This window comes from Gobius niger (assembly GCF_951799975.1).
Source record: "Gobius niger genome assembly, chromosome: 3".
NCBI lineage: Eukaryota > Metazoa > Chordata > Actinopteri > Gobiiformes > Gobiidae > Gobius > Gobius niger.
In genome coordinates, this window is record NC_136854.1 from 32,488,248 (window position 1) to 32,560,336 (window position 72,089).

General features: G+C 39.8%; 2 protein-coding genes and 1 long non-coding RNA gene across 3 annotated transcripts; 1 reads left to right on the forward strand and 2 right to left on the reverse strand.

The window, feature by feature from the left end:
- Window positions 1–3,355: 3,355 nt before the first annotated feature.
- On the reverse strand, window positions 3,356–26,502 carry LOC306961091 (uncharacterized protein; the record flags this gene model as incomplete). The annotated part of the gene is made up of 4 exons (XM_079553702.1): window positions 26,407–26,502; window positions 16,227–16,523; window positions 3,538–3,837; window positions 3,356–3,468 (listed from the first exon to the last, which is right to left on the reverse strand). The coding sequence occupies exons 1-4, from the start codon at window positions 26,453–26,455 to the stop codon at window positions 3,356–3,358; spliced, it is 759 nt and encodes a 252-aa protein (XP_079409828.1). The 5' UTR covers window positions 26,456–26,502.
- Window positions 26,503–27,399: 897 nt separating this feature from the next.
- Window positions 27,400–34,515, reverse strand: LOC306961092 (uncharacterized protein; the record flags this gene model as incomplete). The annotated part of the gene is made up of 6 exons (XM_079553703.1): window positions 34,401–34,515; window positions 33,674–33,970; window positions 32,789–33,088; window positions 32,685–32,719; window positions 29,998–30,263; window positions 27,400–27,472 (listed from the first exon to the last, which is right to left on the reverse strand). Exons 1-6 carry the CDS (start codon window positions 34,447–34,449, stop codon window positions 27,400–27,402), a joined length of 1,020 nt encoding a protein of 339 aa, XP_079409829.1. The 5' UTR covers window positions 34,450–34,515.
- Window positions 34,516–39,795: 5,280 nt separating this feature from the next.
- LOC306960929 lies at window positions 39,796–52,179 on the forward strand. Its single transcript, XR_013792723.1, has 3 exons — window positions 39,796–39,827; window positions 51,560–51,889; window positions 51,974–52,179. It is a non-coding gene; the product is annotated as an uncharacterized lncRNA (long non-coding RNA).
- Window positions 52,180–72,089: the final 19,910 nt, after the last annotated feature.

Here is a 72,089-nt window from a genome sequence, read left to right on the forward strand (position 1 = left end):
ACTCCTGAATGTGTTTTAAACAGTGATATGCCGGGGATGTTTCCTACTGGGCAACAATATAAAGCAGCATTTATCCCTCGTTATACTGAATTTGAAGCATATTGGTTATGGTTGTTTCCAGATTGTATCATGCAATGCGCAGCCCCCGAACATCCCTTTGCTGCGTAGTTAGGCCCACTGAAGATGCACCGATCAAGCTTTTTTGCTTCCGATACTGAGGGTTTGAGTGTCTGCCGATATCCGATATTTACTGATACCAAGAGACTTTCTTAAAACTTGTTAGTGAGTCAAAAGTTGGTCCTCTTTTCTCTCATTTTTTTGGTCTCACTTTTTCTTGCAAACAAGATGTTATCAATTATAAGCTATATATTAATAGACTAATGGAAGAATAGACTTTTCTATTCTAAATATATGACTGGCCATTTACATTAATATGACCAACTCACATAAATTGATCTGATCACTACAACTTTTGTAAAACTAATTATATCAGCTATCGCTTCTATCCCAGCCTTGATTAGTTAGCGTTAGCATGTTGGGGCTAATGTTAACATACCGTTAGGCTGCCGGGTTTTTTCTAAGAAGGGTCTGGATTCAGCAAGTGGAGCTTAAACAAATCACCAAAAAAAAGGGGGGGTGATGTAATTTCCTGTGTATGTCTGGAGCTCCACTGATCACGTGACTCTCCATCGACTGCAGCCAGATCCCTTTGATTTTTCGATTTTTCAAAAACAAGTTACCGGAGGTCAAAGTTCTCCAAGTCTAAAAATAAGGTACAACACGTCCATATTCACTTAGATTTAGTCGCTGAAAGTGTTTTTGAAGCGGTGAGAGCCAAAACTGGTATCGGTTCAGTATCGGATCAGTCCATCCGTAGTGGTTACTATCAAATAAAAAGAGATAAGAAAAAAAAAAAAGAAATGGCTTCCGCGTGTCGCTGTTAGTGAAGCTTCGGCTGATGTTATGGCCTGCCGGTGCTCTGCACTGAAGGGATAAGCTTTGCAAGTGATTGGTAGGTAAGGAAAGAACTTCCTGGTTACGTCGGGCCATGAAAGTTGCTTGGGGTAAACAGGAGGAGCGTTGAACGAGATGCTGCTGCCGTGGCACTATATCACTGGAAAAGATTGAAAGATTACTCATACGTGCGCAAATGGCTCCAAGTACAGCTCCAGATCTGCAGCTCTAACACGTTGCCTGCTCCCATCTAAGTCATTTAAACCCCGCTCTAATCTTACAGTAAATCGAACACCGAGGACTCCCGGATGCTGTAGTTCAATTTATGCCAGGAAACACACTCGTGATTCAGCTGCTTTTGAAAACTGAGCTTTCCTTGTGCATTGTTTGAAGACCGTGTCCATTAATCACCTGCGTCACTGTGAGAACACTGTGTGGCGTCAGGGCTGGTCAGGTTTGTATGTCTCTCCATGGCAACTGATTGGCCGGTCATAAATCTCTGGCGCCACAGAGCACGGTTTCCTCAGTACATGTACAGTATATTTAGCAAATGCAGAGTTTAATTTATTTTAATCTAGCTGTTTTTTCTATATTCTATTTTAGTTGCATGCTCTCAACCAGTTTCACAATGATGCTGGAGACATACGCAACAAAAAGCAGTAAACCACAACCGAGCTACCGTGACCTGCTATCGAGGTCTGAGTGTCGAGTTTCCATCTATAGGCAAAGCGTCCGACCTCAGGCAAACAACCACATCCTCTATAAATGCGTGACTTCAATGGGAAAATATCTCGCTTCTGGCTTGTGCTGAGAATAAGAGAACGCTTAACTGGTGTTTTGTGTGTGAACTAAAAACATGTTGACTCTAAACACAATGGTATTACACTATACACAAAACTAAGGTCATCTTATGATAAAAATGATGGGCATGTGTGATTATTTCATGTTACTTGATTAAAAGAGGTTATTTCTTTTAACTATTCTAAGAAATACAAAGCAATCACTAAAATGCTCTCCGTTACACATAATCTCTGTAGTCACTCAAATGTTACACTTTAAGTATTTCAAGCTTTTCATATTATTCAAGGGCAAAAGAAAAAAAGATGCTTCCCTGTATTAACTTGCTGCTGTAATACAGTATGATCTGTATGGAATTCCCCTTCGAGACCAAGCCACAATACAGACTTTGTTCCTCTGCTCAGTCCATTATGCCGGCTATCTTCATCATAATAAAACATGGAAAACCCCATTTGTTTAACCGGTATCAGCAGCTGCTCGCTTTTTAACGGCATCAAAAAAGTAAGCTAAACAAACAGAGCATAAAGAGGGACATAAACGTTATCTTGGAACTGAACAATCACAAAGAATCAATATTTAAAGAACATGGAGCGGACAGCAAGTTACAGGTACATATTCACAAAAAAAGGGGAGAAACTTTGAGGATTCAATCCCGTACGGCAGGGTGAACAAACATCAGGCCTGGGGGTGAAATCTGGCCCTCGGGCATAAAACCACTGGCCCCCAAGGTGATTTTGAGAAATTTTATTCCACAAATCAGGAATGAAATACTTTTTAAAGTAATTTTTGAAAATACTGTTGATTACTTCAAAGTTTGTTAGAGGATGCTCTCACCCCCCAATGTTTGGATAGATATAATGAACAGCTCTGGTATTTGGAGAAAGTGGGGCTTTACTTTGGGCCACAGTTGGGAGGTTTGGCCCCTGACTTTGGATAAGGAAGAAAATCGTCCCGTCACAAAGCAATCTTGCCAACTCCTGCTGAAGGTGGTGAACAGGGCCCTCTCCAGTGATGTCATCTGCCTTTATTAGCTAAAGCATCATCCAAACAACTCGGTCCCAGGTGCTCGACTGCTGGAGCCCGAGTCCTCCACGTCTGTTGAATGTTGTTCACCCCTCCTGCTTTTCTACCTTTGCAGAACTCATCACTGGGCAGTACTAGCTGGGAGCGTCGGGCATGTCCCAAAAGATGTAAGTCTTGAAGAAATCTAATTATTGTTCTGGAGGACTGACTTTGTGTGGGATTGTAAATGCTTCACCAGAGGAGACTTCAATGTTCATAAAGATTGGAGTGTTAGACTTGAAGCTAAAAGTAGTACTAAAAGTGGTAAAAGGTTTAAATTTAAATATAACACTGAATAGTTCGAAACCAACTACGAGTGGGTTTGAACTTTTATGTTGGTTAATGTTAGCTCTGCTTCCTGTCACGCTATTGTCCAGAAGCACAAACCTCATTCACCACAACGTCAGGCGCATGAACTCCACTTTCTAATGCTATAAACGTACATGTGGTTTGAGATCATATAGATATGTTGTGCACACTCCCACGCTTCAGTTCACTGCAGACCTGTTCATCCAACAAATTGTTACAATGATTTAAACATTTAGAAGTACTTGCCTTGTGTTGGAAGTGGCGTTTGCTTTTTAGAGCACCTTTTCATGAAAATCACAAAACCGAGGAGCAGGACCAAGGCTACAGGAATGACAATATAGACATCTAACAACACAAGAAGGAAATTATTAACAAGCAAAAGCAAATGATTCTTTCAATGTTTCAAATTCTTACAGGGGGGTATTGGTGCTCCTGGTTCGTTCCCTCCTGACCGCGTATCCTTGTTTTCGCAGACTGTGGATATATTCACGTTGGTGGTCTTGTTTTCAGCGGGGTTTTGAGCCACACATTTGTACTGTGAGTTGTTATAATCCTGGCGATGGACAGTGATCACTCCTAAATAACTGCTGTCCACTGGCTGCTCTCCTCTGAACCAGCGCAGTGTAGTCTGCTCTGTTTGATTCACTGAGCACTGAAGAGTAAGGCTGTCCGTACTCACGTTCACACAGGACACCACTGGAGCTGACACCGGGTCTAGAAAAAACAGAACAAACAAGAAAAACATACAAGAGACTGTATTAGTTGCTGAGCGATGGCAGATGTTTCCAGTAAAATTAGATGTGACAATTCTGAGGCTATAGTGGATATCGTGGATTCACAGTTGTTTGGCAGAAAACTAACCAAAGATCATCTATTCAGAGACTCATCTGATAAGGTTGTTTTGGGCCCTTTACAAATAGACTCTCCAGTAATGTTTGTGACCACAGATGAATGAGAACATTTCTTCTGCATGTGAATGACCTGCTGTGGAAGAGCTTCTGTGATTGGATGGACACCAACATTGCATGAGAAATTATCTGCTGTGTGAACTGGGTCTCAGAGACTGTTCTGTGAGACACATTGAGGCCATCCAAGACAAATTGAAGGCACAAACCACAATCCAATAAATCAGCATTAAAATAAATGGCATCAAGAAAATCTCCACATCACCAAGTTGTTAAGAACCACAACTGCAAAAAGCCTCCAGCTTAATATATTTCACGTTTTACAGACACAAAAGGCACAAATTTAAGCCATGATATTTTAAGACTAAGGATATGTAATTCCCTTGAGATGTTTGCTTAAAACCAGTTAACTATATTTGCATTTCTGAAAGGATCTTCAAGAATCAATATAGCACTCACTCCTAGTTTGCAGCCTGGAAAATCTTGTTTTGGAAAATGAAACGAAAATACCATGCATGTATTTTCCAAATCAGGGCTGGTACAAGTCTGTACAGGCCCCTTAACGCTATGAGCGCTCTGCACAGCTACCAGGAAAAAGACAAAACATCACTGCTGAGTTGTGTCCTGACCTTAGATTTAATAAATAGAAAATAGCGGGTCCCATTCAGCCCCATTCATTGCAAAGGTCTCAAATGGCCTATGAAATTGACATGGTTGCTAAATCTCCTCCTATGAAGCCTGTTCCTTAAAAGGGCATAAAGGCGGGAAGCCCTGCACTGTTGGGTCGACCTGCTACGAGCCTCCACAGAGGCTTAAAAGGCTTCCACTTTTTAGTGCACAAAAATCAATGTGGTTAAAAATATGACACATAGCCCAGCGTTGCCACATGGGTTATAGTGATTTTTAGGAAGAATAAAGCTCTTTGGAGCCAGGCTTTTAAGCAGTGCTAGGGAGGGTCAAAGTGCTCATTGAAACATTGTTCCGACTGTCTTTTGGTTGCCTGGCTCTGCCATACTCTTCCCTGTCCATTCCATGCAGGGAGTTAGTCTGGTCACGGAGCAATTGGAGCAGTTTGAACGGGCGGGCCTAACGCGCACAGATCGTCAGTGAAATAAACCAATTAGCGATTAGCGGACGTGACGACAGCTGTGTCCAATTTAAAAAATATGAAGTGAATATAAACTCACGCGGAGAACGCGAGGCAAAATCCTTGACTACTTCATCCAATGATTAGTTTTGGCTGATGTTAACGTTAATTGAACTAAAAACATAGAGGTGCAGCGAGTGACGTAGCCTTCTCATTTCTCTGTGACGGTCGTGATTGGTTCGGCTCGGCCTTAGCCGCCAATCAACAACTTGTTTACCGTGCGTGGCCAGACCCACCTTCTTTCGTGCAGAAAGAAGGTGGGTGTGGTTTATCAGGCTAGTCTTTTGGTAGCCTGATTGGTAGCCGCGTGAGTTTATATTCACTTCATATTTGTTTAATTGGACACAGCTGTCGTCACGTCCGCTAATCGCTAATTGGTTTATTTCACTGACAATCTGTGCGCGTTAGGCCCGCCCGTTCAAACTGCTCCAATTGCTCCGTGACCAGACTAACTCCCTGCATGGAATGGACAGGGAAGAGTATGGCAGAGCCAGGCAAGTCTTTTGGAGTCGCCCCTGGCCACCAGGGAGTGGTATTTCAGCAATGTCAGCTCCCCACCATTTGTCCTGATGCTTTACAGTTTATAAAGGGCATTCTCTGTAAGTGTTTTTAGTAGTATTAGTATTGAGTTTTAGTAATTAATATGGTCTATATTTGATTTACAAGATACAATGCTATGATTAGCATACAACATTTTTCTAGCATGTGATCTCTGAGCATATATACTATCATTCTGTTGTTGCTACAGTTTCACACCTGCCATATAAATACAAAGGTCTAAACTCATCCTGGCATCAGTGACTTTTTGTGTGGAGGGGATTATCTCACTGGAGAGCAGAAAGGTTCTGTCAGGCCAGTACAGAAAAATGGGACACCCGCAGTTGATAAGCTCCTCATCTCATGCTGAAATCGCCACACGCTGACCAGCACTGCAGACGCAGCATCATCGAGGAAGCGTAAAAGCACATCATACCAGCACATCGATAGTAGGATCTTCAGCTTCAAAGAAATACAGCCATTCCTCAGCCTTAAAGCTGCGTCCACACCAAACACTGCCAATCGTCAGGTTTACATTGAAAGTAGGATGCGCCTCAGGGAGTGTCAAAATATCCCACAGCGAGTCACGCGCCTCCTGTGCGGCGAGTTTTGAAGCTTTTCACATGTGCTAAGCTTTTGATGCGCTAGAGTTGGGAAATGTTGAACTTTTGGAGAAATTTGCAAGCGTCGACCAATCAGGAGCTTTCCCCAACAGTGATGTACTTTGTAGCTGAGCCACCGGGACAGATGCTATGTCGGCCCACAGATGTAAACAAGTCATGGAGGATTTGCTTCATTGTGAACCAGAGCGACAGCAGCTCTGGGAATTTTACAAAGACACACATCAGTGTTTCTTTACCTAAACACACAGGATTAAAAGCAGTGACAATAAAACTTATTTCAGTGGCTGAATCTGTGCTGAGAATGTGTTTGGGCCTCGAGGATGCCTGTTGTTGTTGCGCTACGAACACACGCTGACGTGCGGCCAGAGCGTCTTGATGCTTGGTGACATTTGTGACAAGCGTCTGACTTCAGGTAAGCACAAGCGTCTAACTACGAGCTTTAGGCGCGTTTTTGACGCCTGAAAAGCGTTTGTCTGTATGCAGTGTCATTAGCAGCTGCCACTACACGTGCAAAAACAGAAGCTGTCCAAAAGAGAGCTGAATTCACAAAGAAAGAAGGTGGAATTAAGGTAGAAAAAGCCAAGTTAGCGGCAGAGCTTGATGTGTTAGCTAAAGCAGGTGAATATCAAGGTGCCGGCAAGGTTGAGGCAGCTGTTTTAGAGTCGGCAATAAAATTATGTTTTATTTTGATGTGAATCAGGTGACAACAAAATGTGGCTCTGTTTATCCCTATTAACAACCATTTTACTTCACATCAAGTTATTTATGACACTGTGTTTTGTACGTTTTCTTGTATAACACACACAGTAATTCATTGTGTCAATACAGTCCTGTCTTGTCTTACCCCCATCCCTTTTGTGCATCAGAGAGGGGTCTCTTACCAAATGGTCATTAATAGTAAGTTTCACAACACTTGTTATTAACATATGCAATCAAATTTGTCTTCTGTTTTACAGGTTATTACTGAGTACGCAAGCAAAACTGTTGTTAAGGTTTCTTCTCCATCTGAAACTGGGATTATTCAACACATCACAAATAAAAACTGGAAAACTGCAGCCAACTTAATTTCAACCCACAAAGAACTGTATGGGGAGTTAAAATCAAAGATTCTCACTACCATCAGTGAAGAATGTCAGTGCCTCTCATACCCAAGCAACAATTTTGTGCTGTGCAAAACTTTGCCAGAAGACCTCAAGTCGTTTTCATTTGATAAGGTCCTTGTGGACCTGGAAAACATGTCTCCTTTTTTGTTGTCAATTTTCCAGTCAGTCAGCAGCAAATGTCTGCCAGCTGCATGTGCTGCACTTTGTATAGCACTACGGGGAGAGAGCCTCGGATGTCAGCCTATGCATACTATGTAAACAGCATGCTACATCATGGAGGTGCGAAAAAAGCTGCCTTCAAAAGGTTAAGCAAAATGGCGATCACAACATCATACACGTGTGCCATTGGCAAACAAAAGGAGTTGGCTGCCACCTGGGGTGAAAGAGTGCAGGAGCTAAAAGCTTCCACGGAACTGTACTTGACCTCAGAAGCAGATGGGCACCCTGTGGATATTGCAAGTGTCAACATGGAGGACCTCTCACTGTCGGGTGCGACTCTACCCCACTTGAATAAGTTTAAAACAAACAAAAAAACATTTGTATTTATTTTGCACTTGTTTATTTTTTAATGAAGTTCTTCATTTGACATTTTCCACAGATGACAATACTGAAAGCCGAAACTTCTTCAGCCAGCTACCATTCTCGGAGACTGCAGAAATGAACACTCCACCTGCTACCACACAACCAGAGCCACCACCCACATTCTCAATAACAATGGACAATTTAGACTTTTTCATGAAGGCTCACCAGCAATCGTCACTCACCAGCAATAAATCCCTCCACTGGATACATCACATTGCTGTTGAAGATCGTATTCAAATAAGCCACCTCAGTGATGTAAGGCCAGATATTGACATTACCACTTACAATCTTTCTCACACGCTTCCAGGATCAGAAACCCAAGCTCACATAAGGAGAGACTTTATAGTGTTGGGCAGCAGAATTCTCACTCAACATCTTGATGTTTTAAAGCCACTTTCCAAGGTTGTGTTAAATCACATGGCACGTAAATATTCTGAAGAAATGAAATTACGCTCCACAGACGTATGTATAATTTAAATATTGTTTTAAAGCAGAAACATGTATTGCATTGACCATTTGACTTACTGTTTACAGTACCCCCTTGGACTGCTCTTCAAGAATGAAAAAAAAAACAGGGGATTTGATAGATGTACTCACCCATCTCCAGAAAGATTAACAAAATATTTATTTACTCTAATACTTGTTGAACAAAATGTTTTAATGTTTTACACACTTTTATATAATCTCTGTTCAGATATGTTCCAAGGGGACCACATGGCTTGGAAAAGGTTTTTGTAGGTGGTGACCGCCTCACTGAGGGAAACTGTAGAAACCTTCAGTGGATTTTAGAGGTGGAGCTACAGAGGAAGAACGACTTGAAGGTTTAGCATTTAAGTTTGAAGATTGGCATGCCATCAGGAATCTGCTTGAGGTATGTGATGTTGCTAAATACTTTATATTCTGCAGTAGTACTTTGATATTCATTTTAATCCCCTAGATCCATTACAAAATATTTTTCAACAAGATGTCGTCCAAAGATCATGGAACACTTTTTTCAAACATGAATGTGCTGAGGTACATTAATTACAAGTGCATTTTTGTGGTGTGTTTATAAAGCATGAAAATATTTGTCACGGCACGTTGTACTTACATCTGTGTTACTTTTCTATCTGTACAGTCTTTTCCAGTGCTTCCAAGACAACATGAATTGTCTGGATGCCCCATGAAATGATTTCGCAGTCCTGCCACCATGAATTTGGCACGGTCTTGTATTCTCATTTATTTTAATTTGATGACAGTGGAGTTTTTCTGAAAGGCGAATGATCATAATGCTATTTTGCAACCATATGTACACAGGTGTTCCAATGCTAAACAAGGCCCCACAGCCACCTACGATTCCTACAAACATTTTTTGAGGAAAGACACGGCAGCACTTTTCCTGGCTGCAGCTCTGGAGCACTTTGGCCTCGAGGATTTGTCAGGTATATAATTTTTTTTATTTTGTCTTTTTGTGTCTTCAAGAAATCCTTTAAAGCATGAACATCAGTCGTGTAAATGTACCTCGGCAAAAGTAGCACATACAAATTCTACTTTAGTATGTACCCTATGATTAAATAGCTCAAAGTATTTCACAATTTCTTTTTTGACACTTTAAAAGATGGAAAATAAGTGTACATCAAGACCGAACCAATTGTAACCGGTTAATTGTCAGAATGAACAACTGATGTTTTCATACTTTATTGTTTTGATGTTTCAAACAAGAAATACTTCACTGACTGAAATTCATACGACAGATGTTTACAATACTGTTCAAAATACTTTGGCTCTTAATCAAGTTAAAATGCTGTGATGTAGAAGTAAACATACAGACTCTAAAATGTACTGACCAAATAGTAAAACTATTAATGTACTTAACACTAGTGATGTTAATGTAGAATGTTATTTATTGGCATACTCAAAGAGATGATGGACAACACTGACAGGGAGCTGAAGGTCACCAAACCAAGTGGTGTGCATCATACATCAGGCGAGGAGCAAGACATTGCAACTCTTGTGGCCATTTTCAAGGACAGACAACTGTTCCACGACCAGCCAGGGAGAGAATACCAGTCATTCCCCTCTTTTGGGAAAGACTTGCTGGGAAGACTACAGTATGCTAACCAAACCTGTACCTATGGATGCAAACACAAATCAAAGACTGGAGAAAAGTTGCTGTCTGAACAAACAGCTCTGACTGTGCTTGCAAGACACAAGTAGTGTTATTTTATTTATAAATGTCTTTGTGTGAAATAATAGTTTTACTTTTTAAATTCCAACAGTGTTTATTTATGGTGCCGTGTTAAATAAAAAGCTGTAAAAGTTTCTCTTCAAACATTTATTTTTAGACTCAAAGAAAAATACAAAAGTACAGGGATTTACATGACTTCAAATATATGGCACATACAGTATTTAAAGTGAGAATTGTGTCATCAGTATTAATCTGAACCTTCAATGGCAACAACTCCAGACTCTGAGCTGCTTGCGGATGTGTGTTCTTGGTCCATGTTTGGCTCATCATAATACCCTCTGTAATATATGTCTGGAAAGATGACACTGTCAGCTATTGTAGCGGAAGGACTCGGGCAATTTGCAATGTCCTCAAATACTTCATTAATAATCTGTAGGATAGCATATGCGTGTGATTGAATACTGGTAGGTGCTTGCCAATGTATTGTATATCAAAGATATATTCACTGTGCTCTATAACGGCATCAATGAGTTCAGAGCCAAACCCAGTGCAAGCGGTTCTGTTTGTGTACAAATGTTTTTCCTTGAGTAATGTTATCTGATATTGCAACAAGAGGTCCCTTAAGAGCACCTTATCTCCTTCAGTCACCTGTCTACTAACAAGATGTTCTGGAAGTGGCCTTGGGGGCAGTTCATAAACGGGAGTAGAAACTGGGCAACTTCTGTGTTACATCGGCATACAGAGTGACAGTAGGTGCAACACTGATGACCTGGTGTAATTTAGTTTGTTTGTATACTTTATTGTCTCCGTAGGGAAATTTGTCCTCTGCATTTAACCCATCCTTCGATGCCACTGAAGCAACCCGTAAGGAGCAGTGGTCGACGGCAGTGCCGCGCCCGGGGACCCATCTCCATGATGTGGAGCCAGGCTGATGGTCAGAATCACCTGGCTGGAGGATTCACCTATTGCACATGTTTTTAGTGGTAGGGGAAACCGGAGTACCTGGAGGAAACCTACGTAGACACGGGGAGAACATGCAAACTCCACACAGAAAGGCCCCGTTAATTGCAGTGGCTTGTTTGTCAAAATGGCTGTACAAAGCCTTCCTAATGCAAGAGTGTCTTTTGGTAGTTAGCAGCTCCTTCACTGCTTGATCCACCTTAGTGTGCTGTTTGACAAAATAAATAACAGCATGTGACGGTTTTCCATTCCTGCCTGCCCTGCCTATCTCCAGCACAATGGCTTCCATGTCCTTTGGAACACCATACATAACCACATGAGAAATGTTTGGTAAATTTAAACCCATTCCGAGTGCAGTAGTTGCAACTACAACTTTACAGTTGCCTTCTCCACTCAAAGATGACAGCACTCTGCTCTTATTGTGTGGGAGTGTTTTGCTATGAAACATGCCTATTATCATGTTCTCTGCTTGGTGCATGGGATCTCTGCCAACCCAACTATCTTCATCAAATTCAGCTTCTAGGTAGCAGAAGACTCGTCCAACATCTTTTAAAGTCTGACAGTAAATAATAGCAGGAGACATGGCAATTCCCTTTTCTTTGACTTCCTGTACTATCCAGCTTTCAATCACAGTCACTGCCTTTTCTAGATGAAGCTGCTTCACCACTCTGGCTCTTGACTGGACATCAGCAGAAGCTGTTAGGGCCATAATAGGTGTCCCTGTAAGACACAATTTCATATGTACATTTATAAGCTATAATGAGTTATTGAAAAGCCATTAATGTATTTCAACTCTGATAATTACATATTTCGAATTTATTTTATTCAAAGACTAATAAACCAACCTGCTTTGACAATGGACCTTAGTTCTCCTAGTCTGGCGAAGCACTCTCTGAAGGCGCTTTGTCCTTTTTCAGCCAAGCCCCTAGTAGAAAGAAGGAAAGCATTAGCACACTAACTTGAAGGTTGAATAAGTTATAGTCAAATGTTCAGCATTACATGCTGTAAGTGGGTGCAACCCGGTGCATGTATAACAAATCATTATTGATGTTTTAGTTGCGTACAAGTAAAATGCGAAAGCTTACCATTTGTAAGAGAGGTGCACTTCATCAACCCCAATGCCGACCAGGTCCTTGATGTTAGACAACAGGCGCCTCCATTTGTCGTTTAACAGCCATGCTTCTGGGCTACCTAACAACAACTCCGCTTTACCGCTGAAAATCTCCACGTCGCTATTCACTCCGATCTGCATAGCGGTTACTCCAACTTTCGAGGCCTCGGTAACTTGCTGCTCCATGAGTGCAAGCAGAGGAGACACCACGACCACAACTGGATTTTTATATAGCAACATCTTTTTCGCAACGAGTGGAGCCAACTGATGGTTTTCCGTCCCCATGATCCTCTCTCTGCGCCGCGCCGCCATTTGGTGTGGCGTTCGACAATGTTTATGCACGAATGCATGAATAATTGTGTCTACTACGGCCGTTCTGTAGTCGCTAATGTGTTTTTTTCACTCACAATGAGCCATGTGATGGGTAGGCTAACATAATCATTGTGATGTACACATGCACGGTAATCATAACAGTAAAACACGTAGGCCTGAGCGTGCACTTAAACTTGTCCATCGAACCAAACAAACAGCAGTCATGTGAGCGGTTAAACAATGAGGAATGGCTGTATTTATAACGTGTATCAGTGCCAATGTGTGCTGCGTTTACCTCCTGATGAACGAAGAGAGTAACAGCGGCCGACTCGCGCTCTTCCCTGGCCTTCTCCTCACACTCTCCCCGAGCGACTCACGCTCTTCCCCGGCCGCCTCTCGCTCTCGCCTCCCCGGCCTTCTCCTCACACTCTCCACCGGCCGCCTATTGCTCTCGCCACCCCGGCCGCCTCTCGCTCTCGCCGGGTCTCACTTTACGGGGACGGCCTGGGCTTCCTCCGTGATTTGTCCGAGTCTCATTTCTCTGCTAGCTGCTAACTGTACCTGGTTTGCGTTTGACAGCTTTGACAGCAGCATGAAAAAATACAAGTCTACTATGAGCTCATCGTAGACTTGCTTTATTTCATGCTAGCAGCTCGCCCCGTTGTCAAATCTGTTTGATGCCGCTTTTTCTCATTTATCTATTATCTGTCAGATTAAAGCTGACAGACCCTGGCAAAACCAGGGAACATCAGCCAAGGCATGAGACTCAGACACAGACTCAGACACAGAGCGGAATAAGCACAGGCTGCCCCGTAAAGTCAGACACGACACTCGGGACGAGCGGTCGGCGGCCATAGTTTAAATCTCTCATACGAAAGTTTTTATGTTTCTGATACTTAGCGATGAATTACTTTTGGGATATTGAGACGTTTTCTCTTCGTCATGTCGGGATCAGCCCCACTAAACACAGGTGTGAGAACTATTTCTTCACGATATTATCAATGATCCGTAACAAAAAACAATTAGACCCTAGACACACAAGTTGGCGCCATATGGAACTATGCGGGAGTGTCACGTCAATGGAAAACCATCTATATTAAGCTCTTCCCAAAGCCAGTAGGAAGCAAGGCGAAAACATCTTTTCTTAAATAAATGCTTCCAGTGCTGTTAGCTGCTGGTCCTTAAGTGACTCGATGTGGTTTTGATCATTTAAAACAGAATTTACTGCGGATTGGAACATACTTTCAGGTCTCCCGAGCGCCATCCTTGTTGTTGTGAGGGGACTTCCGCAGCACAAGAGTGACGCCGTTAGCGTCACAGCAAATAAACGGATCTGATTGCACGGTACTGTTCGAACTCGGCTGAGCAGCCAACAAGGACGGGCTTGCCAGACTGATACCCCGTGTATAAAATATACAGAGGGTGATCATTCTGGATCCCAGGCTACACAAAATCCCTCCTTTGGACATCAATGGACAACAAAATTCCACTACTGCTTGGATAGGACATACTCAAAGTTCATAAAGTGCACAATCAAATCAATGGCCCTCACAATGCATCATATGCTCAGAGACTGGACTTAGGGTGGGTGATAGTTGGAGATGCATGCTTGGGCAGTAGTACTCATAAACCTCCACAAGTTACCACTGTCAAGACTCACGTACTGACAAATGGGAGACCAACCCATTCCTCCCATGTGAAAGTCACTTCACTGTCAAAGCAGACACCACTCACACCAGTCACTCCAAAGGTCAGCTGTCAATCAGCAGTGCCACACAAGTGAAAGGTAATGCACGAGACAATGTGTTCTGCCAAACCAAAAAACACTACAAGTTCGCACCTTCAATGGACGATCTGCTATTCCTTGAAATGATGGACAGTGAGTGTTTTCAAGACGAGACACAAAGCTGGGTGGCTCCACTTCCATTTCGCCAGCCAAGAGCGCTATTGCCAAACAATCGCCGGTATGCAATCAGTCGCCGCAAATCGCTAGAACAAACTCTTGGTCCCCGCGCGAACTTACGCCCATGATACAAAGGTCTAAACCCATCCTTGTGTCAGTAACTTTTTGTGTGGAGGTGTTTATCTCACTGGAGCAGAAAGGTTCTGTGGGGCCAGTACATCAACTATCTGAAGTGTGAAAACAAATGGGACCTGCACAACCTTAGACAACAATATTTGCCGATTAATCTCTGTTGTATAAACTTTCTACTTTCCATCAGAATAACAAAGATTAGTCAAAAAGTGTAACTAATAATAATAATAATAATAATAACTAGAAATGCAATGGCTGCGCCATTGCGATTGACTGCGGAATTGCGGGAAGTGAATGCAGAAATTACATAAACTGTTCAAATTGCATAAATTGCTTAATGTGCATAATCTAATTTGCATAAACTGGTAAAATCATAAAATGTCATGTTGCATAAACTGTATAAACTGCATAAAGTGGTAAAATGCATGAATGGGTCAATTTGCATAAGTCCTAAATGGCATAAACTCTTAAGTTGCATAAACGGTTTAAAATGCATATACTGGTTAATTTGCATAAATTGCTAATATTGCATAAACTTTTTAAATTCCATAAACTGGTCAAACTGTTGAAATGGCCTCAGTGCTTGATTGGCAGAAGCTGCACAAATGGCTGAAAGGCCTGGAGTCTCCCCATTGGCTGGATTCCCCCATACACACCAATGCAAAAATTTCAAACTCTCGTATAAAAAAACTGGAAAACTGCAGAAGGCCAATTTTTTTTCAAAACCCACAAGTTGCAGAAGCTGAACATGCACAAAGTGCAGAAATTGCATAACATGCAGAAAAAAGTGCAGAAAAGCATGGATTTGCGGCAGCCCCATTATAAGTCAATGGGAAAAATCTCCGACATTTTGGCCGATTGCGGAAAAACCGTAAATTGCAGAAGTCCCAAAAGTAATAGCACCCTTCTCCTCAACATGCGGAACGTTTTGATGCATAACTTGCATAAATTGCACAAAGCATGAAGATGCTGAAAGCTGGAGAAAATCGGGAAAAAGATGGAAGAGGAATAATAATAAAGAACATGAAAAACAATAATTGACTGCGGAATTCCGCAGTCAATCAATAATAATGGTTTAGACTTGTATTGCGCTTTACAAGCCTGTATTACCAAGTTTCTAAGTGCTAACTAAATAAAGACAAAAAAGCAATACCTAGAGTAAAAGCATTATAAAAGCAACAATAAAAGCTGTATTTTCCAGGGCTTCACATGTAAAAGAACACTTGATACAACCAGGAGATGTCTGCAGTAATACCACACTATAAGCACAGGTTGTGTGGAGGAAAAAACCTTTGCAGCTCTGCTAAAAGAAATTACCAACACATATATAATCACAGTTCACTCTCAAACAAGACACATCCTAAAATAAAACAATATTTAAACTACGTGCAGTTTGGCCTTGTTTTAGCATCAAAATGTTTCTCCACAAAGTTTGGCTGATTGAAGCACTGGTCAGGCTAACTATCAAAATTAAGATCTGTGACCCACTGGAAATTTTCTTGTAACTCATTGTGAATTACTAATACCCCTTGGCCCAAAGAAGAGTTTACAGCCCATTATTATGTTTGTCATTACTCGACCTGTTGTTTCAAGAGCTAGTATTGTTTAAAATGTTACTTACCATACAGCTTGAGTTCATAATATTTAGTGAACACAGTTCCTTTTTTAGAGTCAACGCTGTAAACTCCAGAGTCACTTTTCTGTAGATCTGAGAGAGTGAAGAGTCCAGAGCTGCTCCAGTGAAGTCTGTTCAAGTAAATGTCTTCTTCAATCTCAAAAACACCATTGTAAATCGAAGCGATCGTCTTTCCTCCAAATATAAGAAATGCTCTCTCCTTCACAGGGTCAGAGAAGGTAACAGATGATCCCACGACGGCGGTCAGGTTCACCCTCACTTCAGAATCACACGATAGTAACCCTGTAAAAACACAAACAACATCATTAAAACATCCTGAAAGAACATCTTCACTGCTTTTGCTGAGGATGTCACCACTGGCGCGTGCGCTGAACGATAAAGTTTTCCTCATTTCCTCCAGAATTCCTCATTGTTACTTAGTAGCTATTGAGTTTTCAACATCAACAATAAAACTACAAAACCAACTTGTCTTCCACGAGAAGTACATTTTATTAACACAGCTCAGACTCACCAAGCATGTAGAGAAGAAAAGAGCCTTTGGGGAGCGCACTGTCAAAGTCCAGTCCAGTCGAAAATCTCGCCTACAATAAAACTGGATGAAACTTACCGAATAAAATGATGAAGATCCTCACGTACATCGGTCTACAAACATCCATTTTTTGTTAAACTCGACATGCTGCAGCTTCGTCTCTTGCCAACACTGCACAACTCCTCTGTTTTTTATGAGACCTCCCTTTTCTGTTAAAGGCTACGTCAGGGGGGTTTTCATCATCATTTTGGGCAGCAGCAGCTTCGAGTCGATTTATATGTTTTTATTTTTTAGGGCGACAGGAGTTGGGAGTTTACACGTGTGATCTTGTTCATTTGTCTTTGTCTTTATGTTGTTGTTGTTGTTTTTTTCTTTCTTTGGCAAATAGCTAGTTTTCAAGTTTCTCTCTCTCTCTCTCTGGTTGAGGACCGCGGGGAGAACTCAGCCTTTTCTCAAGCTACAAGTCCTACTCAAGTACCTTTTTTACGAAACTGTACTTTTACTCTGAAGCAGGAGAGCAGAAGTGTTCATTGTATTTTAACCGAGCAGTGATGTTTGCGTGTCACACACCCTCCCCGGGATCCGCTTGTTTGTGTGGACGAGCCTCACATTAAGTTGTTTACAGCGGCAACAGCGACGCACCGCGCTCTTCACTCATACAACGCAAGGGTGTCTGGGTAATGTAGTCTCTGCTCACGGTGGGACGAAGTAGGAAGTGCTTTGTGAAGGGCGCTCTGAAAAGCGGTGGGGCTGCCAAAGGATTATTCTTATGGCATTTTCTTCAGAAATGTTAGGATTTTCACATTTATTACTCGTTTTGTTTCCTTTTTTCTTTTTTAACTGAAACATACACTTTTACTCAGTTACTCAGTAGTTAACATTATTATGAATAATATTATGATCAAAATCAATGACACAATCTAATGACTGCAAACAGAACTCTCAAAAGTGCAATAACAAAGCCTTACAGTTTACCCCCTAAACGTACTGTGTTTCTTTTGCAGTGGAAAATACACAGAAACATCATGGGTCTTTCTATGACTGGCTCGAGTGTTTAGAGGAATTAAGGATTAATTGCATATTTGGCATTGCTTGTATATTTATGAGTTTTTTTGCTACTAAGTATCATCAGGGTCAGCCAGATGTTCCCTGGTCCTGCAGGTCAACTGGACCGAACTGATGGTTTCTCGACTCAGACGTAGATCTGGGAGCGTGTGCACTGCAGGTACACATGAGTCAAAGCAGGTTCTTGAAATGTCTGCAGGAAATGCAGGATGTAGTCTCAGTGGTTTTCTCTTTGCTTTAGATGAACAGACCACAGTTTACTGCCCACAGGTTGGTGAAAACACACTCACACGACTTTGGCATGGCAAACCATAAAGCAGGCACAATAAATAATCTTCTGGCTATAAATATTTGGAACCCTTGAAGGAAATTAAATGCAAAGAACGCATTGCCCATATGGGGACAATGAAGTCTGTAAAAGTCAGTCAAATCAAATGCAAAGTACCTCCTTCAAGTAGTTATAAAAATATATGAAAGATGAAGGATATGAGCAATCCGAGGATACTCTTCCATTGTTTGTTGAGACAGCGCCCATTTTGTTTTATTTATTTATTTAGCACTTTAATTCTTTAAGCCATTCATTTACATGTAAAAATATACAAAAAACAGTAGCATGTGAGGGAGAGGTGGAAGCCACACTTATGCCAAAACCTCTCCAAAAGAAAACTATTAGTTTTGAGAGAAATAAATATTAATTGTACTTATAATAATGTAAAGCAGCGGTTCTCAACTGGTGGGTCGGGACTCTAAAGTGGGTCATGGAACATTGCCTAAAATCCCCTTTGATAAATTGTTTTGATCACAAGTTGAATCTCATGTTTTATGTTTTTTTTTGTTTTGACAGGGAGTCACGGAGCTACATCAGTTTGAAAGCCGTCGATGCAGAGGGAGCTGCAGTTTTACTGTGCCCATATCTGCTTCCATGTTGGCGCAATAAAATGATGGAGGCAACTGACAAATAAGAGTTCATATTCTGAATGCTCCCTTTAATTCAATATGATCAATGTTATGAACAAAATGAAATGTTGTGTTCTTAAGTTTCAATAAGTTGAATTTCATGTTTTTGTTTGGTTGACAGATCGTCGTGATATTTTGAAGGTGGGTCACAGAGCCGTTGATGCAGGAACAGCTGCAGTTTATTGTGCCAATCATTTCTTTCATATTTGCATAATAAAATGATAAGATAGAAATACGGCATAGTGAGTAAGAGTTCATATTCAGAATGTTCCAACCCATTGTATTCAATATTATGAACAAAATTAAATGTTGTGTTCTTTCACTTTTTTTCTAATGCCACTGGTATTGTTTAACTGAACCCAACCCTACCCATAAACCCTCAGCCAAGAGTCCGGGGGAGGAAAGAAACCCACCCAAGAGTGAGAACATGCAAACTTCACAGACCTCCACCTGCCTCAACACCATGAAATGCTTCTCGATAACATCTTAACGGCCACAAACATGCAGGATGTTGCTGGCCCAACATGTCTGGTCTAATCTAACCATCTCATCTTTATTTTTATAATTTCAAAACACTAACTATAGACTATAGACTGCACTAAGTCAATAGTTAGTTCCAAGTTTATTATGGCTGATTCAGACTTTGGGCTGCATAACAAAGTATGATTAAAAATATGAAGCATATGGTCTTTTTTTTTGAGTTGGTGGAGAACAACCAGCCTAACTGGTCTTTGAACTTGATTAAACAAGTTCAAAGATGTGCAGGTCCAGACTTGAAATGTTGCAGTTGATGCCCAGGTTAATGATAATTTGCAAACTAACTCTATTGCAGGCTATACACATTATGTAAAATGTAATATCACATAATGTGTGATATTACATTTTACATATTACATGAGACAATTTTACATTCACTCCACACTTGGTGGTGATAAGCTACGTTTGTATCTTCAGTTTCCCCTGGGTGGGACTGACAAAAGCGCTGGCGTGACTGCACACATTTGTGCCACGGGTCTGACCACCATCGGAGCACCCGGAGGAAACCTACGCAGACACGGGGCTGTGAAACAGCGCTCCTGTGCCACCGATGCAAAGGTTATTGCACATGATTTTGCACCGATGTTATTTTACATTTTATGTTATTTTTCTTCAATATACAGTTGTGCTCAAAAGTTTACATACCCTGGCATAATTTTTGATTTTTTGATTCAAAGAATATGAAAGATAACACAAACAGTTTTTTTTTTTACTCATAGTTCATGGTTGTGTGAAGCCATTTGTGGTGAAACAACTGAGTTTGCCAGTTTAAAATTGTAATATAAAAGAAAGTACCAAAACGATCCTGATCAAAAGTTACAGTACATACTCCAGTTCTATTACTGTGTACGGCCCCTTTTAACATCAATGACAGCTTGAAGTCTTTTGTGGTAGTGGTGGAGAAGGTTCTGTATATAATCTAATGGTAAAGCAGTACTTTCATTTTTCATTATGATTTAAAAATAACACAGTTGTTTCACCATACATGGCTTCACACAACCACTAACTATGGGTGAAAAAAAAACTTTTAAGCACAACTGTATTCGTTCAAGGTTTACCCAGCATATCATCAGCACAACAATAGATGCAAAAAAATAAGTTTCAAGTTTCTATTTTCTTATATATATATGTTAAAAATACAAAACAAAAAAACAGAGACATCCGCACATACTGTGGCCGGTCCCGCAGCAGCAGCGGCGGTCGGATGGTGCTGAAAACGCTCCAAAGTCCAAAGCACTCTCCAGGTGGGTGAGCGCCCCCCAGTGACGTGCACAGACATTTTGAGGGGCAGGTGCAAATAAAACAAGTGATTTTTCTGTAACTAGTGACACTAACAGACCATTGATTAACACAGCAACATAAAATGTCCAATTATGTGGACCTAATTATAAGCTAGATAGACTTTAGAGGAAGATGTAGAACTCTGCACTTAAGACTAGCACAAATACAAATAAGTAATGCAAAGGTACTATAGCCTACACTTAAAACATCTGGTTTGTCAAAAATATCTTAAATAACAATAATCCTGGGCTGTTCATGTTCTTGTGCTCCTCCCACAGATGCAGTGTCCAGAATCCAGGCACCTCCTCAAACTTCTCTCTCCTCCTCACCCTTCTGTCTCCTTAGCTCAGCTCACACTGCTTTGGCCCTGGTCTACGCTCAGCCCTGACTTACCTAGTCTGAATAATACAGCTCATTTTCAGAGCATTTTATAGCGCAACACAACAGAACTGCTAAAGTGACTTCTTATCGCTGACTTTGTCCAGACGGTCTCGACTGCCTCGCCCCGTCAGCCCTTTCGGTTCCTTTCGTTTCCATTCGTTTTCATTTGTTTCTATTCCCCTTAATAATCCAGTCATGTCGCACTGGCTCGTTCCTAAAGTTAGCGAATATTTACAGTTTACTTTACTCCCGCGTCTTAGATGGGCTGAACCATCTTCTCAAACAGGGGAAACACGGGGACAGCACAGCTGCCCTTATTGATCAGGAGCGTCAGCACCGCCGCGGCTCGAGAGGCAGAGGAGGAATGAAGCGCGATTTGAAGTTGTTGAGCATTAAAACTGTATTTTAGCACATGTTGGCCTTGTAGGGCAAATATATAAGAACAATAAAATAAATAATACTTAATATTGGGGGGAGAAAAAAAAATCCCTGGCGCCCGCAACAGCAGGTGGTGTGGAGCTCACCACAGAGTGGTGGTGGGTGAGGATGAGCCACTGTGGTCTTCATCAGGTGGGAGGTCAAGGCGTCTGGTCTGCAGTGGGCTGGTTCCTTGGTGCGCTTTGTTCTGGGAACCAGAATCACACAGAAGGTCTTTCACAGGACGGGGACCTTCTCCAGGCTGAGGCTCAGATTGCAGATGTGACTGGGGACCTCAGAGAGCTGGTCTGCACAGGTCCTCAGCAGCCTAAACACATTTTTGAAATGTAATTGGCTTCTATATAAAAATAAAACAAACATTTGTCATTACAATATTTATCTGAAAGCCGGAGCAGCAGGTTCAAGTGAAGTTAAAGCCAGACTGAGGAACATTTCACTTGTTGGAGCCACAGAGCAACTAACCAGTCATAAAACTAAAAACATAAACATTCATTGACAATTTGGAGTGGCTTATTAAAATAAAACATTCAAGAGAGGACCGTGCACATTTAAACTTTCATTTGACAACCTGTTGTCAAAGCCAAGGCACAAAACCTGCATGGAAACGAGCTGGTGATGTCCCGCTCCCTGCAAAGTTACAGGTCAGGAAACACGACCCAGCTCATGGTAAAGACACGCTTGATGTCGTAATTTTTGTTGAGTGTCATTTTGAGACGTTTCAGCTCGGGAGATTGACATTTTGAACTGACCACATCCAGCTCAACAAACCCAAGTCCACATCCCTGCATTGTCTTTTAATTCTGTGAAATGATAATTAGTCTGGCTTTGAACATCAAATCACACCACACTGACCCCCTATGATTCACAGCTCTGACATTTTATCTCAGTGGGTGAGGAGCTTGTGAGCTTTGTTTATGGCTCAATACACCTCTGCTTCTGTCATGTAGACAGAGTTGAGGCAGTAGGGCTTAGAGAGACCTTTAAAAAAAAAAAAATGATTCTGTTCTCAGTACAAAACAAATTGACAGTGAGGGATTGTGCAAAGTCGAAACACCTCCACATTTCACCTCTTAAACAACATTGAGGATTTTTAAACTAAATATACTGTATAGGTGTTCATAGGGTGATCCTTAAAATTGAAATTTTGAAAACATAAGCTCCAACCTCTGGAATTCACTGCAATAGTAGAGAAAACTCTCCTGGTGATTTTCTTTTTCTCAATTGGATAACATTTACCCCTGCCTCATCGACCTTTAAGTTTTACCCTGGAGAACCCTTACAGATGCTTTGTATTTGGGAATGAATAAAGCAAATATGATATGAAATGAAAAGAAATATAGAAAAGAAAGAAAACAACAATATTTTAAAACATTTTGCGCCTTATTTTTATATGAAAACATAAAATGACAACAAAATTGATATATATATATTTTTTTATCAAATAGATGTCAGTAATCGACAGCAAAAGTTTCAAATAGATATCTTTAAATTTGAACATTTTCCCTATTCACCTGCAGTGTCTCGCCTTAACAAAATGTATTTTACTTCCAATATCTATTTTGTAGTTGTTGTAAGCAAATGTAAATGAATTGTACATAAGGTTGTACACACAGGCTTCTAGACCCATTTGACCAAGTGCCTTCTATAGCAAACTTCAAGATCAATGAGGCAAAGGTAAATGTTGTTGGAACTTAGAAAAAGAAATATCAGGAGAGTTTTTGTCGCGATTCCAACACAATCCAGGGGTTGGAGCTTAAAAAATAATCATTTGAAAATTTAAACGGAATTAAGGACCAACCTAGTGTTTATTTGTTTATTAGTGGAAAACTCCTTGAGATGTAACATCTCATTTTCGAGGGGGTCCATGTTCATCCACATGAGGCACTTCAAAAGCATGTGATGCAGTGAGCCATGAATAGACAGTGAAGAAAATACTATAGCGCCATCATGTGGTGGAAGTTTGTGGAAAATATGTATTTATTTTCAGCCGCAAAGAAGAGGATTCGATGTTTTCTCCTGTCATTGTTTGTTAGTGGTTGGTATTCTTAGGGCCTGATAAGGACTTCCCCCCCAAACATTTTGCCCATAACATCCTGGAACTGAAACTTTGATGTTGAGTTTAAAACCATACTGCACAACATTTCTGCCAATTAATAAAATTGATTTTATAATAAATAATTTTGACTGGGATGTAAATGTTTTACCAGAGACTTCAATGTTCATAAAGGTTGGAGTGTTTGACTTGAAGCTGAAAGCTAAAAGCAACTGTTTAAATGTAACAGTCTGACAAACACATGCGAGTGGGTTGAAGTTTTAAGTTAGCTCTGCTTCCTGTGACGCTATTGTCCAGAAGCAAAAACCTCATTCACCACAACGTCAGGTGCATGAACTTCACTTTAAAATGCTGTAAACCTTTGTGGTCTGAGAGCTGGTAGATACTGTGCACGATCCCACACTTCAGTTCACTGCAGACGTGTTTATCCAACAATCATTTAAAAATGTAGAAGTACTTGCCTTGTGTTGGAAGTAGTGTTTGCTTTTCAGAGAACCATTTCTTCATGAAAATCCCAAAACACACGAGGAGCAGGACCAAGGCTACAGAAATGATATAATCTAACAACACAAAAAACAAATTATTAACAAGCTAAAGCAAATGATTCTTTCAATGTTTCAAATTCTTACAGAGGGGTATTGTTGTTTCTGTTTCTTTCTCTCCTGATCGCGTATCCTTGTTTTCGCAGACTGTGGCTATATTCACACTAATGGTCTTGTTGTCAGCAGGATTTTGAGCCACACATTTGTACTGTGAGTCGTCATAATCCTGGCGAGGGACAGTGATCACTCCTGAGTGACTCGTGTTCACAGGTCGCTCCTCTCTGAACCAGCGCAGTGTGGTCTGCTCTGTTTGATTCAATGAGCACTGAAGAGTAAGGCTGTCCGTACTCACGTTCACACAGGACACCACTGGAGCTGACACCGGGTCTGGAAATAACAGAACAAACAGGAAAAACATACAAGAGACTGTATTAGTTGCTGAGCGATGGCAGATGTTTCCAGTAAAATTAGATGTGACAATTCTGAGGCTATAGTGGATATAGTGGATTCACAGTTGTTTGGAAGAAAACTAACCAAAGATCATCTATTCAGAGACTCATCGGATAAGGTTGTTTTGGGCCCTTTACAAATAGACTCTCCAGTAATGTTTGTGACCACAGATGAATGAGAACATTTCTTCTGCATTTGAGTGACCTGCTGTGGAAGAGCTTCTGTGATTGGATGGACACCAAGAACTATATTTGCATTTCTAAAGGATCTTCAAGAATCAATATAGCACTCACTCCTAGTTTGCAGCCTTGAAAATCTTGAAAATGAAACGAAAATACCATGCATGTATTTTCCAAATCAGGGCTGGTACAAGTCTGTACAGGTCCCTTAACGTTATGAGCGCTCTGCACAGCTACCAGGAAAAAGACAAAAGATCGCTGCTGAGTTGTGTCCTGACCTGACCTTAGATTTAATAAACAGAAATTAGCAGGTCCCATTCAGCCCCATTCATTGTAAAGGTCCCAAATGGTCTATGAGATTTACATGGTTGCTAAATCTCCTCCTATGAAGCCTGTTCCTTAAAAGGGCATAAAGGCGGGAGGCTGCACTCGCGGGTTGGGTCGACCTGCTACGAGCCTCCACAGAGGCTGAAAAGGCTTCCACTTTTTAGTGCACAAAAATCAATGTGGTTAAAAATATGACACATAGCCCATCATTGCCACATGGGTTATAGTGATTTATAGAAAGAATAAAGCACTTTGGAGCCAGGCTTTTAAGCAGTGCTAGGGAAGGTCAAAGTGCTCATTGAAACACTGTTCCGAGTGTCTTTTGGAGTCACAAAATACCTAGAGTAAAAGCATAATAAAAGCAACATGTATTTTCCAGGGCTTCACATGCAAAAGACCACTTGATGCAACCAGGAGATGTCTGCAGTAATACCACACTATAAGCACAGGTTGTGTGGAGGAAAAAACCTTTGCAGCTCTGCTAAAAGAAATTACCAACACACATATAATCATACTTCATAGTTCACTCTCAAACAAGTCACATCTCAAAATAAAAAATAAAACTACGTGCAGTTTGGCCTTGTTTTAGAATCAAAATGTTTCTCCACAAAGTTTTGCTGATTGAAGCACTGCTCAGGCTAACTATCAAAATTAAGATCTGTGACCAACTGGAAATGTTCTTGTAACTCATTGAGAATTACTAAAACCCCTTGGCCCAAAGAAGAGTTTACAGCCCACTATTATGTTTGTGATTACTCGACCTGTTGTTTCAAGAGCTATTGTTTAAAATGTTACTTACCATACAGCTTGAGTTCATAATGTTTAGTGAACACAGTTCCTTTTTTAGAGTCAACGCTGTAAACTCCAGAGTCACTTTTCTGTAGATCTGAGAGAGTGAAGAGTCCAGAGCTGCTCCAGTGAAGTCTGTTCAAGTAAATGTCTTCTTCAATCTCAAAAACACCATTGTAAATCAAAGCGATCGTCTTTCCTCCAAATATAAGAAATGCTCTCTCCTTCACAGGGTCAGAAAAGGTAACAGATGATCCCACCACGGCGGTCAGGTTCACCCTCACTTCAGAATCGCATGATATTAACACTGTAAAAACATAAACAACATCATTAGGTCAAACAACCTGAAAGAACATCTTCACTGCTTTTGCTGAGGATGTCACCACTGGCGCGTGCGCTGAACGATAAAGTTTTCCTCATTTCCTCCAGAATTCCTCATTGTTACTTAGTAGCTATTGAGTTTTCAACATCAACAATAAAACTACAAAACCAACTTGTCTTCCACGAGAGGTAAATTTAAAAACGCAGTTATCAGACTCACCAAGCATGTAGAGAAGAAAAGAGCCTTTGGGGAGCGCACTGTCAAAGTCCAGTCGTGTCGATAATCTCGCCTACAAAAAAACTGGATGAAACTTACCGAATAAAATGATGAAGATCCTCACGTACATCGGTCTATAAATATCCATTTTTTGTTAAACTCGACATGCTGCAGCTCCGTCTCTAGCCAACACTGCACAACTCCTCTGTTTTTTATGAGACCTCCCTTTTCTGTTAAAGGCTACGTCAGGGGGGTTTTCATTATCATTTTGGACAACAGCTTCGACTCGATTTATATGTTTTTATTTTTTAGGGCGACAGGAGTTGGGAGTTTACACGTGTGATCTTGTTCATTTGTCTTTGTCTTTTTGTTGTTGTTTTTTTTCTTTATTGGGCAAATAGCTAGTTCTCAAGTTTCTCTCTCTCTCTCTCTGGTTGAGGACCGCGGGGAGAACTCAGCCTTTTCTCAAGCTACAAGTCCTACTCAAGTACCTTTTTTACGAAACTGTAGCCTACTTTTACTCTGAAGCAGGAGAGCAAGTGTTCATTGTATTTTAGCCGTGCAGTGATGTTTGCGTGTCACACACCCTCCCCGGGATCCGCTTGTTTGTGTGTACGAGCGTCACATTAAGTTGTCTACGCACAGCGCTTTTCACTCATACGACTCAAGGGTGTGTGGGTAATGTAGTCTTTGCTCACGGTGGGACGAAGTACGAAGTGTTTTGTGAAGGGCGCTCTGAAAAGCGGTGGGGCAGCCAAAGGATTATTCTTATGGCATTTTCTTCAGAAATGTTAGGATTTTCACATTTATTACTCGTTTTGTTTCCTTTTTTCTTTTTAACTGAAACATACACTTTTACTCAGTTACTCAGTAGTCAGAGCATTATTATGAATAATATCATGATCAAAATCAATGATAATACAGTTTACCCCCTAAACGTACTGTCTTTCTTTTGCAGTGGAAAATACACATAAACATCATGGGTCTTTCTATGACTGGCTCGAGTGTTTAGAGGAATTAAGGATTAATATTTGGCATATTTGGCATTGCTTGTATATTTATGACTTTTTTTGCTACTAAGTATCATCAGGGTCAGCCCGATGTTCCCTGGTCCCGGAGGTCAACTGGGTCAAACTGATGGTATAGTATCAACACAGACGTAGATCTGGGGAGCGTGTGCACTGCAGGTACACATGAGTCAAAGCAGGTTCTTGAAATGTCTGCAGGAAATGCAGGATGTAGTCTCAGTGGTTTTCTCTTCACTTTAGATGAACAGACCACAGTTTACTGCCCACAGATTGGTGAAAACACACTCACACGACTTTGGCATGGCAAACCATAAAACTGGCACAAAAAATAATCTTCTGGCTATAAATATTTGGAACCCATGAAGGAAATTAAATGCAAAGAACGCATTGCCCATATGGGGACAATGAAGTCTGTAAAAGTCAGTCAAATCAAATGCAAAGTACCTCCTTCAAGTAGTTATAAAAATATATGAAAGATGAAGGATATGAGCAATCCGAGGATACTCTTCCATTGTTTGTTGAGACAGCGCCCATTTTGTTTTATTTATTTATTTAGCACTTTAATTCTTTAAGCCATTCATTTACATGTAAAAATATACAAAAAACAGTAGCGTGTGCGGGAGAGGTGGAAGCCACACTTATGCCAAAACCTCTCCAAAAGAAAACTATTAGTTTTGAGAGAAATAAATATTAATTCTACTTATAATAATGTAAAGCAGCGGTTCTCAACTGGTGGGTCGGGACTCTAAAGTGGGTCATGGAACATTGCCTAAAATCCCCTTTGATAAATTGTTTTGATCACAAGTTGAATCTCCTGTTTTATGTTTTTTTTTGTTTTGACAGGGAGTCACAGAGCTACATCAGTTTGAGAGCCGTCGATGCAGAGGGAGCTGCAGTTTTATTGTGCCCATATCTGCTTCCATGTTGGCGCAATAAAATGGAGGCAACTGACAAATAAGAGTTCATATTCTGAATGCTTCCTTTAATTCAATATGATCAATGTTATGAACAAAATGAAATGTTGTGTTCTTAAGTTTCAATAAGTTGAATTTCATGTTTTTGTTTGGTTGACAGATCGTCGTGATATTTTGAAGGTGGGTCACAGAGCCGTTGATGCAGGAACAGCTGCAGTTTATTGTGCCAATAATTTCTTTCATATTTGCAGAATAAAATGATAAGATAGAAATACGGCATAGTGAGTAAGAGTTCATATTCAGAATGTTCCATTGTATTCAATATTATGAACAAAATTAAATGTTGTGTTCTTTCACTTTTTTTCTAATGCCACTGGTATTGTTTAACTGAACCCAACCCTACCCATAAACCCTCAGCCAAGAGTCCGGGGGAGGAAAGAAACCCACCCAAGAGTGAGAAAATGCAACCTTCACAGACCTCCACCTGCCTCAACACCATGAAATGCTTCTCGATAACATCTTAACGGCCACAAACATGCAGGATGTTGCTGGCCCAACATGTCTGGTCTAATCTAACCATCTCATCTTTATTTTTATAATTTCAAAACACTAACTATAGACTATAGACTGCACTAAGTCAATAGTTAGTTCCAAGTTTATTATGGCTGATTCAGACTTTGGGCTGCATAGCAAAGTATGATTAAAAATATGAAGCATATGGTCTTTTTTTTTTTGAGTTGGTGGAGAACAACCAGCCTAACTGGTCTTTGAACTTGATTAAACAAGTTCAAAGATGTGCAGGTCCAGACTTGAAATGTTGCAGTTGATGCCCAGGTTAATGATTATTTGCAAACTAACTCTATTGCAGGCTATACACATTATGTAAAATGTAATATCACATAATGTGTGATATTACATTTTACATATTACATGAGACAATTTTACATTCACTCCACACTTGGTGGTGATAAGCTACGTTTGTATCTTCAGTTTCCCCTGGGTGGGACTGACAAAAGCGCTGGCGTGACTGCACACATTTGTGCCACGGGTCTGACCACCATCGGAGCACCCGGAGGAAACCTACGCAGACACAGGGCTGTGAAACAGCGCTCCTGTGCCACCGATGCAAAGGTTATTGCACATGATTTTGCACCGATGTTATTTTACATTTTATTTTATTTTTCTTCAATATACAGTTGTGCTCAAAAGTTTTACATACCCTGGCAGAATTTTTGATTTTTTGATTCAAAGAATATGAAAGATAACACAGTTTTTTTTGACTCATAGTTCATGGTTGTGTGAAGCCATTTGTGGTGAAACAACTGAGTTTGCTATTTTAAAATCATAATATGAAAGAAAGTACCAAAATGATCCTGATCAAAAGTTACAGTGACTACATACTCCAGTTCTATTACTGTGTACGGCCCCCTTTAACATCAATGACAGCTTGAAGTCTTTTGTGGTAGTGGTGGAGAAGGTTCTGTATATAATCTAATGGTAAAGCGGTACTTTAATTTTTCATTAAGATTTAAAAATAACTGAGTTGTTTCACCATACATGGCTTCACACAACCACTAACTATGGGTGAAAAAAAACTTTTTAACTTTTAACTGTATTTGTTCAAGGTTTACCCAGTATATCATCAACATAACAATAGATGCAAAAAAATGAGTTTCAAGTTTCCATTTTCTTATATATATATATATTAAAAAAAAACAAAATAAAAAAACAGAGACATCCGCACATACTGTGGCCAGTCCCGCAGCAGCAGTAGCGGTCGGATGGTGCTGAAAACGCTGGAGAAGTCCAAAGCACTCTCCAGGCAGGTGAGCGCCCGCTGCAGCAGGGAGATGACAGCGTCCTCTACTCTGATGTTGGGCCTGTAGGCAAACTGCAGTGGGTGGAGCTCACCACAGAGTGGAGGTGGGTAAGGATGAGCCGCTCCATGGTCTTCATCAGGTGGGAGGTCAAGGCGTCTGGTCTGCAGTGGGCTGGTTCCTTGGTGTGCTTTCTTCTGGGAACCAGAATCAAACAGGAGGTCTTCCACAGGGACCTTCTCCAGGCTGAGGCTCAGGTTGTAGATGTGGCTGAGGACCTCGGAGAGCTGGTCTGCTGGTCCTCTTCAGCCTAAACACATTTTTTTGTAAATGTAATTTGCTTTCATATAAAAATAAAACATTTGTCATTACAATATTTATCTGAAAGCCGGAGCAGCAGGTTCAAGTGAAGTTAAAGCCAGACTGAGGAACATTTCATTTGTAGGAGCAACAGAGCAACAACCAGTCATAAAACTAAAAACATAAACATACTCCTAACATTAATTGACATTTGGAGTGGTTTATTAAAATAAAACATTAAAGACTCGAGAGGACCGTGCACATTTAAACTTTCATTTGATGACCTGTTGTCAAAGCCAAGGCACAAAATCTGCATGGAAACGAGCTGGTGATGTCCCACTCCCTGCAAAGATACAGGTCAGGAAACACGACCCAGCTCATGGTAAAGACACGTTTGATGTCGTAATTTTTGTTCAGTGCCATTTTGAGACGTTTCAGCTCGGGAGATTCACATTTTGGACTGACCACATCCAGCTCACTGTGCAGCTCACCAGGACAATTGCTCAACAAACCCAAGTCCACATCCCTGCATTGACTTTTACTTCTGTGAAATGATAATTACACTGACCCCCTATGATTCACAGCTCTGACATTTTATCTCAGTGGGTGAGGAGCTTGTGAGCTTTGTTTATGGCTCAATACACCTCTGCTTCTGTCATGTAGACAGAGTTGAGGCAGTAGGGCTTAGAGAGACCTTTTAAAAAAATATATGATTCTGTTCTCAGTACAAAACAAATTGACAGTGAGGGATTGTGCAAAGTCGAAACCCCTCCACATTTCACCTCTTAAACAACATTGAGGATTTTTAAACTAAATATACTGTATAGGTGTTCATTAGGGTGATCCTTAAAATTGAAATTTTGAAAACATAAGCTCCAACCTCTGGAATTCACTGCCATAGTAGAGAAAACTCTCCTGGTGATTTTCTTTTTCTCAATTGGATAACATTTACCCCTGCCTCATCGACCTTATAGTTTTTTGGAGAACCCTTACAGATGCTTTGTATTTGGGAATGAATAAAGCAAATATGATATGAAATGAAAAGAAATATAGAAAAGAAAAAAAAACAACAATATTTTAAAACATTTTGCGCCTTATTTTTATATGAAAACATAAAATGACAACAAAATTTAGTTTTTTTTTAAAAATCAAATCGACAGCAAAAGTTTCAAATAGATATCTTTAAATTTGAACATTTTCCCTATTCACCTGCAGTGTTTCGCCTTAACAAAATGTATTTTACTTCCAATATCTATTTTGTAGTTGTTGTAAGCAAATGTAAATGAATTATACATAAGGTTGTACACACAGGCTTCTAGACCCATTTGACCAAGTGCCTTCTAGGTAGCAAACTTCAAGATCAATGAGGCAAAGGTAAATGTTGTTGGAACTTGGAAAAAGAAATATCAGGAGAGTTTTTGTCATGATTCCAACACAATCCAGGGGTTGGAGCTTAAAAAATAATCTAATGAAAATTTAGACAGAATTAAGGACCAACTTAGTGTTTATTTGTTTATTAGTGGAAAATTGCACTAATAAACAAATAAACTTGGACCCCCTCGAAAATTGCATCTAATTTGCGAGGGGGTCCAAGTTCATCCACATGAGGCAATTCAAAAGCATGTGATGCAGGGAGCCATGATTAGACAGTGAAGAAGATACCATAGCGCCATCATGTGGTTCCTCTGAGATCAGAAGTTTGTGGAAAATATGCATTTATTTTCAGCCGCAAAGAAGAGGATTCGATGTTTTCTCCTGTCATTGTTTGTTAGTGGTTGGTATTCTTAGGGCCTGATAAGGACTCCCCCCCAAACATTGTGCCCATAACATCCTGGAACTGAAACTTTGATGTCGAGTTTAAAACCATACTGCACAACATTTCTGCCAATTAATAAAATTGATTTTTATAATAAATAATTTTGACTGGGATGTAAATGTTTTACCAGAGACTTCAATGTTCATAAAGGCTGGAGTGTTTGACTTGAAGATCAAGGCTAAAAGCAACTGTTTAAATGTAACAGTCTGACAAACACATGCGAGTGGGGTTGAAGTTTTAAGTTAGCTCTGCTTCCTGTGACGCTATTGTCCAGAAGCAAAAACCTCATTCACCACAACGTCAGGTGCATGAACTTCACTTTAAAATGCTGTAAACCTTTGTGGTCTGAGAGCTGGTAGATACTGTGCACGATCCCACACTTCAGTTCACTGCAGACCTGTTTATCCAACAATCATTTAAAAATGTAGAAGTACTTGCCTTGTGTTGGAAGTAGTGTTTGCTTTTCAGAGAACCATTTCTTCATGAAAATCCCAAAACACACGAGGAGCAGGACCAAGGCTACAGAAATGATATAATCTAACAACACAAAAAACAAATGATTAACAAGCTAAAGCAAATGATTCTTTCAATGTTTCAAATTCTTACAGAGGGGTATTGTTGTTTCTGTTTCTTTCTCTCCTGATCGCGTATCCTTGTTTTCACAGACTGTGGCTATATTCACACTAATGGTCTTGTTGTCAGCAGGATTTTGAGCCACACATTTGTACTCTGACTTGTCATAATCCTGGCGAGGGACAGTGATCACTCCTGAGTGACTCGTGTTCACAGGTCGCTCCTCTCTGAACCAGCGCAGTGTGGTCTGCTCTGTTTGATTCACTGAGCACTGAAGAGTAAGGCTGTCCGTACTCACGTTCACACAGGACACCACTGGAGCTGACACCGGGTCTGGAAATAACAGAACAAACAGAAAAAACATACAAGAGACTGTATTAATTCCTGAGCGATGGCAGATGTTTCCAGTAAAATTAGATGTGACATTTCTGAGGCTATAGTGGATATAGTGGATTCACAGTTGTTTGGAAGAAAACTAACCAAAGATCATCTATTCAGAGACTCATCTGATAAGGTTGTTTTGGGCCCTTTACAAATAGACTCTCCAGTAATGTTTGTGACCACAGATGAATGAGAACATTTCTTCTGCATTTGAGTGACCTGTTGTGGAAGAGCTTCTGTGATTGGATGGACACCAACATTGCATGAGAAATTATCTGCTGTGTGAACTGGATCTCAGAGACTGTTCTGTGAGACACAATGAGGCCATCCAAGACAAATTTAAGGCACAAACCACAATCCAATAAATCAGCATTAAAATGAATGGCACCAAGAAAATCTCCACATCACCAAGTTGTGACCCACTGGAGAACAAGTGATATAGACTTAGCTCAAAGAAAAGTGTATGTCCGTTACAGTTTTGTTACTGACTAAACCTGCTATGGATTCGGAGAGTTATTGTTTAAAAATGTTGCTTACCATATAGCTTGAGGTCATATAATTTAGTAAACACATTTCCTTTTTTTGAGTTAATGCTGTAAACTCCAGAGTCATTTTTCTGAAGATTTGAGAGAGTGAAGTGTCCAGAGCCGCTCCAGTGAAGTCTGTTTAAGTAAATGTCTTCTTCAATCTCAAAGAGACCATTAGAAACGGAAGCAATAAGGTTTGGTCCAAATATGAGAAATCCTCTCTCCTTCACTGGGTCAGAGAAGGTAACAGATGATCCCACGACGACGGGCAGGTTCACCCTCACTTCAGAATCACATGATTGTAACACTGTAAAAACATAAACAACATCATTAGGTCAAACATCCTGAAAGAACATCTTCACTGATATTGCGGAGGAAATGTGACCCGTGAATTCGATCCAAGCGCCTTCCCAGGAGCAGTGGGCAACTCAGGAACTCATCACCGGCTCGCTCATTCATGGATATTTGGTACAACGTTCCCAGCGGTGCGGTGCGCGTGCTGAGCGAAAGTTTCCCTCATTTCCTCCAGAATTCTTCATTGTTACTTAGCAGCTATTGAGTTTTCAACGTCAACAAGAAAACTACAAAACCAACTTGTCTTCCACGAGAGGTAAATTTAAAAACGCAGTTATCAGACTCACCAAGAATATAGAGAAGAAAAGAGCCTTTGGGGAGCGCACTGTCAAAGTCCAGTCGTGTCGAAAATCTCGCCTACAATAAAACTGGATGAAACTTACCGAATAAAATGATGAAGATCCTCACGTACATCGGTCTACAAATATCCATTTTTTGTTAAAGTCGACATGCTGCAGCTACGTCTCTAGCCAACACCGCACATCTCCTCTTTCTTTTCACCACTTGAGAGTGAGACCCTCCCTTTCTGTTAAAGGCATACGTCGTTTTTCAACATCATTTGGGACAGCAGCCGCTTCGATTCCAAGTTTCTCTCTCTCTCTGGTTTGGGACCGCGGGGAGAACTTTCTCTTTTCCTTTAAGAAACTGAACTATTAGAGTATCAGTCAGTCGCCTATGTTTCATTTCTTCTTGAGTAATATTGTAATGAAGTATTACTCTTACTTAAACCATATTACATAAATAACAAACCCTTTTCTTCAGAAATATATCTTTTCAATACATTCTTTTGGCATTTTCTTCAGAAATGTCAGGATTGTCATTTTGTTTCTCTCTTTTTTTTAACTGAAACATAAACTTTTACTCAGTTACTCAGTGGTCAGAATACTCGAGTAAAATTTTTCCAAGTACTTTTTTACTTTTACTTGAGTTGTTTTTTATTCAAATTCTGCAGGGGCCCATGCACATTATTATGAATAATATTATGATCAAAATCAATGACACAATCTAATGACTGCAAACAGAACAAAGTTCAATAAAAAGCCTTACAGTTTACCCCGTAAACGTACTGTGTTGGAAAATACACAGAAATATCATGGGTCTTTATATGACTGGCTCGAGTGTTTAGAGGAATTGAGGATTAATTGCATGTTTGTTTGCATATTTATGTATTGAGTTCGTTTTTCTGTGATTTAGCATCATGTAGGGTCAGCCAGATGTTCCCTGGTCCTGCAGGTCATCAACTGGGTCAAACTGACGTATCTCGACTCAGACGTAGATCTGGGGAACATGTGCACTGCAGGTACACATGAGTCAAAGCAGGTTCTTGAAATGTCTGCAGGAAATGCAGGATGTAGTCTCAGTGGTTTTCTCTTCACTTCAGATGAACAGACCACAGTTTACTGCCCACAGATTGGTGAAAACACACTCACACGACTTTGGCATGACAAACCATAAAGCAGGCACAATAAATAATCTTCTGGCTATAACAATTTTGAACCCTTGAAAGAAATGAAACAGATTTCCCATTTGGGGACAATGACATCTGTATAAGTCAGTAAGTCAAATCAAATGCAAAGGACTGAAGACTTTATAATGATTTGTTTGTTGTTTCATATGCCCAGAGGCCCCTTCATTTAACCTCTCCTTCAAGTAACTGCTGCTGCTAAGACCCAGGACATCAAACCAGACAAAAGGAGAACAAACAACCTTCACACAAAAATAACCCAGGACCTTCCTGTTGCGTGTATATAAAGTGAAAAACACGTCTGCTGCATTTGCATCCTTAAATTTCTTTGGACAACCTGTCAGAAAAGATATGACTGTATGGACCTCTTGAGGTTTTGCTCTTGTTTGGATCATAGGCATTACGTCCTAAATATAACTCAAGCATGTGCAAAACTCCTCCCAAACGGCTTCTCTTAATATTTTTGGGCCCATGCAATTGTTTACAAGGTCTGACATTTGATTTATTTTTGCCCTTTTATTCTTTGCATAGATATTCTCAAACAGAAACGCAGCTCATTCAGAGCCACTGCTTGTCCCTTGGGTTACATCGACTTGCCCTGTGTGAGGAGAGACATGAATAGCCTGAGCACCTCCTCCAAAGACACATAATTTTAACTATAGCTGGATTTAGTTCTAAATATGTATGAAAAATGGGAGCAAACAATCCGATGATACTCTTCCTTTCTCTGTTGAGACAGGGCCCATTTTGTGTGTTTTATTTATTTGAAGAAAAATAAATAACATAAAACACATCCATTCAAATGTATAAATATACATGGTGGGTCAGGGCTCTCAAGTGGGTCATGGAACATTGCCTAAGCTCACGTTTGATTCATTGTTTTGATGTTTTGATCATAAGCTGAATGAATGTTTTTATTTGGTTGACTAATTTTCCATGGCATTTTCACAGTGAGTCACGGAGCTACATCAGTGTGAGAGCCGTCGATACAGGAAGAGCTGTAGTTTTACTGTACCCATACCTGCTTTCATGTTTACACAATAAAATGATGAGATAGAAATAAGCCATAGAGAGTAAGAGTTCATATTCAGAATGCTCCCTTGTACTCAGTGTTATACAATATTTTGAACAAAATTAAATGTTGTGTTCTTTCACGTTTTTTCTAATGCCACTGGTATGTTCAACTGTGCGCAGTCAAAGCAGTGATTCATTTTCCTTCTTTGTTGGTGGAGTACAACCAGCCTAACTAATCTTAAAGATGTGCAGGGCAGGTCCAGACTTGAAATGTTGCAGTTGATTATGGTTTAACTGCTCGGGTTAGTGATTAACTAACTCTAATGCAGGCTATACACATTACAATGCTTTCATCTTTTTAAATAATGGGATTGTTAGGGTTCAGTGATGTCACTCTTAAGAACAGGATAAAATCTTGTTCACACTGTCTACTTGCAACGCCACTGTTCCTTTATTCAATGCAATGTTACGACCAGTGGCCTTCATCAGGCAAAAACTACCCCACTTTTTGCCTCTGAAAGCCCGGAAGGATGGCCAGTGAGACAAGTTCTCAAGTTTGGTGCATTTATTGAGTGAAAGTCTCAACAGGCAATGCAGTGAAGTGACGGCCGTGCTGGGAAGTAGACGGAGTATGCAGTTATCTCATACAGTGAGGAAAATTTTTTTTGGCCAAAATCCAATACAATGTCTATGTGAAACTGACCAAATACTTTTTTTCCCCACTGTACATGGTAGGAAGGGCTACATAATTCATAATTCAAGGATGGAAGCCCAAACCTGTGCCACTGAAAACAAAGGCATCATTCTGTCGTCTGTGTCGTCTTAAAACATAAACATACTCCTAACAATCATGACATTGACTGATATTTGTAGTGGGTTATCTGAATAAAACGTTCAAGAGAGGACGCATTTAAAACTTCCATTTGATGTCCCGCTCCCTGCAAGGTTACAGGTCAGGAAACGCGACCCTGCTTGTTTTTTGTTCAGTGTATTTTGAGCTTTATGCTTTTGACTGACCACATCCAGCTCAAAGTGTAGCTCAACTTGACAATTGCTCGACTTGGGAACAGTCAAGCCAGGTTTGCATCCCTGCATTTTTAAAAACTGTATTATTATTATTTTTTACATTGGGCTGCCATTCTCAAAATAAATAAATGACTGAATGCTTATTTTATACTGTATTAATGAAGTGAAATGATAATTAGTCTGGCTTTGAACATCCACTCACACCACACTGACCTTCTATCATTCAAAGCTGCTACGTTTTATCTAAATGGGTGAGCCCTCTGTCTCCATCTTTATTTACATTATGGTTTATGGCTCGATACGCATCTGCATTATCTGTTAGTGCTATCAGGGTGCAGATGTAGACAGTGTTGAGGTAGTAGAGACCATATTGTGGCATAATACTCAAGTGTTACTCAAGTAAATCTCCGAATGATAAACAAAAAATGAGGACTAAAATAAAACTAAATGAAAATAATTCTGTCCTCATTACATACAAATATGTCAAAACCTATATTCATTATCTACTTTAATCTAACAAATAACAATTGAAATGAGCAACAATGCATCTGAGAACAACTTAAACCACATTTAAGAGGTTTAAGCATTTAGAAATATATGTTTTCATCCCTATGAGGCAATTCAAAAGCATGTGATGTAGGGACACATGATTAGACAGTGAAGAGCGCCATCATGTGGTCTCAGAATTTTCCCAGGTATTGATAGGCCTTTTATTCATGACTTTCCCCTTAAAGCTTTTGCCATGTAGGCCTATAGTAATGGAAACTTTGATCTTGAGGATGAGGCAGTTTTCTTCAAAGCCATAACATAACATAACATAACATAACATAACATAACATAACATAACATAACATAACATAACATAACATAACATAACATAACATAACATAACTTTTAAAACGTGTGCCTGTGATACTGTGCCACATCAGACCAGACCATGTTACTGTCCAGGAAGCGGGACATCACCTACATGACTCTTAAGAGATGCTTTGTTCTGAGTACAGCCAAACACAAGGGCTGTATCCATTAAGTCCAAATGCTTTATTTTTGAAAACCCACTGCAAATGTGGCATGTTTAAGCTGAGCCTGTGGTGTTGCTGCAGACACGTCTGTTTATGTTTCTAGTTTTAGAGTTTATCGGCTGTAACAGTGAAACCATTTCTGCAGCGTGGATTTAAAATGTGCATTAGCAGCAGATTTTCTATATAACTCAGCAAAATGTCAGACTTTCAAACCAAAACCATGTCGGCTATTTTTCTTATTTAGGACAAAATTCTGGTTATTTCAAAGCAAACAAACAAAAGAAAAAACTTGATAATGTGGTGTAAAAGGTTTCACTCACTGACACAGACATGCAACACCAGGTGGATAATGAATGTTTTGCTCTGAGTTTGCTTTGACGTGATTAGATGAAGCAATTTTACATTCATTTTATCTTCCAAAATTCATATAGTGTGGATGCTCACAATGGAGCAGGCTGAAGCAATAAGCTTATAAGTGCCTCCCACATATTCAGTTCAATATACATTTACACAACATAACAGATTATAAGAAATATAATAAGAAATATTCACTCAAGTAGGAGTAAAAAAGTATGTAGTAAGAACATTTTACTTGAGTACTGTGAGTAATGGAGTAACTGTCTGAGTGTAAAAGTTTGATTCATGATTCAGTTTGACATAAATTATGAACACAAAACATAAAATAATGTGGAAATTGTAATATAAGAAAGTACTATGAAAACAAACACATAAAAAGAGATGATTATGAAGAGTTGTTTGTGACCATCATTGGTGAATGAGAACATTTCTTCTGCATTTGGGTGAGGAGGAGTTTCTGTGATTGGATGGACACCAAAATTGCATGAGAAATGATTTGTTTTGCTCAGAGACTGTAGACACATTGATGCACAAACCAAGATCCAATAAATCAGCATTAGAATTAATGGCACCGAGAAAATCTCCACAGCACCAGGTTAAGAGCAAAAAAATCCACCATGGCGTTTTAACTCATTATGAAGAGTTAAGTAGACAAAATACATCTATTTTACGTGTCAAAAGTCCAGATACGTAGAAGTCAAAAGAGTGAATAACTGAGTATCTGGGCCTTACATGATGAAAAGCAAATGTGACAATTGAGCCTAAGCCACAGTAAATCTGCAACACTGTGGAAAGTGAAAGTAATCGTCGGCCTATTGGAGTTGGAACAGGCGGTTATGCAACTTGTCCTGACCAGTTGAGCAACTTCCCACACTTAGTCCAATGTCCGGATTCAACAACAACGACACGTCTGCAGCAACAAACAGGTGAGAGGAATATAGCCAAACTTTTTGCCTTTAATATGAAACGTTAAGTATGTTGCACACAGTTTGCACGCGCGCAGTTGTTTTGTCGAGCGGAGACATCGTTGTTTATGTCGAACAAATGTGCAGTGGTTTCATATTTCTGACTGTGTTGTTTGTTCTGCTGCGGGTTTGGCCTTATCAGTTCAGTGTTAGTCACTGCGGATCTGGATTGAGGGGAAACTCCCGATTTCATTAAAGAAAAAAGTAAAAGTTAAAAAAAAGTAGGCCTACAGGAGAGAGGGGCGTGCTTTATAGTGGTAAGTGCGAGAGAAAGGTTTCAAGCAACTGTTACCTTGAAGTACGTTTATTACGCAGTTCATTAAACTTCTTCTTGAGAATGTAATTTTGAAGTTGCAGCTTGCTCTTTCCCCCAAAAAAGTAAAACGTCAATAGATCAGTAAGAGACAAACCTCCATGCATTTCTTCGCTTGATTTATATCGTCAAATTTTATATTTTATTCCTCAGTGAAAACAAAAAAACAAAAACAAACAAACAAACAAACAAACAAGATATATTTTTTTGCATTGACTTCACAATATCATAAGTTGATAGTCAACGAAAACCAAAGCGGGAAAAATGAGGTCCAGGTACCAGTCTGTACTTGCAAAAAGGAACAGCCCAAACAAATGCAATGCAAAATTTTTCTTCGACTGATATCTGATACCTGATGTCCGCTTGAGGGCAGCATTGCGTCCTGTAGGGATTATTTAGCTAATGGACGTTTGCCAAATTACGGTGATTTTTAAAACAAGCATTGTGATTACAATAACAGTTATTATTGCGTGCTTCCCAATTTAAAATCTGCAATTTATATGTTTAATTAAGACCTACATTGAGCACATTGAAACACAATATTTTATAGTTTGCAGGACATTATTTGTCAATAATTGCAGCTTTTGTGACATATAAACTGCAACTATTTCAGTCTGCTTTTAAATTATTACATATGTTGATTTGTTGTGAATGCGACTTACAGTTGATAAGCTCTGATAAGCTCTTTTTGTATCCTGTGCTCCTATAAAAACATGCCTTAGTCTTATAGTAATCATGTTTATTTAATGGCCAAATGACACTGTTGTCTTGGTTTTAGATGTTGTGACAATGTGACAGAGCATGTGAATGAACACAACATCATAAAAATGCAATGCTGGATTGTTGCCATGGGCTTTATTCACTCTATGGACGCAAGGGAACTTCATTTGGCCTTAGAGAACATTCACACTCCACACATAAAGGAATTTGAATGTTAAAACTGTATCACAGGCTGTGAGGCATCATGAATGAGCTTCTAATAGGCTGCTCCCTTCTGATATGGGGTGTGTTGTTGTTTTTTTAATACATGATCTCTGTGTGTGATGCTACCACTAGATGGCAGCATTGCTCATTAATGTGAGTTTGTGGGATTTGACACACAGATAAACAGGGCCTCTGTAGGTCAAAGTAACGCCTCATATGAAAACTAAGACCTAGTACAAAACTGATCTTTTTCCTCCCGCTATTGGCGCGTTGTTGTCATCACACTTTCGCCAGTGTTTCCATCGCTTTCTTGCTGCTGTTTTTCTCTTTTTCTTTTGACATGCTCATCTTGTCGCTCTTTTGTCGCTTTTAATGTCACCTTTTTGATGTTTTTTTGATGGTTTTCATCCTTTTTGTCGCTATTTTGACGCTTTTTTTTATTTAAAGCTTTTAGATTCGGGCAATAAAAAACTGGAGAAAATGTGCTTGGTTCAAGTGGGGGTTAAGAGGTTAAATCTCAAATTCATCTCCATGGAGACGAGCTGGAGACGTTCCCACTCCTGGTAAAGTTACAGTCACGTCTTAGGAGAGCTGAGCCGCCCACAGCAAAAGCACGTGTCTATGAGGAACTGTTCAATGATGGAAATATCTGTCCCATCTTAGTGAGTTATCCGGCTGGTGTTATTAAAATGTTATATTTGATAAGAGCCAGTCTTTTGAATGGCTCTGTGAAATGAACGGATCCCAAAGACTCGGCTCCCAGTAAAGGCAAGCATTTCGTACACAAGGCAACTCAAAAGAAAATATGCGAAATTACAATCAGGTTAAGTTAAGGCAAAGCACATATATAAAAACATCAAGATATGGGAAACACACAGTACACCTGAGCAGGCGCTGGAATGTTTTGTTGGGTAGGGGAGGGGCGCCCGCCTGTCGACTGGAGGGCGAGGGTGGGGGAGTTAAAAACGTTGGTGAACACAGACCCATGACACAGAGGGATTTGAGGCGTGGTTAGGTAGGGGATATGTTTGCGGTTATTTGCTTAGTCCTTGAAATGAATGCTGTGTGTGAATGTTTGTAAATATAGTCACAGAAGCGTCAGTCCGTATCTGGTTTAGCTCTGTGACTTGACCTTGAGTGGGGAATGCTGACGGTGTAGGTGAGATAAGAGGTCCAGCTGCTTCAATCTCCTCTCAGGAGGAAAAAGAATTATTCCAGTATTAGTTCATCAATTTATAATAAATTAGCTTTTTTATTTTTTCTTGGTCTCAGCATAAGTTCAGTTCTCCAGAGCAGGTAGTTCCTTCACAGTTCGTCCCTTTTCCTGCCAAGATGTCGCCCTCCTTTTGTCCGTCTCCACAGTGAGAACAGTCCATCATTGTGCATTACTTTCCTGTATAGTTCCATCACTCGGTCACTCCCTGCTCCAAAGTGCTCGTTCATTTTAAGCGACAGCAGCGGGGTCCGATTGCAAGTTGTCAACTTTCCGACTTTTTCGATAAACCAGGGCAAAGCCAAGTCCGTACCCTGTTATCAAGAGTCCAAATAAGTGAAGATCTTTGATGTCTCCGACTGACAGGACCGCTAGGCAAACGATCCACTTACTCCACACGTCCACCGTAGCTGTGAAAGTCCAGTCAGGGAAGACGACCTCCTCCGTGGCCTCACTTTGTGAAAAAACCTTATCAATTGCGCTGAGATTCCAGTTAATCAATTCCATAGTTCAGCGGTTCGGGAGGACAGAGAGCAGGTAGTCAAAGAGAAACAAAAGTCAGACAAAGACACTCGCAGAAGCAGGAAAAAAAAGCACGAAAGCCAGGAGCAGTTAGAAAACGCGTCTGCACTCGACAGAGACAGGAAGGAAGAGCTGGACATTGTAATATCCGGTGAAAAACTTCAAATAGTTACAGAATTTAAGTGTCTCTGTATTCTCATAGACTCCAAACTCAATGCTCATGTCACCAAAACTGTAAAGAAAGTCAAATTTAATTTTTAGGTTTATCAGAAACTCGATGTCCACCCAAGATTAAATGTTTTTCAGCATTAATGCTTCACCAGCTGGTCTCAGGCCGACCACACCACTCTGAAACCACTACAGTCCTACTACAAACAAACTAAAGTTCTGTACAACAAACCGCTTCATTTTCATCACTGCAATATTCTGTCAAAACACAATTTATTCATTTGGGGAAATCTTCAGTTCACAAATATCTGTCTAGTATTTAACCATCCTGGTAACACTTTACATTACGGGCCGGTAAGTCCTTGGTACTTACAGAGGTAATTCTAGGGACTTACGGTGGTACTTATGGTGGTACTTACAGTGGTAAGTTCTAGTAATAATAGTGGTACTTCTAGGCACTTATTGTGGCACTTAAAGTATACTACAGTGAGAATTACAAGGTATGTACTTCTAGATACAGTGGTAGCTCTAGGAATGAAGGTTGTACTTCTTGTTTTTCCTAATGCTGTTTTAAGTTGTTTTATAGTCACACAATCCTAGAAATGACTTCTGTGTGTAGAAGTACCACATTTACTACCTATGAATTGCTGCTGTAGTATCCTTGAATTACCAATAAGTACAATAGATGTATCACTGTAACTACTAGAAACTATCAATTAAAGTACCAAAGTAAATAGAAGTACAACCTTCATTACTAAGAGCATTACCACTGTATCTCTTAGTAACAAGAGAAACAGTGGTAACTCTGTGTCTCCTTAACTCTAATCCTAACCCCCAAACCTAATTACAAGTAATTATCACTTTTAGTATCGCAGTAAGAACCTAGAATTACCACTGCAAATGCTAATAGTACTTACCACTGTAAGTTACACAATAAATACCTAGAATTACCACTGTAAGTACCAATGTAAGTAGTACCACAATAATTACCACTGTATGTACCACAATAAATACCTAGAATTACCACTGTAAGTACCATTGTAAGTAGTACCACAATAATTACCACTGTAAGTACCACGGACTTACCGGCCCGTAATGTAAAGTGTTACCGTCTCGGTTAAAGCTTTAAAAAGACGCAACAACATTCCAACACCAATCAGAGAAATAAATCGTTATAATGTGTTCCACTTCCGTTAAAATATTGGCTCTTTCCCAATCAGACATGCCAGTACTGAGCTTCTGCCGCCGCTTTCTTGCATGTGCTTCCTGTCTGATTTCCATGCTGCTTCATTCCCATGGGGACACAAGCTAGCGGCAAGTGAGTCAGCTTTAGTCTGTCTGTGTTTTACAAGTAGAGCTTTCCAAGTACGACCATGAACGACTCACCGAGGATTATGTCGGGTCTAAAGAATTGACAAAACTAGATCCACAATAAAGAATGAATGAAGTAGTTTAAAGTAAGGACTATCAAACACAAACAAACAAACAACACAATTGTATCTAAATAAGATGAAAACTCGAAAGGCAATAGTACCCAAAGCAGCTCCTCTACCCATACTATAGTTTGAGAAATGCTGCTCTAGAAACAGATTTTTAAAAGTATTGTAAGTTTGTTTGTGCAAATCCCTGTGCATTTTAACATGAACAATAAATATCAGTGTCAACACACACAACCTACCCACAAATCTCCACCTGTTCAGTGAATATGATCTTATTTGTGCTTTCATGTTCCTGTTGGAGGATCAGTGGGATAGTTAGCTATTATGAATCCTGCCAGTCTGGTTTTACTTCCTGTCATCATGGGGCAGAGGGTTGGGGGCGACTATGACTCAAGAGACAGATACAGCTTGATTGGGTGGAGTCAGTAAACAAACGTACCTACTTTTCTTACTTTGGACAAAGACTTGAAAATTAAAAAAACCCTTTCCACACTTTCCCCATGTTGGAATTTTTGGGAAATGATGTTATTATCTTATTGAGATAACTGTAGCCTGCTCAATATGTTGTCCTGTTAAGTAGCCTGTTATTTTATTCACCAGCTACAGCTTTTACCAGTTGCTTTGGCACATTCATCAAAGCAGAATTGATGTTTTCAAAAGTTTAAGTGCATTGCTCAAAACAATTGGATACTCACAGCAAAATACAATACAGCAATTGCAGAATCACAATCATGTGTGGGCCTTGATAACTGGTGAATCTATTTTGCTTGGAACGGCTCAGCTGAGAACCTCCTGGATGATGCATTTTCACGACATGACGAAACACGACAGTGGAACTATAATGCCCAGAACTGCAGAAAAAGCACCTGTAGCGCTTTATATTAAGGTGTGCAACATTAGTAGGTTTAAGGGTTAGGATTATGATTAGTGTAGGCTATGAATAAGCATATTATTCATGGCCTATTATTATCATGGTAGTTGATAATAACATAATGATCAGCCTGCAGCAGTACTAAGTAACTTGTGCCGAGGGGCCATAAGCACCACTGCACGTGTCGTAGCATGTCGCGGTTTTTTACATTAATTGTCCGTGAGAGTAAATATTACGCTGACAGAAAAGAGGGAGAGAGGGATATTGTACATCCAATTACACAATGGAGATAGTTTTTTCACTCAAACTTGGTTGTAAACACTGTTTAAGCGGCGCTAGCCCACAGTTAGCTTTGCCCGTGAGCCTGTTAGCTTCTTCTTCGTGATTCCATAAGTGTGTCTTGGTGACTCCAACCCAGTGGCAGCTAAGTTGCAATTGTGGTTTTCTGGCCAGAGACACCAGGGGGAGATGAAAGACCCCCCAATCATCCCATTAACACTTGTATTACCCCCAGAGGGACTACGAAAAAGAATTTATTAAGGTGAACAACACATAGTTACATAGTACTGCTTTAACCTCTTACCACCCACATTAACCAAGAGCATTTTCTCCAGTTCAACTTTACCCAAAACTAAAAGCTTCTCGACTGGAGCCTATAGGCTTGTGTACACCTCATTTGAAAGCTAAGAATTACAAAACTGTCTTTTTTATGTCATTTTTGCCACTATTTTGAGTTTCTCTCACTTTTTTGCTGCACTTTAATTGTTTTTTTGTTGCTCGTCTATTGCTCTTGTTACTTTTTTTGTGTTTTTATCCCTGTTTTCTTTCTCAAGAAACTTTCAGATTTGGGTAATGCTAAACTGGAGATCATGTGCTCGGTTCATGTGGGAGTTAAGAGGTTATTTATCTTTATGAGCATATTATCAATGGCCTACTAGTTTGTTAACAGATCAAAGTATAAGCAGCTTCTTAATACTTTACAAGCATATTGGTAATGGCCTCCAATTGGTAAGGCCTACAACACTATAAAGTGTTACCAAAGCAACAAAGTTTTTATTTGTGAAAATGACTAAAGGACATGACCAGTTCTGCTCTGGAAAACGTGCCAAAGGAATGTGTCGTCATGTGCAAGGGGGGGGAGAGTTCGGGGACTTCAGGACTCTGTTTGATTAGCCCTTGTGAACAAACAATAGCGACACTAACTATGGATAAAGACGACTATGGCCACTTTAATGACACAGGGACAGTACACCTGATATTACAACATCAAAAGTAATTATCAATGTGCAACATCTGCTCTTTAGCCTAACACAGAAATCAACTTAAAGACTCAAGGGCCGCGATACATGTTTTAATATACATCGGACTGATTTGTATTTGACTGTCAGTGTAAGGCCCCAACTTGCAGTGCATTGTTTTTAGTCTCAACTTTATCTCTTCTCTCTGTCTCTTCACTCCTGTTTGTTCATCACATAGTATTTCAGGACTTCACACAATTAGAGTAATCAGCCATACAGAATACCTTGCACCAACAAATCCACTTTTTATTAGATTAAATGTCTTAAAATGGCACGATCTTGTTGATGTTTACGCAGCAGTTGTGATGCCCAAGGTGTAACGCCCAGAGTTCTGTCTGACAACCAGTAGGTGGACAAAATTCGCAGGTTTTTAAATGGTCAAGTTTTATTATTACAAAAAGTTAAAATGTTTAGAAGGTCGGATAAAAAGGGGGGATTAGTCCAAAAGTGCGGTGTGCGTAACAGGCAGGAAGGGGAAAAGTTAATGGAGGAGTTGGGTCGGTTCTGTTACTCCGACTGGCAAGACCGGGCAGCTGTGACGCGAAGCGTTGCTGGGCTGCGGTGAGTCGGACCTTTGGCTTGGACCCACTTTGCTTCTCCAGAGGGCCACACCCATAGCTTCTCTGCAACCCATGAATCTAATACAACCGCAAAGGAAATTATATGCTACAAAAACCCACGGCGAGGACTAATACTAAGAGGAAGTGTTTATCAGTCAAAGGAGTTGATCTATGGAGCGGTTTACCTCTTCAACTTAAGGGCTCCAAAACTATTAAAGCATTTAAGAAAATTCATAGTTAAAGTTTTATATTATGGAGAAGTATAGAACACTTGAATGAAGATTGGTGTTAGAGAAACTGTATTATCTTTGGACATAGTGTCACAGTTGTAAATGGGGTTAGGCAGTCTTGACTTCAGCCTAAACCCCTTTCGGTCAGGCATCATTTAGCACTCAGATACTTAAAGTACATGTTTTTCATATTGTATAATGGATATGATCTTTGAAAAATGTGACATATGAAGAAAATTAACTACTACTACTACACTTTCCACTCACTGTATTTAGTTTAAGCAACAGTTATTGTAGATGGACTTGAGTGCCATTGGGGCAGCGGTTAAAATCTGCTTTCTGCTACTTTCTATGGGGCCACAGTACTTTTTTCTGTATTTTCTGGTCGTGCATTTCCAACGGCGTTCATTCGGTCATATCTTGTAAAACTCTTACAGCAGGGGTAGGCAAGTTTGTGTCATGGAGGGCCGATTTTCTTCAGTGCCATAACACCAAGGGCCGAAACTCACCATTGTAGCCCAAAGTAAAGCACCTTTTTTCATGTTTTGCACATAATATATGACCCAATTTGGTCATTTGCTTGGAAATGTGAAGATATTTACATTATTTTCCACAGTTTAGAGTCCTTTTCACATATTTGGTCTCTGATTTATGAATAAATGTTTCTTCCAAATTCTCTTGGGGGCCAAAAGTTTTATGCTGGAGGGCCGAATTTGGCTCCCGGGCCTGACGTTGCCTACCCCTGTCTTACAGCATACGAGGCAACGGTGGTAGAGCGGGTCGTCTCGTGATCGGAAGGTCACACTGTCGTTGTGTCCTTGGGCAAGACACTTCACCCTACTTGCCTCCAGTGTCTGCGTACATTGGTGTATGAATGAGAGAGTGAATGACTGTTACTGAAAAGTGCTTTGGGCCTGATCAAGGTAGAAAAAGCGCTATAGCTATAAGTTGAGTCCATTTACCATACGTGTGTGGATAACAACATCTCGACGTACTTGGACTCTAGTTTTAACCATTTAGGTGGAAATGTTTCAATACAATGAAGCAAAAGTCTGGCGGGTCTGACTATTTCTAACTCATTCGCAGGTTCAACAATTACATTTGAAAACTTTCAGTTCAATCTGAGCTGAGAAATGTGGAAAGGTTTGATAGTTTAGTTTGTGTTCCTGCCTGCAGTTTTTGGGAAATACTATATATTTTAAAATATTACTGTGCAAATACTGCCACTATCTCTGAAAATCAGCCGTGCATCGACTCAAAGCCGAGACTCACTGAACAGTATTGTTTATTATTTTGTTTATTTAAGCACTGAAGCAGAAAGAGGCATGTCACATTATACAGAGTAACAATCACAAACTTGACTTGCTAATCAATATATAAACTTCAGGACTGTATTATCTACAAAATATAGAAAGAACTAAAAACTAAAACTGAGGGTGAAGTTTTTTTTATTTGGTTGTGGAAAAAAGAGAGTGATTCATTTAGAGGAAGTCTTGAATACACTCTGATGTAACTGGGACCCTTCAGGGACATGTCCAAAGCTCTGGGCTTAAGCACAACACAACCTAAAATCACTAAAGCATTTAACATGACCTGTAGGCATTACCTTAAACGTGTGTGGTGTTTAGAGACGCCTAAATGTCTTTCAATAGTGTGTTATGACGTTTGTAATTGTGCTCACGTGGTTTTGAAACCTTATGCGAAAATCTTTCTGAGTTTGGCTGAGTGGGTGGGCGCTGCACTACGTCAGAGAGAAGATTCTGCTGTTGTGACTCTAAATCATGAAAACCTAAAAACAATAAAATCCCTAATCCTCTGTGCACACCTTTAGTCCTTAGTTTGATGTTTTAAGCCAGAGTTAGTCAGCGGAATAACTTACTCCTGGCCTTCTGCGTGGCTGACTCTGTCGACTCTCTTGAAGCTTTTTAGTCGACTAAGTTAGGTTGTTGTTTGTTGTTGTTTAAAGGGATATTTCAGGATTTTTGACATAGGGCCTCCTAGTTATCCAGAGTGTTGCTAGTACTTGGAGATATTTTATTGTAATTCATGCAGTTCTTATGTTTGAAAAGTTTCCTGGCGCTAGGATAATGCAAGGCTAGCGCATTTCTACGATGTCAGCTAGCCTGCATTAAAAACAGTCTTACACACTCCACAGTGCACCATATAAATGTCTGTCGATAGAATCATTTTTGGAATATGACTGACCTTGCATCACACGAATGATCGCATTTTGAGGGACTACTTTCTAGCAGATCACTCCGCCGCTGCGTAGCTTATACAAACACGAAGCAGATGCTGCTCAAATATAAGTTATTTTAAATGCAAAATGGTTAAAATTATTCTATCGACACAGACATTTATATGGTTAGTCTGGCGTTATAAGTGATTTGCCTCAGGTGCACTGTGGAGCGGGTCAGACTGTTTTTAATGCAGGCTAGCTGATACCATAGAAATGCATTAGCCTTGCACTAGCCTAGCGCCACGAAACTCTTCAAACGTAAGAACTGCATGAATTACAAAAAAATATCTCCAGGTATCAGCAACACTCTGGATAACTAGGAAATGAGGCCCTATGTCAAAAATCCTCAAATATCCCTTTAATGTATTTCTCTGTTGATTCTAATGTCACTGCCCAAGCATTAGGGATTTATATCTGTGAAGACTAAGCACAATTTCTTTCTTTTTTTAAACAATTATGCACATTTAGATAGATCACAGGCAAGGCAAGTTTATTTGTAGTGCACAATTCATACACAAGGCAATTCAAAGTGCTTCACAGTTGAAACGAAAATGACAAGAAAACAGATAAAATCAATAAAAACAATAAACAGGCATAGTACCTGTTTATATTTGCACAAATCTTCCAACTTTTTAAAAATGCATTTAAACAAAACATAATGACAGGGCAATTACAGAACACACATACACTTAAAACTACACCCATACAAACACACGTTCAAAACAACAAAACAATTCAGTGCTTCACAGCTGCATAAAGTTCGTAAAAGGTGTGTATCTATCTTATCTATTTACACACACCTATCTACACACCCAGCTTCTTGATTTGTTTGGTTTGAGGTTTTTTTGTAATTATCCTTCCCGCAGATAAGTTGCTAACAGACAACACCCCTCCTTTTGTTTCTGTGCCGCCATTCCTTTTGTAAAACATGTGACTATGTCCTCTCCTCTTCACTGATGCGCCATGCATTTCACGGGAAACCAAGCACTTACAGTAAATATACCAGTAGCAGTAGCACACTTCAAACGTTTATGCGACTCATAGGAAGTTACATTCATTATTCTGTCGCTTTACACAACTGACAAATGTTTGATTACTTTTTTATTTTGAATCATGTCATTTCTCATATGAACTTGCGAGGTAAAATTAGAGACATAAACGTTCATATTGCTCTTTTTTTTTGGTTGTTTTGTGAGTAGACTTGCCCCCCCCCCAACTATTTTTAACCCAAATCCACATCTAGACCACATTATGTCTCCGTGTGTCTAAATAAAAGTGGCAAAGCAATAAAAGGTAAAGGTTAAGTTAGGTTAAAGAGCAGTGTCATCACGACTCGCCTGATTCTAAACTTTCCAATAGGATGGGGGGGAGGAAGTGGTTAGAGCGGGACGGGAACAAAACGATGGCACTGACTCTCTCTCTCCTTCATTCACACTAAGTAAGGTAAGGTAAGAAGAAGCAATCATGTTCATCTTCAAATTAGCGACAACTTTGTGTAAGTACTTTTATTCACTGTTATTATATGTGTAACTATGTGCAACATGACACTTGAGCAACACGTGCAGACTGGGCCTGAGGAACGGCCCTGTAAATGCAGCACTTCCAAAGACATATGTTAACCTCTCACTTAATCGACGCAACCGTGTAACACCTCATTTGAAAGCTAATACCTACAAAAGTGATTATAGCTTTTTGTCACATTGTCTCTGCATTTTTGTCATGTTTTTGTTATTTTTCATTACTTTTTTGTGGCTTTTTTGTTGTTGTTGTGTTTTCGCCACGTTTGTCACTTTTTTAATTCCGTTTTCATCCTCGTTTTTGTCGCTATTTTGAGGCTTTTCTTTGAAGTCCTGTCATGTTTTATCATGTCCTTGTGTAAATGAGAAGAGAGCTGACGACGTCTCCCTCTCTTTCAGTGTTCCTGAGTGCACCATGTTCTGCAGAGACGCCCCCGGTGCCTCTGGAGGTTCAGGCTGGAGGGAAAGTCTCTCTACCCAGTCGTGGAATTCCTCTATCAGGGAACCATGACTTTATTTGGGGTGTGGACCAGGAGACGCTGGTCAGCTTTGAAAATGAGCAGCATAAGTGCGAGGCTCCAGAGAGATACAGAGGTCGACTGGAGGTGGATCTGACGGGAACTCTCCACATCACTGACCTCAAACTGGGAGACACTGGAGTCTACACGGGACAGATCATCAATGGAGACGGGAATGTTCGGGAGGTCAGCTACAATGTGACTGTTTTGGGTAAGTCTTTGCATTTAATATTTGCTTTTCTGTGTCAGTAATAAATAAGTACAATCTTTATGCTCATTGTTTTATATTTGACAGATCCAGTCCTGACCACTCAAGGACCTTCATCGGCTGCTGCTCAAAGACACTGGACTCGGGGAGTTGGCTTTATCTCATTCCTGATTGTTTGCAAAGAATATTTATTTGAAACATTCCTTGCAAATTAAACCTATGCATTTTTTGTACCTGACACTCGGGGTGGCGTGTTTACATGTATGCCTCCTGTATGTTCATTGCCCTGCACTTTTCCATCCAGTCAAACTTGTTTTGCGGCTTTGATTTTTAATATTTGCACAGATTTGCTACAGTTATTTATACAAACAACTTTGTGTCCTCTGACTGCTGTCTGTAAGTCTGTGGTTGTGAAGTATAGGCTGTTTGTCAATCAATAAAGATTTTTTTTTTTTTTTCTACAAAAAGTAAATTGCGTCTTCTTACAAAGTTACTATACATTAACTGGTATAAGAACAGAGGTTACAAAAGGGAGCCAGGAAATACACTGAACAATGAAATACAGATAAATGCAACAAATGAGGGAGGAGATAGAATCAAACGTGCTGGAAAATCAGTGTGATCAGATGCGGCAGCACCAAGTGTTGTATTATGGCTTTTACAAATAACACATTGTGGGCATTGTGATAAAGGACCAGGTTTTACTTTACTTGTTACATGACGATGTTGATGTTAATCTTGTTTTATAACATTTCCTGCTGGTTGGGAAAAAAAATCTTGAGTAAAAAAAAACTATACACGTATATATATATATATATATATATATATATATATATATATATGAGTCACTGAGAGGAGTTTTTTATAGCATATGGTTCTTAATCATGTACAGCTTTGGGAAATTAACTATTATGACAAACCACAACACAAATAAAAAATGTTTGACTCTGTTCATTAACTGTCAAAACTTTATCAACGGTGATTTACAGCAAAGGCCCACTGGTCCAGCTCTTTGCCTGATGGACAGTTTGACCGTCTGAACTGATTTATTTGAGACTCTCGAGCTTCTCTGTAGAATTTCCTAACTGTATCTTGAGGTCTGCCACATTGCTCATTATGGTTGACACACTGACAAACGACTCGATTATAACTCATAAAATCCCAACCCCAGAATACTAGCAGGACAAATGTTGTAGTCTGCAGTGTTTGGTTGTTGAAAATGAACATAAACATAAACATAAATAAGATACATTTAAAATATATAATAATAATACTGTTTTTCAGGTGTTATCACAAAACCAGTGCCAGAAAAGCATGTGCTGAAATGGATTTATTTCTTGTATTACTGCAGCTTATGTGTATGTTGCCAATATTATCTGTCAAAATTACTTTTCAGGCTGCTGATATGATGTTTTCATATCCCAGAATGCTTTGTGTTTTGATAGGACAATAATAAAACATTGACGGAAGAACAAATGGACATACTTAGACTATAGCATGATTAAGACTGCTCATGATTGGACCAGAGAGATAGCCAGCAGCACACGCGCTTTGTAATAGAGAGAAGTCCGGTTGCCACATTCACACAGGTCACTGAGGACACAAGCGACCACTTCCTGTTACCTGCTAGTGACGATGCAAGGGTTCACATGCAGAGTTGACATAACTGGACTGACAAACAATCCTCCTGTGCCACAGAAGCCTCTTATTCCTGTGGCCTCAAGGGCTCTTTCTCCCACCCTGCCCACAAATCTCTTCCATGTTCTCTTCTGACATGTCAGCGCTTAGTAAATATGATCTTATTTGTACTATCATGTCCCGATCTTGTTCCTGTTGGAGGATCAGTGAAATGGTTCGGTGTAGTTAGCAGTGTGATGTTTAATACTGATTTGGGTTTACAGTTTGGGAATTTGGTGTGTGTCAAGTCCTGCCAGTCTGGTTTTACTGCCCCTCTTCAAAAGTTACGGGAGAGTTGGGGGACTTTGACTCAGGAGCCAGGTGCAGCTTGGGTGGTGTCAAGGAAAAACAAACGGTGGCTCTTTGGACAAAGAGTTGAAAATTACAAACATGTTTGGCATGTGTCGACTCAACATTTTCCCACGTTGTCTGGCAATTTATGGGACATTATTCTCTTATTCACACTAGAGCCCTGCACTTCCACGGGACACATTTTTCAAGCTCATTGCGGGCGCGGGAGGGGAGTGGGACAACACAAGGCGGTAGCGGGCAGGTATTTTTGGGCGGGGCGTGATTTGCAGAAATTATATTTTGCATTGTCATTATCTGTCAGTCATTGTCAGTCATTATCCAGGTTCTCCGCTCATTAGTTTTACCCTTAAAACATGCATTTCTTTCTCGATTGTTCTGAGCTGTCACAAGCAAAATGGATACATCACTTATAAAGTCCAACATATTTACTATATACTAGTTATTGCAAATTCATCACAAATAAATTCCTGGATAGACTGGAATATGGAATGCATATTTGGGGGCATGAAAAGCCATTTATACTTGACATAATAATTTATGTTACCTATTGAATTGTGTGTAAATACCAATTCATTTTATTTAGTTCATGTTATGAATTTTGTCTACATTACTCAATTGATGAAAGTTCCATGACATTTGATCAGCGCTTCAAGGAAACTGTCCTGGCCAGTGTGTGACCGCAGTGCAGCACCCAGGGCCATCTTCAAATCTCAAACCAACTCAGGAACGCTTCAGGCTGACAATTACAAACAGTAACAAAGGTCGTGTGTGCTTTTGATCATTCTGCTCTTAACTTCAGCTTCATACTCTCAGTCCTTACACAGAAAATACAGAGAATATATGCAAATATGCAAGTAAAAATAGTTAACATAACATTGTGCTGTTCACACACATTACATTTGTGTGTTTCAACAGATGATCATGTCTGTTGGGCCAAACATTCACATCTACATAACAACACATATTTCTTTACAGTTAGAATCTCTCACAGTTGCCCAATTCCCGCGACTAGGCAGAGCTCAAAGCAGAGACTCACTGAACAGTATTGTTTATTGTTAATGTTTGTTTTAGCATTGAAGCAGAAAGAGGCATGTCACAGTATACAGAGCAAAAAGCCCAAAAGGAGTAGAGTGAAGCAAGTAAGTTAAGTTACACTAATACTATAACTAAATACTATTTTAAGGGACTACTTTCTAGCAGATCACTCCGCCGCTGCGTAGCTTATACAAACACGAAGCAGATGCTGCTCAAATATAAGGTATTTTAAATGCAAAATGGTTAAAATTATTCTATCGACACAGACATTTATATGGTTAGTCTGGCGTTATAAATGATTTGCCTCAGGTGCACTGTGGAGCGGGTCAGACTGTTTTTTAATGCAGGCTAGCTGATACCATAGAAATGCATTAGCCTTGCACTAGCCTAGCGCCACGAAACTCTTCAAACGTAAGAACTGCATGAATTACAAAACAAATATCTCCAGGTATCAGCAACACTCTGGATAACTAGGAAATGAGGCCCTATGTCAAAAATCCTCAAATATCCCTTTAATGTATTTCTCTGTTGATTCTAATGTCACTGCCCAAGCAGCACCAAAATTAATTAGAAAACAGATAAAATGCATTTAAACCAAACATAATGACAGGGCAATTACAGAACACACATACACTTAAAACTATACCTACACCCATACAAACACACGTTCAAAACAACAAAACAATTCAGTGCTTCACAGCTGCATAAAATTCGTAAAAGGTGTGTATCTATCTGATCTATTTACACACACCTATCTACACACCCAGCTTCCTAATTTGTTTGGTTTGAGGTTTTTTTGTAATCATCCTTCCCGCAGATAAGTTGCTAACAGACAACACCCCTCCTTTTGTTTCTGTGCCGCCATTCCTTTTGTAAAACATGTGACTATGTCCTCTCCTCTTCACTGATGTGCCATGCATTTCACGGGAAACCAAGCACTTACAGTAAATATACCAGTAGCACTAACATTGCAGTAGAAAGAAAAAAAAAGAGCAGTACTTACACTTCAAACGTTTATGCGACTCATAGGAAGTTACATTCATTATTCTGTCGCTTTACACAACTGACAAATGTTTGATTACTTTTTTATTTTGAATCATGTCATTTCTCATATGAACTTGCGAGGTAAAATTAGAGACATAAACGTTCATATTGCTCTTTTTTTTTGGTTGTTTTGTGAGTAGACTTGCCCCCCCCAACTATTTTTAACCCAAATCCACATCTAGACCACATTATGTCTCCGTGTGTCTGAATAAAAGTGGCAAAGCAATAAAAAGAAATGGTAAAGTGAAGTGAAAGAGCAGCGTAATCACGACTAGCCTGATTCTAAACTTTCCAATAGGATGGGGGGGAGGAAGTGGTTAGAGCGGGGCGGGAACATAACGATGGCACTGGCTCTCTCTCTCCTTCATTCACACTAAGTAAGATAAGGTAAGAAGAAGCAATCATGTTCATCTTCAAATTAGCGACAACTTTGTGTAAGTACTTTTATTCACTGTTTTTATATGTGTAACTATGTGCAACATGACACTTGAGCAACACGTGCAGACTGGGCCTGAGGAACGGCCCTGTAAATGCAGCACTTCCAAAGACATATTTTAACCTCTTTACCTAATCGACGCAACCGTGTAACACCTCATTTGAAAGCTAATACCTACAAAAGTGATTATAGCTTTTTGTCACATTGTCTCTGCCTTTTTGTCATATTTTTGTTGTTTTTTCATTACTTTTTTGTGTTGAAGTCCTGTCATGTTTTATCATGTCCTTGTGTAAATGAGAAGAGAGCTGACGACGTCTCCCTCTCTTTCAGTGTTCCTGAGTGCACCATGTTCTGCAGAGACGCCCCCGGTGCCTCTGGAGGTTCAGGCTGGAGGGAAAGTCTCTCTACCCAGTCGTGGAATTCCTCTATCAGGGAACCATGACTTTATTTGGGGTGTGGACCAGGAGACGCTGGTCAGCTTTGAAAATGAGCAGCATAAGTGCGAGGCTCCAGAGAGATACAGAGGTCGACTGGAGGTGGATCTGACGGGAACTCTCCACATCACTGACCTCAAACTGGGAGACACTGGAGTCTACACGGGACAGATCATCAATGGAGACGGGAATGTTCGGGAGGTCAGCTACAATTTGACTGTTTTCAGTAAGTCTTTGCATTTAATATTTGCTTTTCTGTGTCAGTAATAAATAAGTACAATCTTTATGCTCATTGTTTTATATTTGACAGATCCAGTCCTGACCACTCAAGGACCTTCATCGGCTGCTGCTCAAAGACACTGGACTCGGGGAGTTGACTTTATCTCATTCCTGATTGTTTGCATAGAATATTTATTTTAAACATTCCTTCCAAATTATACCTATGCATTTTTTGTACCTGACACTCGGGGTGGCGTGTTTACATGTATGCCTCCTGTATGTTCATTGCCCTGCACTTTTCCATCCAGTCAAACTTGTTTTGCTGCTTTGATTTTTAATATTTGCACAGATTTGCTACAGATATTTATACAAACAACTTTGTGTCCTCTGACTGCTGTCTGTAAGTCTGTGGTTGTGAAGTATAGGCTGTTTGTCAATCAATAAAGATTTTTTTTTTTCTGCAAAAAGTAAATTGCGTCTTCTTACAAAGTTACTATACATTAACTGGTATAAGAACAGAGGTTACAAAAGGGAGCCAGGAAATACACTGAACAATGAAATACAGATAAATGCAACAAATGAGGGAGGAGATAGAATCAAACGTGCTGGAAAGTCAGTGTGATCAGATGTGGCAGCACCAAGTGTTGTATTGTGGCTTTTACAAATAACAAACACATTGTGGGCATTGTGATAAAGGACCAGGTTTTACTTTACTCTGTCAGTGGGGTCTTCACCAACACTGTTTACAGTGTGGGTGGGGGGCCTCGACTGGAGATGTCGTCGGGCGGTGGAAGGAGTACTTCGAGGACCTCCTCAATCCCGTTGTCACGTCTTCCAATGAGGAAGCAGAGGCTGGGGACTCGGGGGTGGGCTGAAGTCACCGAGGTGGTGAGAAAGCTCCTCGGTGGCAAGGCTCCGGGGGTGGATGAGATTTGTCCTGAGTACCTTAAGTATCTGGATGTTGTAGGACTGTCTTGGCTGACACGTCTCTGCAACATCGCGTGGCGGTCGGGGACAGTGCCCCTGGATTGGCAGACCGGGGTGGTGGTCCCTCTCTTTAAGAAGGGGGATTGGAGGGTGTGTTCCAATTACAGAGGGATCAGCCTTTCCGGTAAGGTCTACTCCAGGGTCCTGGAGAGGTTAGGGTTAGGGTGATAGTTGAACCTTGGATCCAGGAGGAACAATGCGGTTTTCGTCCTGGTCGTGGCACACTGGACCAGCTCTATACCCTTCATCGGGTGCTCGAGGGTTCGTGGGAGTTCGCCCAACCAGTCCACATGTGTTTTGTGGATCTTGAGAAAGCGTTCGACCGCGTCCCTCGTGGGGCCCTGTGGGGGGTGCTCCGGGAGTATGGGGTCCGGGGCCCTCTGCTAAGGGCTGTCCGTTCCCTGTATGAGCAGCAGGAGCTTGGTTCGCATTGCCGGCAGTAAGTCAGACCTGTTCCCGGTGCGTGTTGGTCTCCGCCAGGGCTGCCCTTTGTCACCGGTTCTGTTCATTACCTTTATGGACAGAATTCACAAATCACTTATAACACCAGACTAACCATATAAATGTCTGTGTCGATAATCATTTTGGGAATATAACTGACCTTGCATCTCATGAATGATCGCATTTTGAGGGACTATTTTCTAGCAGATCACTCCACCGCTGCGTAGCTTATACCAGTGGTTCCCCAAATTTGGGGGGTCGCCAGAGTGTTGTTGATAAAAAATATATATTTTATTTAAAAAATATATATTACTGTAGCATGTGTGCCCTATTTTACCAGAGAGCCATTATTTGTTCTTAATTTGATTCATTTTATTTTAGCCATTTTATTTTTGTCTTTGTTTTTTAAGAATTATATAGGCTAGTGTCCCTCTTTCTCACGGTGTGACCTGAGCAGGGGTCACGAACCCCTTTAACTATTTTAATAGGGGTTGCGACTCCAAAAGGTTGAGAATCACTGGCTTATACAACCACGAAGCCTGTAGCCAACAGGCTTCGTGTGCTGTGACAGCTGTTTCCCATGTGTACAATGATCTTGTTCATTCAATCAGTGCGGGCTTTTAGGAGTTTGGTTTTCCACATTTGAGCAGTTAAAAATATCGCTTATAGATTATTCTGTATTGTATCTTTTCTGGACTAAAAGATTATATTTAAAATGATCTGCCAAAAGTTAGAGCTCCTATTCTTTACATCCTATAAAAGTGTTGTTTTTAATTTTCCATGTGTAACACCCACATAAATAATGCAGGTCTCTTTCTGTTAACTTAAAAAATAAAGATTTGATCATTCATGTGAACCAGGCAGTGGAGTTGAGTGAGTTCTTTTACGTGTTTTATGTAAGTTGACTGTTCTGGGAAATTTGCAACAAAAGCTCTGTTTTAAAATCTCCTCCTGAGTTACGTATAATTCTTTTCTCACCTCTCGATCTCTTGCTAAGCTTAAACCTCTCATTGTGATAAAAACACTCACAATGGATTCACTAGAGCCACATTTTTTATATCTTTATTGAAACAACTGCAGAGGAGGGGAGGGGCAATAAATGTCCGGACAGAGATGGCAGGTCAATATTGAATGAAGGAAGTATTTGTCAATTAATGCTGTCCATAACTTGTACTATTGTTCGTGATTGCATGGAAAACGCATCTTCTCACAGTTTTCAATTCAATTTGATTTGATTTGTGTTGTTGTTGTAAAGCCTGAAGCATAAAGTCTAAGCATTTTCACTATTACAGTTAATAAAAGGTTCTGTTCATTCATTGGTCGGTTAGTAAATGCAAGTAAATTGGTTATTGTGCATCAAAAAGTACCTTTCTGAATCAACATGTGCAGACAGATCTGGTCGTAAAATTGTGTTGGGTAGATTTGTCCTCCTTCCTTGTACTTGTTCCCCTCTGTCTTTCAGAATGTAGCCTGTACTCGGTTGTTGGAGCTGATACTGAACCAATAAACTGCTGCTGTGATAAGTCATTTGAGACACTTTACACTGTTAATTGAAGCTGTTGCTGTTCATACGGCTCATATGGTCATAGGCTCAACCATGCTGTATATTTGCTGAAGAGTGTTCTTAAAGGCACATTATGTAACTTCTTATGCAGATGAAGAAACAAGTTGATATTAGCCTGTGGTTGATCTTTCAGTGACCCAGTGGCTGTTCGAGTTCTTAGCATGGCCTGTTTGCTTCCCATCATCATCACAGGAGCAATTGTTTAAGTTGTTCTCTGCTGAATTATGTGCAGCCTCTGAAGTTTACTGTTGGCCCGCCGCCTGTGCTGTCAAAGCTGCCTATCTTTGTGCAATGGCTTTGCTCATTATCAGTAATCACACTTGTGCTTGTGCTGTTTAAATGTTCACTTCCTGAAGCTTTGTTTTTCTAAGTATCAGCAGTGAGTCATAGGTGCACCTCAAGCATGTGGTCTGGTGTATGTTTGGTATGGTGTGCTCCTGGTGTGCTAAAATTGTTGACTGTGAACAGAATGTAGACTAAGCACTGGACAATAACTTACAAGGGCACTGAGCAGCATGAGCTTTTTCTGAGGAGCAGATAGTAACTTTCTACTTTCCATTGTGTAAGTGGGTCTTACTTGACTGTCAGACATGCAGCTGTTTGTGTGAGGCCGTCATTAGGTCAAAGTAGTTAAACGTCTTTTGAGGGATTGAGTAGCAGAGATTGTCTGTGATGCTTATCTGTACACCCATAAACCAAAAGCCACGGGGCTGGTAAACTAAAATTAGTATTAGTATAGTTTCTCAGATACGTTTAGCATATTGATGCACCAACGTGTGTAATGGTTTAACTGCATGAACGCTGTAATTTGGGGAATAATACAGGCTGTTATGTAATGATAAATGAGGCTTTTATTGTTGGCATGACAGCTGAGGTCAGAAGTTGGTTGAGGTGAGTCACAGACGTTTAGATTTGTCTAGCTGAGTGTAACCGAGCGCTGTGTGGTATTGGATTTGTCTCCAAATCGCGGTAGGCTTATCTATTCAACAGGGATAAAACGTTGTGAGATTCTCTTATCCCTCTCTCCCTTTTCTGTCAGCGTAGTATTTACTCTCCAACACAATTAACAAGTTAAAAAATCGCAACTTGCTACGACACCTGCAGTTGTGCATATGGCCTCTAGGGGCAAGAGTTACTTAGTACTGCTTTAAACATGGAACAACTCCAGAAAAGATAAGAGCTAAGGCATGTCCAGACAAGGACCTTACATAGACTTTATTCAGACTATCCGAGAACAAGTGGGTCTGAAACCATAGGTCACCAAGGCCTGCCATAGGACACTGACTTCACTGGTTCATAAAAGCTCAAACCATCATGAACAGGCTCACTGCTTGTACTGTACTACTTTCTACTTTAGAAAGTACTACTTTCTTCTATAAAACAAGGCTGAGTTAAGTCATTTGAGGTGTCAGAGAAAAAGGAGGAACTTCTGGCAATATAGGAAAGCCTTGTGTCACTTCTCGCACCCTCTAGTATTCACAAGCAGAAGAGCAGAAAGACGTCTGTTTTGTTATGACAAATTGCCTTTTTTACGGCCTCCTGCACTGCAATATACTGTATACATTATATATATATATATATATGAGTCATTGAGAGGAGGTTATATATAGCACATGGTTCTTAATCGTGTACAGCTTTGGGAAATTAATTATGACAAACCACAACACAAATAAAAAATGTTTTCAACAGTTTGACTCTGTTGTCAACATATCTACATACAGTGCCTCCTCTATGTTTTGCTAATTTACGATTTGATCATAGGACTCACTATCATTAACTGTCAAAACTATTTATCAACGGTGATTTACTGCAAAGGCCCACATCCCACTTTCAAACCACCAGGTGAGATTTGGACAAACGACTCGATTATAACTCATAAAATTCCAACCCCAGAATACTAGCAGGACAAATGTTGATGAAAATAAGCAACATTTAAAATAAAACACAAGTTTGGTTGTGTGGTTTCATTTTGGTCTCTGGATCCAAAGGTGATGGCAAAAACACTGAGATAATATGCTAAAGATTTGGCACATTTTAGCCCTGTTGTGAATATGCAACTTAACAAACAAACCAATATAGATACATTTTCCCATGTCAACGCGTCTTCCTGCAGGCCTGATCAGGCCTGCAGTGCAAACGTCCCCATCTTGCGTGATTTGCGGGCGGGAGCGGAAAAAAACATTGCAGATGCGGGCGGGTGCGGGAATGGAAGCTACAATTCTTTGCGGTATGCAGACGGGAGTGGTACTGAAAAATCTGTCCCGCGCAGACTTCTAATTCACACCACTGTTTTCCACTCAAGATGTGGTCCTATTATTTTATTCACCAGTTTATTACAGTTTCCCAGTCACCATGGCACATTTCTCAAGATAATTGGTACACACAGCAAAATACAGTAGTACAACAATTGCAGAATCACATTCACTTTTCGAATTTACTCTGTAAATGAATCAATAAGTGTTTTGTGTCAATGAACAAGGTCGAGCCCTGAGAATGCAAATGTACTGACACTCTTGATCGGTACTAGAAAACAAAACATCAGTAGTTTATTGTGTTACATGTATAGCAGAATACAGTTTTCCCAGTTGCTTTGGCTCATTTCTCAGGTCAGAAATTATATTTTGCAAAACTACTTGTACAACGTTGAAATCTTGAAGTTATTTTTGCAAATGCAAATATTAAAATCTTGAACCAAATCTGAATTTGTCACGAGCAAAATGGATACAAGTCCAACATTAACGAGTTATTGCAAATTCATCACAAATAAATTCCTGGATAGACTGGAATATGGAATGCATCTTTGGGGGCATTAAAAGCCGTTTATACTTATATAATTTTTTTCTGTCATGTTATTTAATTTTTTTTTCCGCAATCGGCCAAAATGTCGGAGATTTTTCCCATTGACTTATAATGGGGCTGCCGCAAATCCATGCTTTTCTGCACTTTTTTCTGCATTTTATGCAATTTCTGCACTTTGTGCATGTTCAGCTTATGCAACTTGTGGGTTTTGAGAAAAAATTGGCCTTCTGTAGTTTTCCAGTTTTTTTATACGAGAGTTTGAAATTTTTGCATTAGTGTGTATGGGGGAATCCAGCCAATGGGGAGACTCCAGGCCTTTCAGCCATTTGTGCAGCTTCTGCCAATCAAGCACTGAGGCCATTTCAACAGTTTGACCAGTTTATGGAATTTAAAAAGTTTATGCAATATTAACAATTTATACAAATTAACCACTTTATACATTTTAAACCGTTTATGCAACTTAAGAGTTTATGCCATTTAGGATTTATGAATTTTAAAGAGTTTATGCAATTTACATAATTTATGCAAAATAACCCATTAATGCATTTTACCACTTTATGCAGTTTATACAGTTTATGCAACATGACATTTTATGTATTTTACCACTTTATGCAAATTAGATTATGCAAATTAAGCAATTTATGCAATTTAAAACTTTATGCAATTTCTGCATTCGCTTCCCGCAATTCCGCAGTCAATCGCAATGGCGCAGCCATTGCATTTCTAGTTTATTTATTTATTTATTTTTTTTATTTGCAATTTATGGGTTTGTACTATTGTTCGTGATTGCATGGAAAACGCATCTTCTCACAGTTTTCAATTCAATTTGATTTGATTTGTGTTGTTGTTGTAAAGCCTGAAGCATAAAGTCTAAGCATTTTCACTATTACAGTTAATAAAAGGTTCTGTTCGTTCATTAGTCGGTTAGTAAATGCAAGTAAATTGGTTATTGTGCATCAAAAAGTACCTTTCTGAGGTACTTTTTGTTTGTGAGGTACACAAACCCAATTCATTTTATTTAGTTCATGTTGTGAATTTTGTTTGCATTACGCAAATGATGAAAGTTCCATGACATTTGATCGGCTCTTCAAGGAAACTGTCCTGGCCAGTGTGTGACCGCAGTGCAGCTCCCAGCCATCTTCAAATCTCAAACCAACTCAGGAACGCTTCAGGCTGACAATTACAAACAGTAACAAAGGTCGTGTGTACTTTTGATCATTCTGCTCTTAACTTCAGCTTCATACTCTCAGTCCTTACACAGAAAATACAGAGAATATGTGCAAAAATGCAAGTAAAAATAGTTAACATAACATTGTGCTGTTCGCACACATTACATTTGTGTGTTTCAACAGATGATCATGTCTACATAACAACACATATTTTTTTATAGCCATACAGATTTCTTTACAGTTAGAATCTCTCAATAACATCACAGAGATTGAGTGTCTCTCTTGACAGGTTGACAATCTAGCAAGAGACCGACTGAACTGAGGGAGAGAGAGAGAGTTGGGCAACTGTGACTCAGGACGGAGTGTGCAACTAAGAGCGGCACATGCTGAGACAAAGATGCATTGTGGAAAGTGCCTCTACTTGGACAAAGAGGCCACTTTCCCCATGTTGTCTTAGCCTGGCCAGACAGTTGCTGCACACAGCACCATTGGTGTTTCCAGGCTAATGATTTTATGGGAATATATGGGAAATGATGTTCTCTTATTCAAATTCACTGGAAAAATGACCATCTTAAATTAGACGAATTGCTTGAATAAAAGGTTCTTCATGTTGAATTTGAGTCGTTTTGAACTAATCTAAGAGAAGATAATGCCCATGACAATTCATTTTTGACACCTTGTGTTCTTTTATCCAAGTAGGATTTGTTTTTTTTGGGTTTTTTTTTGAGAAATTGAACCATGATAGGTTTGAGTTTGAGTTTGAGTTGTTGTTCACCACTTTACTGACACAGGGACAGTACACCTGATATTACAACATCAAAGCTGATTAGCAATGCACACTGTCTGTTTAGCCTATTACAGAAGACTCAATATATCACTTAATATCTATAGGACTGATTTGTGAGAAGCCATTTCATATTTTACAGAGCATTATCTTCAAATTCAATGCCGGTTTTGCCTCTTCAGAACAATGAAGCAAAAGCCACATGCTGGGTCTGACTATTTACCAAGATAAATAAGTGTAAAAGATGAAGAAGAATGGCACAAAATACCACACGAAAACAATACATTTATAGAAGCAACTACATCATTTGCAGGTTCAACAATTGCATTTGATGACATTCAGTTCCGAGCTGAGAAATGTGCCAAAGCCAGGAAAAAAAAAGCTACAGGAGTGTCCTGTGGATCCTGATTTTTAAGTAACAATACCAGACTTTTTTTCTTTTTGTTTAGGCTTAATAGTTTGGGTTCCTGTCTGTTTTTGAGAAATACTATATAATTTAAAATATTACAGCACTAGGCAGAGCTCAAAGCAGAGACTCACTGAACAGTATTGTTTATTGTTAATGTTGTTTGTTTTAGCATTGAAGCAGAAAGAGGCATGTCACAGTATACAGAGTAAAAAGCCCAAAAGGAGTAGAGTGAAGCAAATAAGTTAAGTTATACTAATACTATAACTAATAAGAACCTATACCCCCAGTATTATGTAAAGCACAACACAATGATTCCTTGTCAACTTACTAATCAGTATATAAACTTCAAAATGTAGAAAGAAGGCAAGGCAGATGCTTTGTTTTTAATATACACTGGCTCTAGAATCAACAAAGGGTCCTTCAGAGCAACAAGAGGGTGCAAACAGAGCTTCTACTAAAATACATTATGATGCAACTATGCAACTTGGGATGTTTTGGAAAAAAGGGTTAGTGATTCATTTAGAGGACGTCTTGAATACACGCTGACAAAACTTCAGCCTTCAGGGATGTGGTTGAGGAATTTGTTCAAAGCTCTGGCCTTAAACATAAGTGGGGAAACACAGCCTAAAAACACGAATGGGGACAACTTCTCTCTCTCCTCCTGGTTTGGCTGAGTGTCAGCTGCACATATGTCAGATAAACAGAGAAGGCCTCAGATTGCAGGATGACTCAGCTGTTATCACTCATCTGAATTACGAACAGCTAGTGCACCTTTAACCTATGCACTCTGTCAGAATACTCTCCATTTTAAGCTTTTTAGTTGGCTGAGTTTTTGTTTTTGTTTGTGTTTTACTCTGTTGATTCTAATGCCCTTTATAAAGCACTAGGTTTAGTTTTAGTTTACGTTTATTAACAGAGACGATGTGCAAAAACATAATTGAAAGATGCTTTACATCAGATTATAGCTTAAACTAGTTTCCATCTGCAGTCCCTGATTTTCATCTGTGAAACCTAAGCACTATGAAATTAAAGCTGACTTCCTTTTTTGTCCCCCACTTTTCCACTTGAGTGAATACTTCCACGTGCTGGGTGTGGCTCATTAGGATACTGTATTTTTCCGCGTCCAGCTGGTGAGGTGTGTAAACCTGCGCCTCATTCCTTCGAATGAGGCGCAGGTTACAGTTTTTTGTCCGATTAATTATTCACCATCCTCTCCTGCAGTAAACCAGGCACTGTTCTACGGATCCCGCTTTTTTTCCTTACTCTTCAGCTCTCATTCATTTCCAATATATAAAAATAACAGAGACTTTTTTTTTAAACTACATAGAGCAGGAGAATGGTCTTCTACTACAGCAGCAGTTTATTGAGCCTGTTGAAGTTAGCCACCATGAGCCTGTTCCCCCTGCAAGCCACTGGCCACAACAGTCTCATTAAACACTTGCAGTCCGATCATACAACACCCCTGACTGTCCTTCTTGCTTCTGTTGTGCCACTGCTTTTTTTTAAATCATGTGACCGTGTCCTCTTGGCTGATGTGCCACACATTTCATGGGAAAACAAGCACTTGCAGTAAACATACCATAGCAGTACTCCCATTTAAGAAAAAAGGGGCATTCTGTTTGCATGCAGGATGTACAGTGGAGTACCCCCTGAATCTCACTGAACTGATTGTTGTGAACGTCTAATCTGCAACTACAGGAAACGTCTGGATGAAGTTATTACTGCAGGGTATCTCATTACTGGCGTAGCTGTTTATTGCCCGGGACTTTGACTACTTTTTAATAATTATTACTCATCATTGTCCTGTTCTTTGTTGGAATCTGTTTTTGACTTCAAATGCGACTCATAGGAAGTTACATTCATTATTCTGCCGCCTATCACACACCTGACAAATGTTTGATTACTGTACTCCTTTTGTATGTCGATGCTATTTCTCATATGGTGTTCATGAGCTGGCAAGGTGTTTAAAAGTAAAGACATAAAAGTAATTCAAATTCTTATTGCTTTCTCTTCGTTTTAAGGTTGTTTTGTGAATAGATGCAGACTTGTTTGAATTTGCACCCAACTATTTTTAGTCAAAATCCACATCGAAACCACATTTTGCGTGTCTATACTTTGTGATTATATACACAGACAAGTTCTGCCTAATTTATGAATGAGTAGTTGTGAACAAAAGTGCCAAAGCTAAAAAAAAAAAAAGAGCAGAGCCATCAGTTCAGCCCACCTCCAGACTGCCTATAAGAGAATTGTGGGAGTGGTCAAAGTGTGATCAAAACCATGGCACTGGCTCCTGCTGCCATTCATTCTTGCAGAGGAACTAGAGGAAGCAATGCTGTTTATCTCCATATTAGCGGCAACATGTTGTAAGTACTATTATTCACTGTTATTATATGTGTAAGAATGTTGCGGCAGAGACAAAATGAAACATGACACTTGAGCAACACGTGTGAGTGAACTGTTTTTAGCTCCTTTGAATAATGCTGTGCTTTCATTTGGCCCAAGTTTAATATTTAATTTGACAATAGGCTACAAAACTACATTCAAAGTGCACTGTAAAGTATTAAACACAGACGAGACACAATTAAAAAAACACTACACTTTAAACACATAGCCATGGATAAGAAATGGTTTAAGAGCTAATAAACATTTGGAAGCTGTAACAACAAGCAACAAAGAAGGAAACTCAGTTCAAATATTCAAAAATGCTTTATGATATATTTTGTGCAAACAAAGCACTTTTTTTGCTGTTGACTTATTTTATTTGTATGTATGTATTTACTATGTATTGTAAATATGAGATGGATGAATGCGTGGCTGGACAGCTGCAAATGAATTGATCAATAAAGTTTTCTGAATCTGAATCCAATAACTTGGCCTCTTTAGTCATGCGACAGCTCGATTGACCATTGCAGTTGTGCACATTTTAATACAACCACACTTGTGTAAATGAGAGGAGAGCTGATGATGTCACATCTCCCTCTCTTTCAGTGTTCCTGAGTGCAGAGACGCTCCCGGTGCTTCTAAAGTTTCAGGCTGGAGGAAATGCCTCTCTACCCAGTCGTGGAATCCCTCTATCAGGGAGCTATGACATTATTTGGGATGTGAACCAGGAGATGCTGGTCCACATTGAAAATGGGCAGCATAAGCACGAGGCTCCAGAGAGATACAGAGGTCGACTGGAGGTGGATCTGACGGGAACTCTCCACATCACAGACCTCAAAGTGGGAGACACTGGAGTCTACACGGGACAGATCATCAATGGAGACAGGAATGTTCGGAAGGTCAGCCACAATGTGATTGTTTTCAGTAAGTATCTGCATTAATTATTTGCTTTTCTGAGTCAGTAATAATTGATAGTAATAATCTTTATGGTCAATGTTTTATATTTGACAGATCCAGTCCTGACCACACACGATGAAGGACGTTCGTCTGAATCCAGTGCTTCTCTGACACACTCGACTCTTGGAGTCTTTGTCTTATTCCTTTTGGTTTGCTTAGAATATCTATTTTAAACATTTTACTAATCAAACCTGTATTTTTTTTTTTTTTTACCTGACACTCGGCATGCTTACTTCAGTTTTAGCTTTTATTTATATTTAATGTTGATTTCCATTGTCCAGATTTGTCACACATATTTATGCAAACAACCTTTTGTCCAAATGACTGCTGTTTTAAGCCTGTAGTAGAGCCTGCTTCTGTTTGTGGGTCAATAAAGAAATGTACCAAAAAATAAACTGTGTTTTTACGTTACTTACATGTTATCTATCATTAAATCAACTGGTATAAGAATATAGTATACAGAAGGGAGACAGGAAACTGAACAATAACTGAACAATAAAACTGAAGAGAAATGCAACAAATGACACAGAATCAAATGTGCTGTAAAGTGTGTGGCTTGAAGTGACGACTCTTTATGCTTTCCCTCTGTCATGACTTGGCCTACTTCTGGTCTATACCGTGACCTCAGGTCCTTGTTCTGATGACATTTTGTGGGCATTGTTACAAGTTGCAGGCTTGCATAACATTCTAATCCCTTTAGATTTACTGGTGATTTGTGAAAGTGGCAAACGTGGGCATAAGAGCTTTTATGTATTTAAGCTCCTGGTTACAGAATCTTTTCATCAGCGATACTTGAAAAGGAAATCCACAAATACTGGACCAGGTCAACAACAGACAATTGCACTGAATAGCTTGTGTTTACTATTTATGAGTTACTTTGTACAGATGTTAGCGGATCATGTTCAGCATGTTCAGAACAAAATGGAAATGCATGTTATGTAGAAAACTAGAAGGTCTCTAAAGCTACAGCACCTGGAAAGGACGAGAGAGCTGCTGGTATAGTTCCTGAGTTTTGGGTTGGAGATCCATGCATTAAAGCGTCACATATGAACTGGTTGTTAAATATATGGTTTAGGTTATGGTCAGGTTCCCTTTATTACACTTGAATTAGTCGCCTACACCAGCCTACAGCTTTGGGCGAGTGCTTCAGATGTTTCAGGATGTGGTTCAGACAACAGTGGCATTTACTCCCGCTGTCATCTGGTTCACCACAATGTTATTTATTTTTTTGCCACAACTGACACCTGCACCTAAATCATGCACAAATGTTCTTTGTTTGGTGTTAAGGGGAAATTGAGAGGCTCATGACACCAGGAAAACCATCGACTCTTGAACAGTTTATCTTGAGTATTTACATGCAAGCAGCTGCTAACTGAACACGAGGCAGAAAAATCCTCAAAGTGACTGAGAGTTTAGACTGCAGTTTCCCACGTTACAGGAAGCTGCTGAACCTTAGAGAGACAAGATGTATTGCTTCTTGAAATTGTCTGCAATTGTTTTTGTTGTCAGTAAAGTCCACATCAGATTAACAGCGATGTATAACGATGACACCCTTAGCCAAAGACTTTTATTACTGTATATTTGTATGTTTGTATTGTCCCTTAGAGGATTGGTAAGTGAGGTATTTTTCCACAATGTGCCTTAAAATTCACTGCTGTGTCCGGTTTCAAGTCATTTCAGGGGAGAAGGAAGTGACAGCCTCCTAACTTAAAAGCAAAACAGACAAATATCAGCCATGTGGGGTTTTGTATGAGTCATGGCCCAATAACACAACCCTTCAACCCTTTCAACACAACATCACATGCTGTATCCGGTTACTCCAGTTGTAGATATGGATGACGAGAGATTATTGGCTGACAAGACAACATACACAATTCAATATTTTCAGAAGCAAATCTCGAGGAGTTTCCTTTTGAACATATATTTTTAGACTACAACCCAGAACACACATGTCCACTTTATTTTAATGACTTCATAGACAAAGGAATAAAATGCTAACTTTTAACTGTATTTACCTGGAAATACGTTTGTGCTTTGCAGGATTAAATTGCCTGTAAGCCTAATCTAGCAGCACATGACCATCATTAGTGTTTATTAATCTTCACAGAAAGTATCCAATATTTGAATGCAGTTATATCCTCCAGCTGTCGTCCCTCCCTCCTCCTGCAGTTCAGACACTTACATTGTGTGGCCAGGATTATATTATCACTATTTTACAGCATGACATGGTAGTTTTAACGTATTTCCTCTGGATTTGGCACTTATCAATAATGCCATAAGCTCAATCAAGAAGCAGTATGTGTTCAGTGTGTTTATCTTGCGGCCTGCAGATTTTATTGATTGAATTTTCATGGTGATTTGGATTCCAGTGCAGAAAAACAGGCTGCTTGGTTGTAGTTTGTGAATGAGACCAAAGCTTGTTGTCTCATGTTTCTTTTACTGACACATAGGGTGCTCTGTGACCTTAAACATCCACCTTCTGTAATATGCTTTCATCCACAAAAATGGCATTCATACTTTGCTTTCAGGGTCTGACCTGTTCTTTTTAATGGTTTGATGTTTTTTGTTTTAAAAGTGTGTTTCTGAAAAAGAAAAAATACCTTTGAGTTGATCTTTGAGCTTGCAAGCAAATTCTCATTGAGTCAGTGGTCGGTTGTTGTGTTGTTAGTTGTGGTGTGGAAGTTTTGTTGTTGTGTCCATATGGTTTTATGATTAATGTTAAGATTAAATGGATCAGGATTGGGGCCTCCAGCTAAACTGAAATAATTGTGTTTGCTTTGCATTAAAGGCTGCACTGTGCTATGACTAAGTAAATCTATGAACACCAACAGGACGATGGACTTCTTAAGCCTGATTAAGTTTGTGAATTCCTCTTCAAACAGCAGAATTTGCCTCGACATGTTTCATGATGTTTAGAAATATCAGCCTATTTGTTTTAGGCGGTGAGCTTTTGTACAACATTATACTTTATCTCAACCGCAAAGGGAAGTCTCAGATTATAGGCGCGCGACATGCCAGTGTGAAAGCTGTCTCCCTCTTTGTCCAATGACCTTGTGACTTGTGCTCATTTGTGCTTTAAGTGTGGGCTTCCTGAAGCTTGTCTGCTGTTTGTTTGGCTCAAGAGGGAATTATAGGCCTACTTCTCAGAATAGTGTATACATGTAGTTTTGTTTTTAGCAGCCCCTCTACCTTTTAGTCTTCAGGCCAAAGCACACACCAGAACGCAGCGTGCCGGCACTTCAGAGGCTTTTCTCAAACCTTGTGGGGCTTTAAACAAGTGATTTATACATTTGTCAGAAATAATAGAAGACACGTATGTCCGTGTTGTAAGAGAGAGAGGAAATGTGTCTCTTTTCTGCAGGTTAATAGCGAGTTGGTGACAGATACGAGTTTAACATGCTTCCCCTGATGCATGAGCCTTGACGATGATTTCTCTGTCTCCTGAAGGCAATGTAAGTGAATGAACAGTGAGAGCATTGATCATCATAGGTAGTAAGAAGTCAGTTTTCTTCTGACTGAATACTTACTCACCATTTCGCTGTCATATAAGCAAG